Source organism: Sander lucioperca, chromosome 10 (genome assembly GCF_008315115.2).
Source record: "Sander lucioperca isolate FBNREF2018 chromosome 10, SLUC_FBN_1.2, whole genome shotgun sequence".
NCBI classification, from domain to species: domain Eukaryota; kingdom Metazoa; phylum Chordata; class Actinopteri; order Perciformes; family Percidae; genus Sander; species Sander lucioperca.
The window spans coordinates 35,681,865-35,752,155 of NC_050182.1; the positions used below are offsets into that span (position 1 = coordinate 35,681,865).

At 40.4% G+C, this 70,291-nt stretch overlaps 1 protein-coding gene across 2 annotated transcripts; it reads left to right on the plus strand.

Annotated features, from left to right (window-relative positions):
• The first annotated feature begins 21,711 nt into the window (after nucleotides 1-21,711).
• Nucleotides 21,712-39,975, plus strand: has2 (hyaluronan synthase 2). Of its 2 annotated transcripts, none has more exons than XM_031278407.2 (4): nucleotides 21,712-22,424; nucleotides 32,621-33,247; nucleotides 35,545-35,646; nucleotides 35,789-36,718. In XM_031278407.2, the coding sequence occupies exons 2-4, from the start codon at nucleotides 32,621-32,623 to the stop codon at nucleotides 36,716-36,718; spliced, it is 1,659 nt and encodes a 552-aa protein (XP_031134267.1). In that variant the 5' UTR covers nucleotides 21,712-22,424. The 2 variants fall into 2 exon arrangements, with proteins under 2 accessions (XP_031134267.1, XP_035862513.1); XM_036006620.1 differs by lacking the exon at nucleotides 21,712-22,424 and adding an exon at nucleotides 39,965-39,975 and having other exon boundaries at nucleotides 35,789-38,262.
• The last annotated feature ends 30,316 nt before the right edge of the window (nucleotides 39,976-70,291 follow it).

The following is a 70,291-nucleotide window of genomic DNA, read 5'->3' on the forward strand; positions in this document are numbered from 1 at the left end:
GTTTTTTATTTCTATTAGTACTTATGTGTGTGTGCACATATAAATCAGGTTCAAAAAGTGTGTTGATTTTTGGAAATAACCATGAACAAAAAGCATTTGCATTGCAAATATTCTTTGCCGCACAGCTAAATTTGTTTTATTCATCGAAAAAGCAAAAGATGAGCTTTGTTCGTCGTTACACTTGCTACCGCTATCAATATATAAGTATGAATAACACAAATTACTGAATGTTACACATACGGGCTACTTTTTCGTGTTAAATTTACTTTCGCCGTGGATTGCTAGTTTCTGAAGTTGCATTTTATGCTGCCTTCAGTTGCTGTCGGAACGAGTTTTCAACTTGAAAGTTGCACATAAACCCCCATAGATAAATCTATGATAAACACCCCCTCAACTCATAATGTTGAGTGGGAAATTCAGACTAGTCTAGCCCAAAGAAGCAGGTGGGAATAAACCTTGCGTCCACCTTTTTCATTTTGCTCTGACAACAAAGCACCGCAACATAACATACTCATTCTTCACAAGTGGGCAGTATGATCTTCCGACTAGCACGTGAAGGCAGCATAGCTTTTTTTTCTGTGGATAACGTAAACTGTTTAATATATAACCGTGTGTTCGGCTTTATTGTGTGCAGCCATGGATAAAGATGAGCGGCGTCAGTTGAAACCTTTCAAGTTTGTCTTTCACAAAATGGAAGATATGTAGACGTTTCTGGGGGAAATCGCAGACAGAGACTACTGACCTACTGCGAATGCCAAGAAACAACTGACTGAATGTGACTTCAAAATCAAAGCCTGCTCGCTTTTCCGCTCTTCTTCTCTCACTCCTCTCCCGCTGTGATCTGTTTTCACGCTGATGTTTACAGTTTTTAGGTTAAGTTGGCTGTTGGTCTTCAAGTTGAAGTGTTAACGTTACTGTAAATGTGTGTAAAATATGAATAATAGGCGTACGTACTAGGGTACTAGGGTACATCGTACTGAAAATCCTATGTATCGTGATTTTTTTTGTTGAAATCCATGTTCTGTACTTCTTTACAAATTAAATAAATGTCAGACTGACTGCCTGACATGTGATGTGCATTTTTAGTTTTTAGAAATGTCTCATGACATATTGTCTCTGGTGTATAATTCTACTTTTGTTTTTGTTAAAGAAGAAAACAAAAATTCGAATACTATCGAATCGCAATACTTCTAGAATCGCAATAAATGAAAATCACAATACAAATGGAATCGGCAGTCATGTTATCGTGAAAGAATTGAATCGGGACAAAAGCATATTGTCCCAGCCCAGTCCAGTGCCGGACTGTGGTACTGTGTCATTTATGCTTTGCTGTGCATTTATATCCTAAATAAAGGACTTATATTTCCCTTTGTTTTTGTTTGAAACTTTGATTATAACATGAGGAAGACAGAGCTAAGTTCCTGTTTTTTATTTGTTTGTATTTTATTGAACCTCACATATGAAGGTGCAAATATACGCTGGTTAAAAATACAAACAAAAACAAAAAAGAAAAGCTCAAATTATATATATCCTATAGGAGTGGGTCCATCTACTGTAATAGCACACAGCAGAATAGTTCTTACATGATAAGTATCTCAAACAAAAAGTTGAAGCTTATGAAATAAGAGGGTAATTGTTTGAAGAAAATACATATGGCCACAACAAGAAAAGTTTATATTTTTCTGACAATGTTGCTACACAGAGTTTTTTGTATTTTGACAAAATTCCGTCCGAATAAGACATCTGACTGCATGTTGCGTAGCCTATAGTATGGACAGGATCGGCAAAATTAATATTACATCATCGGAATTAGTCGTTTGCACTTCACAATGTTGATTAGTAAGGCTATTTATATATAAATCAAATCAGACCAAACTACTTTTACTGGAAGAGTTTAGATGATTTTATGATGCATTTCCTGTCCTGAGAGTGGAGGTATCCTGACAGTGGAGACTGGACTGGAATAGACCCCTCAGTGGAGGTCTGCAGCCACACAGTCTTGGATAATGAGAGAATGGACACTGAACAGAAGGAACATACATAGTGCAGACAGAGACACAGCAGGAAAGTAATGACCAGTGTAGTTTTGGGGTCAGAGAAAATTAGTGTGAAAGACAGATGACCATTAACGACAAGGTGCAAGAGCCACAGAGTGAGAGATCAATGGGTCGGTCAGCGGGTTAGAGGGGGCAGTGACTAGAAACTTTCAAACTATCGATCACTGCAGGCACCAGGTCCATATCACCCCTGAACAGCTGTAGCTTATCCACTCTGACCCCTGGATGAAATATACCTGCACTTCAACAGCGTGGCCTATATACTCTCTGCTTTATCTCCATCAGGCCAGCTGGGAGAGGAATGAAAAAAAAAGAAAGATTGACAGCCCTTCTATTTAAAGGCTGTGACAAGACAGGACTGCAGAGTGATGCAATTAAAATGTGCAAAGAATGCATACCCCCCGTAGGTATGCATTCTTCTCTGTAAGACATTGCCTACAACAACATGGAGTCTCTTATCACTAAATTAGCAGGTCTCCTGAAGGATGACAGAACTAAAGGATCCTCTTTGCAGTGTAAAAGTAGGAAACAGTGTTTACAAATCAGTGACCGTGATGTATCTGGGAGATCTGGAGCTGACAGGGCTCTCTGTGGGGGTGCTTTGGTCTCTGTACCAATGGAGCATTCGGAGTACGGTTACATGGGTGCTACTTTTGGTTAAGCTTTAATGCTTCACAGATGACTCAATATAGGTTTCTTTATTCAATTTTAAATTAAGTTAATGTAATTGCATGTCCTCATATCAAACAAGAAAAGTATCATTGTGGGGGTTGTTAGGAAACCTGGTGCTTTTGTGAAGTGTTCAGTTTTATCAACATATCCCACGTGGGAGAAATTCAGACCAACGGAAGCAGAAGAAACCGAGGTGACTAAGTTCACTATCGACTATTCCTGATAAAACAATACAGGGATATGCATGCCAAAAACAAATGTGTGAAATCCCTGAGGAAAACAATAGTTTCTTCATATCTTCTGAAACAATGCTCAGTAAAGTATGATTGCCAGTAATTCAGTGCGTAATGATGAGCACAGTTGTTGCAAATTGTGACTTACTGTAAATACTCATTCTGGAATGAAATTTAAAACATTCCACCACAATAGACAGCTTTGCACCACAGGCCAAAAGAGGTCCAGACCTCGACATATTGCAGCTTGTTTAGATGTTCTTGTGTTTTGCTGGAGGCTTATAAAGGTTTCAGACCCTTTCATTTTGCAGCTCTTTCATACATGACTTTCCAGCTGGTTCTGCGAGCGTAGCCCTGAAGGGTCACATGTGACCTGTGGGATCCCGAACATTCTGCACTCTGACCCCTGGAGATCACGATAGCGATTATGTCTGGCCACTGACCACGTCTGAATCAAAGGAAAAGCAGGGCTTTGGTTTATGTGCGAGTGTGTTATGCATATAATTATGGCAATCCAGTTAACAAATCAACTTTAGGATGGATGTTTATGCGTAAGGTGGTTTGTGTTTGTGTGTATGTGAATTTCTGCATGAGAGAGCTGGTGGGTCTCACACCAAAGGTGGAGGTGTTGCAGAGAGAAGAATTTGACCCAAACTTCCTCTGATCCTGAACTAGCAGGGGTCCAGTTCTGTCACATGTTTGTCTATCTGTTCAGATAAGACCAACGAGCAAAGAAAAAAGGGCCACAGAGTGTTCAGACAGCAGGGTATTCTGATAATGTAATGGGTTAAAAAGCCCACATATCGCATAGTGACATTATCAAAGGGTCTTATTCAGCTCATAAACAAGATGAGATATGAGATTGGATGCTTTTATCATATCATTGCAGAGGCAGAACCAGAATCAAGAAATCTCTAAATTAAGACAACTTGAAGATTACGATAATTAAAAGATTAAAACAGGGTGTAGATAACATTAAGCCAACAACAATAAAGCTAATAGAGAAAAAAAAGACAGCGTAGATAAGCAGCAGGCTTATTTGGTTGCGTATGCATGCAGTCTTTGTCCTAAATTTGATTTGTGTAAGAAGTAAACTGCAGGATATAACTTTATACAGGGTACAGAGGGCACATGACATATGCACGTGTTCCTGGGTTCATATCCAGTTCATTGAACTTCATATCACGTCTCCCATATTCCCCATCACCCTCTACTGTTTGAGGAAAATCAGCTAGTGCAGCATTAGCTCAGTGGTGAAGCAAAACTGATAAATGGTAAAAATGTGGGCACAGTGGGCACTTACATACCATGATATATGGAGGGCAGGGCTTTGGTGAAAACATCAGTAACTAATGTCATGCTTATAATCCCCCCCCCACCCCGTGTGCTCTGTGACAGTTGAGTTAAGGCTTGCTTGGTGAGGTGTGTGTTGTGTGTGTGTTGTGTCATGGTGTGTGTTGTGTCATGTGTTGAAGTCTTGTGATCTACACAGCAGGCTGTCCCCCACCTGAGGCCTATACTAAAAAGCAAGATTTGGGGTTACCGAGGTAGGTTCAACCCAGGGTTTTGTGTATCACGACAGTGGGTCGCTTATTACTGGGTTACATCGCCATGGTAAATTATGCTGAACACCTAACCTGCTCGGAAGCAGGTTATGTTTGAGATTAGAGATCAACCGGTATAAAAGCACCGCCTAGTGACCAATCAATACTCAATTGATAATGCCATCACCGTTCTTAGAAGATCCGGTGGAGCGCAGTGCGCGGATAGTGAGAGGTGCGCTCAGAAAAGCTAGAACATTTAGAGACCGACAAACCCGTTTGACATTCCCTGATGGGTATCTTTATGAAAGATATAGATTTTCAGCGGAGGGAATTAAGTATCTTTGTCAGCTTCTTGAGCCATATGTTGCAAAAGCGACACATCGGTTTGAATTGTGTTTTTTTATTATTATTATTATTTATTTGCTCCCATGATCGCTTACCACTGCCAGGGTTGCAACTGAAAGAATACAGCAACAAAAGTTTATGGAACACACAAGTGTAATTATGGTCAGATCTTCTTGTGTAAAATATGCGGCTCTGGTAGACTTATCCATGTTTGCATTTACATCATACATAATCAGGACAGTGCAGGCTGTATGACAGTAATGAGGGTGTGTTGTTTGCGGTTTTAAGTATCATGGTGTTTTTGTTGCATAAAGCACTAAGTTTCTTATCATTTCCATAAAAAGAGAAGCAGAATTGTAATATTATATATGTGATGAAATGCTGGTCAGTGAGATTATATTGATTAAGGGACTGTTTGGTATTTATGGAATGGACCACCGGAGGAAAATAGGGGAGGGTCATGTCTTTTATTCTTTGTTGAGGGGAGGGTCACCCAATTTTTTTTAGTATGGGGGGAGGGGGGGGGTCACCCAACTTTTGTATTCATGAAACAGCAAAATTTCAAAGTGACTTGTTTGGTGCATATTTTTCCATGTAGCTCTCAGTCTCGGCCCTAATAATTACATCTGGCATGACCAGATATTTTATAAATATCTTAAATAACACAAAACAACTAAATGGTGGTAGGTAATACATCTGATTTCATATACTGCTTTAGTAAAAAAAATATTACCTGGCTGACGATGGGAGCAGCAGGACGCAAAAAAACTGCCATGTACATAAATGTGATGTCAGCTTACTAATTGATTGCGGGTTTTGTGTAGATTTGGACTTTTATACGTTTATTCCACTTTGTTTAAACGGCGACGTGGAGAGGCCTCGTTCACCTGTTTGGAGCTGACTGGTGAATGTGACGCTCGTATAGGCCTTGCTGGATACACCGTGACCCTTTTTGTGGATCTACTGATCGCTGTGGATTACTTTTTTTTCCCCGTGTCATTGGATTATGGCAAAATACGGATTTCTTTTCTCAACGTGTCTTAACGTTTTATGGTGAGTTTGGAGAGGCATCTCAACAGACTGTAGGTCGAACACTGATTGTTCACTGTTACATTTTAGTTGAATTTAAGTGTCGGGGCATTCCGCCACCGTCTGTCTATTGCGTTCCAAAACAGCCGTGCCGCGATTGGCTTTCATAAGGGCGAATTGTTAAATTGTTATATAATGTTATGATATAATGTTCAGCTTCAGCAGCTTTACCTATGTGCTAAATATAAAACTGAGGAAGCCTAGTGACGAGTCCATAGCAACCAGTGTTGCATTTGTTATTTCCCAGTGTGCTTTGCTGAATGGTCTCAATGTTTTATTGTTTTATTTCATATGAATACTAGTTTACTAGAGGAGTAATTTAGTATTTAAAGTAATGCAGTAATGCAGGAAGTTTGCATTTAGTTTCCATGCTTATTGTGTTTCCACAACAATGTTAGTGAATAAATCTACTGAAATGGCCACCACACCATAACAGAGGAGTGTGACGTGTAAGATGAGAATGCAGAGGTTAACACGTGTATGTCATGGCTGTAAAAAATCAAATGGCATCTGTACATCTCTCTCCTCATTTTGGAGGGTCATAGAAAAATTATTACTGGCGAGTGGACGGTCAAGTCTTTTTAGCCTAAAGGCCCCAAAACTCCTCCGGTGGCCCCTTAAATAAATAACGAACAGTCCCTAAGAAAAGTAATTGTGCCATTTATTGGCAGTGGAGCAGTTTGTGACACCACATTACAGATCAGTTCATTTAACACTGTCTTATACTTTTTGTTTTTGTGGTATAGATCCATTACATCACGTGCAGTGACCTGCAACACACCATTAGTCTCCCTTTATGGCCAGCACCACCACAAAGGTCTCATTCCTTATGATTTACTACCATAGCTGTAAAAAATAATGGATGGCACTTCGGGATCCGAAAAGTGAAGCCAATGCGGAAGTGCCTTTAACCTGCATTCTTTCTAATTTCCAACATGGAACGACTCCACTGGTTGCAAAAATAAGTCGGCTTGTATGGGAGTCAACCACACGATGCGATTGGCCTGACCAGAATTTGGTATTTCCAGCTCGCAAGCCAACGGAGAGTTGCTAGACTGATCCTGGCTGCAAATTACATTTGCTGCCGCTAGGGTGCGTCTAGATTTCTAGGCTAGTAGACGTCTACAAATGCTTAAAAACTCCACTGTTAACCTTAAAACACTTTTAATGTGTATGTTGAAGGCTATCTAAATAACCATTATCCATTACACTATGGACAATATTTAAGTGATAACACGTGAAAGACTGTGTGGTCATTATTTCATCCAACACCCACAATCATTGTTTAGGTCCATAATACGACTCATAATTCTCATGGAGTACCTACTCCATCCTTTGTAGCATCCATTACAGGAAGCAACGCACACCAAGGTCTGTTTCCCTTTAATATCAGCTTCCAGTCTTACCGCTGTTAGTGAAAAATGTTGTGCTCATTTACCAGACAAAGGCTGGGGTTCAGTGTCTGGAATTGTTTTCGAGTGAGTTTCAGCTTTAGATACAGAACTGAACTTAAGGCCAGCAGTGGACTAATGAGTAATGTGTCTTTACAGAGGAGACTCAGATGAAGAACAATGTTAGTGTTATAAGTTCAAAACAACTTCTTTGACAGCCTAATAATGTCAATTTATGAGTAATCACTGAGTGTGAAGCAAAGAACAAATTTCTCAAACAACTGAATGTGAGACTGTGATTAATAGTAAGGATTCCAACACAATTGCTCTGAAGAATTACTGGCAATTCCTAACATTTATGCCATCTACTGAGTAACAGTTCCCATGTTAAAGTTTACCATCTCTAACCAGGTCAACTCGTGTAAAACATCTTGAGGAAAAGCCTATCTTGAAACGCAGCGTTTATGATAGTTCTGACAATACTGCATGTCTGTGATTGTGTTGCCAATCACTCTACAACAAACCAATAACACCAGTTTTCTGGTCACGGTGAAAACAGTCAAAAAGTACCCATTAGTAACTGTCACTTAGCGCTCAGATAAAAGCCACCAAGTCCCCCAAGTGCGACCATTACTCTGAGCAGCTCTTTGAAGCAGAGGAGAGGAGAGCACAGGCAGTAATGAATGCAGCAGACTTCCTGCTTAACACAGGTCATTCAGACCTGCTCCATTATATAAGCGTGTGTTGGACTGTGACTGTCAAGAGTGTGAGAATGTATATATACAGTATATATATATATATATATATATATATAAATGGTCATCGCTAACCAACCGGACATTGTGGTGGTCGACAAACAGCAGAAGGCAGTTGTGATAGATGTTGCAATCCCAGGCGACAGCAACATCAAGAAGGAGGAACATGAGAAGCTTGACATATGGCAAGGGCTTAGAGAGGAGCTACAGAAGATGTGGAAAGTAAAGGCAACGGTGGTTCCAGTGGTAATCGGAGCACTCTGGGCTCTAACCCCCAAACTGGGACAGTAGCTTCAGTAAATTCCAGGAACAACATCTGAGATGTCTGTCCAGAAGTGTGCAGTCCTAGGAACAGCTTAAATACTGCGCAAAAATCCTCAGCCTCCCAGGCCTCTGGTAGAGGACCCGAGCTTGAAGGAACAGGACCGCCCAGGATAGGGAGAGTGGGGAATTTTTTTATATATATACACATACACACATATATAAATGGCCACACTTCAAAGCATATTACAGTAACAGTATAGTAATACTGTATGCTTTAACTTGAGGAGAAACAAATTGACACACAGAAAAGCTAATTGTTATAGAAAAGATCTATGAGTTTGGCATTAAGTGCTACTCCAGTGATCTAATATTGCACTTCCATAAAGTTGGGGGAGTTGTGAGGGACAGATTTATCAAAAGAATGGTCGAAATTGAAACAATGGAGGCTGAGACAACCTTTTTTTTCATCCCTAGCATCTTACATTTTGATAATTTTTTGGGGCATTTTTAGGCCTTTATTTGACAGGACAGCTGAAGACATGAAAGGGGAGAGAGAGGGGGAATGACATGCAGCAAAGGGGCGCAGGTCGGAGTCGAACCCAGGCCCGCTGCGTCGAGGAGTAAATCTCTATATATGGGCGCCCGCTCTACCAACTGCGCTATCCTGGCGCCCGCATCTTACATTTTCCATGATGCGACTCAATCGCATTTTTTCTAAATTGCCATGTCTTCCAGATCCCTTCAGTTTGTAATGCAGGCTTTCTGTTCAAAATGTTATGGTAAAGTCATTTGGGAGTAATTTTGGTCACAGCCTGAGGGCCTTTTCACACCTGAAAGTCCGAACCAAGGTTGTAGTTTTTGTTACATTATATACATTTGATCCAGTTAGTTTTGGTTTCACATATGTAATTGCAATTATGCAAGCACATTAAAGAACTATCTCTCTCTAGCAAGAGTCTTGCTATACTTGACATTGATTGGTTTGTAGACGGGCTCCCCCTCCTCTTGTATCCTCTCTCTAGTGTCAGAATTCTGGGGAGATTTTTTCCAACTGACTCCTGCTCTCTCCATGCTACTGCGGCTCATTTTATTTTGTTGCGTTGTTGAGAAGCAAGCAAGACACGGGAACTTTGCTTGGACTTGAGGACCTGCAGTTTTTATTAATGGACAAACTGAAACCTACACTGTACATTTACTACCATTTAAAGGACAATTCCGGCGCAAAACGAACCTAGGGGTTATTAACAGATGTGTACCCACTCTGTCGCTCTCTGGGACATGTTTTCATGCTAATCGAATGTGTTTGTAGCTTGAAAGACGCTAGCGCGGACTGCTCATTCATTTACAACGCTAATATTCGGGGCACATGGAAAGTAAAAACAAATTGCTATTTTGTACCACTAAAAAGGTATAACCAAACTTCAAAATATCACCAAACTTCAACGGTAGCATAATGAGGGTCCCTAAATGTTAACCGAAGCATTGAGAACTTTGTAAGTGTACAGACAGTTTATTGAAAAGATAGATTATAAAGACACTCATGTTTACATGCCGCCGCCGTCTTGAAAACCAGTCATGACCAGTTTACATCGCCAGTCTTACAGCTGGCGATGCAAACTAAAATCAAAAGCAATTTGCTCAATATATCTGAAATAATCGCACTCTGCATAACTTGTCTAATGTACTAACTCAGTGGTTAACTATCCATCTGGTCCCTCCGGTCTGGGTTGCTGTCTTCAATTTATTTTCGGGACATGGAAAAAAGTACAGCCCTATTTATCAGAGAGGGGAAATCTTCAGACTGTACAAAACACTGCATCTCTTGGGTGTCGCGACGCAACAGGTCCCACTCCGTGCAACACAGACACTCCTGTTCGGTGGTCATAGCTTCACAATGTCCGCAGGGACACCACCAGTTTCCCCAAGTACGAAACTGTGTTGCGGAATTGACTACCGGTAGCTCTCTCTCTCTCTTGTAGCCCTTTCACGGAGCTCCCGCAGCTCTTCGTTCAATAAACTGTCTGTACACTTACAAAGTTCTCAATGCTTCGGTTAACATTTAGGGACCGTCATTATGTTACCGTTGAAGTTTGGTGATATTTTGAGCCTTTTTAGTGGTCTAAATAGCGATTCGTTTTTACTTTCCCTGTGCCCCGAATACTAGCGTTGTAAGCTAATCAGCGGTCCGCGCTAGAGTCTCTCAAGCTACAAACACATTCGATAAACAGCAACAGAGTGGGTACACATCTGTTAATAACCCCTAGGTTCGTTTTGCGCCGGAATTGTCCTTTAACAAGTAAACTGCTGATTTCTTCTCTGCTCCGATCACCGACAGCTGTCTGCTCTCAGCCCATCCACCATCACTCTCTCTCTTGTTCGACCACATACTACGTACACACAAAGCACTAAGCTATTCCTTGTAAAAGCTTCCCTGCTCTTATAACATGACACTATAAGTCCAAGCATCCAAACCATCAAAAAAAAATGCTTTCACATTTGAAATTAACCGGACCATTGTTCAATTACATCCGACTAGCTGTGACATGTTTTATGATTTTTTTTTTTTTTTTTTGACTGTCTGTGCTGTGCTTCAACAGAAACTCTGCTGCCAGTTACACAGTACAGTGTACGCTTGTCACACACATTTGAAACATGTACATGGGAGTAATTTTTGGCTTGTAATATTATAATCTATCTATGCTGCCATGTTGCAGACATATGGAGCTGTGGGTAAATGCTGCTCATTGTCCTGTGAGGGGGGGATGATGATTGAATACATGTCGACTGTAATTCTCAGAGGTTGTAGCCCTGAGGTTTGTGTGACCTCAAATAGCACCCGGCGGAGGCCGAGACGTCAGACTGAGGAGGACGGGGCCATTGGAGGAGAAGGGGGTGGCGAGATATGGAAACAGTATGGGGAAAGAAAGGACAGACAGAGAAAGACAGACAAAGGCAAGTATAAGGAGAGAGTTATCCTTTAAAATGTTTAAATTACTCCTCTAATTCTGCACGGTGGTCTGGTCTTAGAAATCACCAAGGTAGTCTATATCTACGACGTTTTGTTTACGTGATAGTTGCGATGCCGCCGAAAGTTCTGCCGGATGTCCGTGACCTTCGCATTCTTTGTGTTGGCATTCTAGACTCTGGTGGATTTATGAGGACTATGGTTAACTGCTCCTCAGATCTCTGCAGGGTAAATCCAGACAGCTAGCTAGACTATCTGTCCAATCAAATTTCTGTTGCACGACTAAAACAACTTTTGAACATGTTCCACCAAAACAACTTCCTTCCCAAGGCTATTTTGCAGCGGCACCGTTGCTGCATCCGGCGCTTAGCGGCGCCCAAGACGATTGTGATTGGTTTAAAGAAATGCCAATAAACCAGAGCAAGTTTCTCTCCTATCAAGGAACCTTGATCCGTGGCCGGATTGGCTCAGTGGGTAGAGCAGACGCACATATACATGGAGGTTTATGCCTCGATGCGGAGGTCCAGGGTTCAAGACCGACCTGTGACGATTTCCTGCCTTTCTCACCCAACTGTCCTGTCAATTAAAGGTGGAAAAAGCCCAAAAAATAATCTTTAAAAAAAAAAAAAAAGGAACCTTCCTCCACAACGCTGTGGAGACAGGTCTGACTATCACCAAGATAACGATACCACAACAAGATGGGTGGGGTATCCCCGGCCAGACCCTCTTACTCCGTTCTTTCTGGCTCTCGACACAAACGCGGTCTCTCCTGCGCTGAGGCATTTGTGTCTTACCACAACTCCCTAATGAGTACACACACTCATTCTGAGCAAATCAACACAAGTGCCATACTGATTGCTTCAATCTTCTGCTCTGTCTCTCTTTTTTTCCCCTAAGAATCAAGGCCATCGCTCTCTCTCTCGCTCAGTGTTTTTTGTTCTGTGAAAGGGCAGTGCTGTCACCGAGCTGATGTTCATGTTTGTGTCTGACTATAGGTTCCAGCTGACCAGGTTATCATGGTATTAGTGGAAACTCTGAGGCAGCACTCAGACAAAGGAGGGAGGAGGAGGAAGACAAAGAAGATGCTTTCCTCTTAGGGTTCAAAGGTTATTTTTATCCATTACCAACACTGCTCCACCTCAAGTGACTGTCTGTTGGGAGGAAAAGATTAAAACGTGTATGTGCCTGTGTGTGTGGAATCTAAGTGAGCATAGCATTTGTTATTTTATGGAATTCATTTTTTTTTTTTTTAAATGTTTAAACTTTGCGCTCCTTTGCTTGAAAACATGGTTTCAGTGCAAAAGACATTAACAAAAAACTCTGATTGGTTTACTCAGCCTTATTGCTTTGGTCACACTTGTGTCATCAAAATGACTGCTTTCTAATGATACAAAGGTCCTGCTTGACTTCTGCCCTGCCTAAATATCATTCCTTGCAGATGACTGATTGTCACCCGCACCGTTTTTTTGGGAGGTCGGAAAAGAATACTTAGCCCATTTTCCAAAATTTGGGAAAATCACAGCTTAACATACAGCCCTCCAGAGAGACGTGAGGAAATCATAGACTGAAGGTTGCAACGTATTTGAAAGCACAGACACATGGTACCAATTGGACCTAAACTCCTGGAGTAACACCCTTTATGTCACGGAGAAGGGAGGAAGGGAAACCATTAAAGTCTGCTGTGTGTGTGTGTGTGTGTTGGATAATACCATACAACTGTGTCAGGTCCGACTCAATCCATTTTGTGTGTGTGTGTGTGTCTGCGCTTGTGTCTCTGATATAATCCCACCAGTCAGTCAGAAGACCTGATGTCAACATCCAATCAGCGGCCTGTTTTAAGTGGCTTTCTGATTGAGCCGTCTAGAAACGGCATTTCACGCCCTAAAACCACGCCTTGAGACAAAGCTGATTTGCGACTGCGGTTAAACTTCACTGAGCTCTGATTTATACCTCCTACCCATTCAACTACACTCAATCAAACTTCCAGCTTCTTTAAAGCCCGAGACACACCAAGCCGATAATCAGCCGTCGGACAGTCTGGGGAGGTCAGTGACTCGAGTTTGTTCGGTGTGTTCCGTGCCGTCGTCCGTCGGAGGGGCCGTCGGCCTTCATTTTGGCCAATTTGACATGTTGAATCGGAAGGCGGGCACTGCCGGCAGTCGGACTCAAATGACCCATCTGATTGGTAGAGTGCTAACCCGAAAACGAGGAGCGGGATGAGCGTGACTAGAGTCTCTCAAAATCTGACGAAAATCTTTTAAACTCACCTTTGTCGATCTGAAATGAAGACCGATTCAGCAACTGCATGGCCTATTTCTCGCTTAAAATGTTTTCAGAAACTATTTTAGTAAAATATGAGATCGTATTCTGAACAAGCCGCCATGACAGTCTGTCTTTGAAGTTCTGGAGAAACCAGACCCACGTGACGCGTTCGTCCAATCAGCTGCCGGTTTTCATTTTTGGGCAATACAGATTTGCGCTGCCTGCTGTTATGGAGACGTATTATGTCTCGTCGCTTTGGTGCGTTCCGAGGCACTTTTTTGACCAACTCGGGAAGACTCAGAAAGTACCTCTGCAATTGTTGGGGGGTACTTGAAAAGCTATTAGAGTGGCTCACAGATTTTTTTAAATTGAAATCATGATTTCATTAAAAATACTACCATATTGATTCAGCCGTAACACCTGTGTTGCGAATGAGCGCACATGGCAACATAGTTAGCTAAAAGTAATGGATAAATTGTTGGAAAGTCCGGCTTCTGACACTCTTTAGTAGTACAAATGCTTATTTTACTGATTTTTACACTGCCAATTCTATTCTATTAAAGAAATTGTATTATCCACTTAGTAAAAAGTGTTAAAAAAAAAAAAAAACATCTGATTTAAAAATCAATTCAAAGTCACACATTTTGAACATGACAGGTGGAGCCGGGTACTTTAGTTTATCTGACAGGGCTACGGGAGTATGTTAGCAAAAAAAGGTTGAGGACCACTGTTGATTCAAACATTGCATCACCAAAGGGGTGATGAGAGCTGAAATTATACGTATGTTCTTTACTTCAAAGAGGTCACTGTAAGATGAGTTAAACAGTACACACACATGTACACAATATTTAGCCTAAGGTAAGAACAAGTGTAGACAGCTAGCCAAAGTGTTTTCATCACCATTACACACCTGCAACCTTTCATCCCTACGCCTGAAGTTAAAATAGTGCAATACTGCCAACATTGGTAAAGACAGCTGAAAGTGATACAACTGGAACTTATTATTACAGGTTCACTTATAAACACAGTTAGGGGTGAACAAGTGTTACTATTGTTATAAAAAAAAATATTTTCTATGATGTGATTTTGTTGTGAAGCCCCTGTTTTGCTTTTGCACCTTGCACTAAACATCGGACTTTCCCAGGATTTGAAATGCTAAACACAAGTTTATATATATGATTATTTTGCTAGTGAGAGTTTGAATAGGTATACATGGAAATAGTCTCTGCTAAGTCAAGACAAATGGGGCTGTAAGTCAGAGTCTAGGATTTGGGGTGTGTACAATTGGAGCTGGGAGTCAAGTATATGTGGTGCTGCTCACCTTGGTTTTATCCTACCTGCCTTGGCAGGAAGATGGAAGGTTTTGGTCTTGGTTCTAGGATCTTCAATTCAGGAATCCAGGGATCTGGTCTGGACCGAGTTGCCTCACCATCATCTTCAATCAACTCAGAAAAACTGACAAATCTGAAAAGGTTTGATCATTAGTCGATCGTCTTTCTCAACTACCAGAAATAGTTAATTCCTTTGACTTTAAAACATACTATTTAGTCTATCACCAGTGTTGTATGTCACGCGTTACAGTAACGTAACTACTTTTTCAGGTAAAAAGTAGTGTAACGCGCTACTACTGAAAATTTGGTTACGAAATGTAGCTCCTTTTTCAATTCGGCGCAACGTTACTTTTCCCAGGGACAGATTTGACAGCGACACTGCCTTCTCAGCTGCGCGCTCACAAGCTCCACACGGGACGTGACAGAGGCTGGTAGCAGAGCAATCATGGCAAGCGAGAAGCAGCCAACGCTAACTTTTAAGAGCGTTTTAAGCTTCGTGGCTTTTTGCTGGACGGCCACATTCCACTACATCGCTGAGGACTGGCGGTTAAATCGGCTGTCCTACAAACAGAGCATGCCAGGCAGACACAAAGCTGACAACTTCACAGATGGATGGTGGAGATGGGCTCATACATAGGCTACACGCAGCGGACTGCTGTGGACTTGTGTCGGTCACACGGACACGCAAGGATTTCCAGAAAAGAGGCTGCATGTGTCTACGACAATGCACGGACCATTGTGGCTGCGTGACCGGTACAAGTCGATACAGACATTACATACTAACACCGTGTAACTCCGATGACCTGCTGATATGCATTCAATCCGCACTGGACTCGTTCATAATGAATCAGCCGTTACTCGTAGAGAATCCAGTCTGCAGTGTAGTTCAGACACTTCACTGATAAACCAGAGATTTACTTTATGGTCAAAGATAGTTTTAGTATGATTAACTTCAGTCTCTGCCAGAGACGCCTGCTTTTAAAAGTAACGTAAAAGTAACGAGTAAAGTAAAAAGTTACTTTCCATAGGGGGTAACTAAGTAAAGTAACGGATTACTTTTTTAAGAAGTAACAAGTAACGAGCAAACTACTTTTTAAAAGTAACTTCCCCAACACTGCCTATCACTATCAAAATAACTAGTTTTAAACAAATTAATTTTTTATTAAAATAAAACTTAACAATGTATCCTTTAACTTGGAGATGCATATATTTGATTTTTTTTTAAACCAATACTGAAATAATTGGCTACATCATTTTCATTACACACTGTATTATGCTGAGGTAAATTAACAAATTTGACAAAACATTTAAGATGTTGCTTCGGCATTAAAACACATACTGTTAGCACCAAGCCTATTCACTTCAAATCACTTATTTAGCTTTACCTCATAGTGTAGCATTTATTTATTTATTCATTTACTTTTACCGAGACTCACCAATTCAGAAGTTCCACTTTTTCACTCGATACCATTCGGTAACAAGGCCTCTCTAGCACACATTAGCACTAGCACTACGGGCTTATAAAGTACATGCTGTTACGGTTCATATTTGACAACGTTATATTGTGTGTTTACTCCATAGACTGTATTTAAAACTACTCTTTTATCAAAGTTAGACTTCTGTCGTTCAGCAGCAAGTCCTCCTCGCTCTACAGTGTCACCCAGCGTCTGACTAACAGCTCGCTGTGTAACCTGCCAACGGTGCTGCGACCTTGCATTCTGATTGGCTAGGGCACTTCCGTATTATTAACCCGTTGTATACAGTCAATGGTTGTAAAGTATTTAGTTCAGTTGTATATCACTTCAAATGTCCTGTTTGTAAGGCTTATGACATAGACAAATGTATGACACACTATATAAATATATATAAAACCACAACTATGGACAATAATAGCACTGGGTGTTGATGTTCATGATATCTGTTGATTTTCTGTCTGAGGCCTCGTCACCACCGTGCACATACACAGGTATTTTTTTTTTTAAAACATGGCTTTTTCTAGGTGTTTATTTTCCTGCACGTATGATCAGCATTGTATGTCTCTGTAAAGAAAGCTTTTGGATAACTCCGGCCAGGTTGAAGATTTTTAGAAATGCCATTTGTGTGTTGTTGTGTACTGAGGTCCATATGCTACATAATCCAACACTGCTACAACAGAGACCCCGCTGCCAATGTCACTGGTCTTGAACGAGACTGTCGTTCTTCTAGTTGGTGGGTAGTCTTTCGGTAACAGCTTTTTTTTTAGGTTTTTGATTGGCCAACATCTTCTTTTTCTTCTTTGCGTGACTGGGTTATACAGCCACCTGTTGTTTTGCCATGCTCTTGACAGCACTTCAATTGTGTTTTAGCATTTTCATGTTGGCAGGATTTTTTTTAAATAATGAATAAAAGAAAAAAAAACACGTATGTGTGGACTAGGCCTAATAAGCAGTGTATGCCTGTGACAACATCAGCGTAATTAATGCTCCTGAGCAATCAGCTGGCACACCTGGCATTCATTAGTCCTACCTGCTCCTGATTATGGTTTACGAGTAAAACTAAAAGCTTAACCTTACCTGGCAAAGCCCCGTCCAAAGACTCATCCAGTCCTGACCCATTGACTTTTTTCTTGATTTCAATCAGCCATATTATATTCTGCTCATAATGTTGGCTGAGGGGTGGTGTGTCAGTGTGGGGGATTTGTGTTCAATCTCAGGCTGGAAAAAGCAAAAGTCAAACAAAAGCTCACATTGGCAGTGTGACATGTTAACTATAACTATACCTCCCAGAATAATTGCTCAATATATTCCCCAATGCAATGCTGCTGTTTCCTGCCTGTAGAGTCTCACAGTAGTAGACATAGAACATATAGAATGTGTGTATTTCCATATGGACACTCTATGTCCATATGACTATGCAGTCTGTGGATTTTGATGGAAATTTAATAATCAAACAAACTTTTCACTCTTAGCACACAGTGTATGATGGGTGTTCTTAAATATCGGCATTAACAGCATGTTACCATTTTCTCCCATCAGCCCTTGCTGTTTTCAGAGTGAAATGTCCCATTGATAATCAAACAGGAAATGAAATGCCCCTAAATTATTATTCATGCTTTGCTAAAATGTAACTTGTTATCCTTCAATTACAAATAAACTAAAAAAATCTGAAAACTACCTTTTCTTAATGAGCGCCACTGAGGTCCCTGGGATGCTAGTGACATCTCTGTTCTATACTGTGTTAGCTCTACACTCTCTTCCAGGAAGCCTGCACGTTATTGTGTATTCCCTTGTTTAAATAAATACTTAAGTACCGTGTAAATGAGCTTGTACAAAAGTAAAAAAAAGTAAGTACATTTGGCTCCAAACAATATATGGCCCCTGTGACAATAATGTTGCTCACTGACAGGTACAATCAGGGATAGACCCACTGGAGCTTGGGAACTGTGTGTTTTTACTATACCATACATAAACAATGCAGGTCTACTGGGGGTTTCCTACCACAGGCCCCTTTTTCTATTCATCACCTTGTCTCATATACAGTATACTCCCGTTCTGAATGTGAAGTTTTGCAAAAAGGATGCTCTTCAGTTAGCACAAAATATGACGTTATGATTAGCAAAAACATATGGTTTCAATACAATATTGTCAATTTAAGTTTTATTTACGTAGCCAAAAATCACAAATTTGCCTAAAATGACTTTGTATATGTTACCGGCCTCAGACCTAGGGGTATCTGGGCAGGTACAAGGCCACAGGCTGGATAGCACTGTGGGTTGGAAAGAAGTGGAGGTACAGAAATTACGTCTTTCTCAAGCGCTGGACGCTTATTTTTGTTGTTTTAGTTTCTTTTTAAAAAGTAATTAAATAACAATGCCAACAGATAGGCCTAGCACACACCAGGACACTGGACAATTAACAACACATACAATTATAACATACACTATAATTATATAAATATCTCGATACTATGAGATAATAGACCATAACTTTAGCCATTACATGGAATATATAATATAGAAATGGTCTATAATTACACTGAATACAATAAACAAACCAATATGTAAAGCATTGGTATAGATCAGATAAAATACAACACCCATTAATAACTATTATTAATAATTGTGAAATAGATACCTAGTCTTACGGTATAATATATCAAAAGTACATCAACAAATGACACTATAGATCATATTACATCTTGAAACAATTGCTATAGCACATTCAAGTAGGTAGACACCAGCTACATGGCTATCTTGTTATCTGTTAGATTATTCCTTTAAAGTGAACACATACAACAGATCAGAGGCTACATTGGATTACTTCTATGAACTACATTACAATACAAACAACCTTTTCATAGATCAAATACCAAGAATACTATATTAAGATTAAAACGGGTTATGTGATGGTGTGATAATCAATCACCAACACAACGCATCGGTCTGCCGTTTGCGTGTGTGTCTACAGGCACGCGCACATCAACTGACGGTGGCGTAGCCTCCATAGAACATTGACTATGGGGTGCCGAATGTAAAAGTTCGGTTACAATTTTTTAGCTGATGAATTTTCAACATTTAGCTCACTTTCCTCACATTTAGCGCATTTTCCTCACATTTGAGACAGAAATTATATATATATATATATATATATATATATATATTATATCTAAATGTTAAATGTTAAATCTAAATATTATATCTAAATCGAAATGTAAGATTTAGATTTAGATATAATATTTAGATATATATTTAAGATTTAGATTTAACATTTAACATTTAGATATATATTTAAGATTTAGATTTAGATATAATATTTAGATATATATTTAAGTTTTAGATTTAACATTTAACATTTAGATATATATTTAAGATTTAGATTTAGATATAATATTTAGATATATATTTAAGATTTAGATTTAGATATAATATTTAGATTTAACATTTAACATTTAGATATAAATTTAACATTTAGATTTAGATATAACATTTAGATTTAACATTTAACATTTAGATATATATTTAACATTTAGATTTAGATATAACATTTAGATTTAGATATAATATTTAGATTTAACATTTAACATTTAGATATAATATATATATATAATTTCTGTCTCAAATGTGAGGAAAATGCGCTAAATGAACAACCGGCACCCCATAATTGACAGGCTCTGGCTAACAAAATGTATAGTGAACAGAGCACCGCGATACAAACAAAATGATACAAAGTACAGAGAGACTTAATAGACATTACATGTTACACTTAAACATACTGATGTTCAATCAACACGACACTGTTTACAGTCCGTACAGAAAGACGAGAGAACGGAATCTTCACTGACGTGACAGGCTAACTTCAACTAGCTTCTGCTAGCTCGCTAGCTAAAGCTGCTAGCAAATACATATAAACACCTCCTAATAACCTTTCTACACAGAACATGACCACATACATCATATAGACAACTGTACTGGTGATATACTCTTTTGATACATATTACAAATATACCTGTGGGTTGGAAAGAAGTGGAGATACAGAAATGATGTCTTTCTCAAGCGCTGGACGTTTATTTCTGAGCGCTCGAGCTACAGTCTCCAGGGCAACCCACTACGGTGAAGCAGTGCACTGAAGCGTCATCTACCGGCATGAAGTGACATACATGGAAATGTTATCTTAAATGTAATAAAATAAAAAAAATAGGAGGGTGTAACTGTTTTTTTTTTATTATTATTTTTTTTAAAACTAATATATATGGGCATTTTATCTACCCATTATGCAAGACCCTCAATTTAAATAAGGAAAATTTAATTCAGAAATCATGAGAAATCAGTGTCCGTGTGTCACAAAGTGAAGATGATGTGTGTGAAGACTGCCGATCTCATATTTTATAATATAATTTATAGCCTATGTGTGTGTACAGATTTCTCACAAAGTAAAGGCGAGGGAGTAACCATCATTCAAAGACCATGCAGAAATTAGAACAATCTACTGTATCACCCCCATTTGTCCAACATGCAGCAGGTCAGAGTTGAACCCGCGGCCGCCGTGTCGATGGGTACACCTCTATATTTGGGCGTGCACTCTACAAGATGAGCTACCCAGGCGCCCATGATGATAAACACTTTTGTCTCATGATAAGAGGCCTAACATGAATCCTGATTTTGGTTGGATATTCCACTGTTCATCTCAGACCCCAGACTCTGGGTTCTGTGATGCACAGCACTGCCTGCTGGTCAAAGTTGGGAACGGCGCTTTAGTGAATCAATGAAATTCCATAACATTCAAGCTCCAGCTTCCAAGTGCACATGTGCCCTCCTTATACAGATGAGTGTTTGGATTCTTCATTTGCTTCCAGCTGTTCACTTAGTGGATTGATACTTCTGATCATCTGCATTATTGTTAATGTCAGGCAAATAACACTGGCTCAATCTAAAGCCCAGTACTAAACTTTGAGTAGTGCCAGTTTTTATACAATGTTTAAGGGCAATTAAAGACAAAACATGGAGGTTTTTAACTGGCTCTCAGGAGCATGCAACAGTCTTGCTCTGCTCTCAGGTTTGAATGGGGCATGGGTGTATGTCTCTCTCTCTCTCTCTCTCTCTCTCTCTCTCTCTCTCTCTCTCTCTCTCTCTCTCTCTCTCTGTCTGCTGTCGCTACCTCAGGAGTTTGAATGAGTGAGTCTCTCTCTCTCTCTCTCTCTCTCTCTCTCTCTCTCTCTCTCTCTCTCTCTTCTCCACTATATCCCTCCTCCTTACACCCCCCAAACCATCCCCTCTTATTAAAACAACACGCCAATCTGTTGTAGGCCGGTAAAAGGGGTTTGGGAGCCGAAGCAGCCATAAAGGAGGCTCCACACACAGCCGTCTGGAAGGAATTAGACAGCAGTGGCAGAGAGACTTTTGGCCACTTCACTGCGCTCTGTGTAACCAGGATGCTTGGGGAAACTATAGACTTACCTACATGCCCCTCAAGACAGCAACATACAAATGATCTGACTCACATTTAATTATTAGAGTCATTTTTTTTTTTTTAAATTACTACTATTATTATTATTATTATTATTATGATCATGATTGACGCTGCCAGGATGGCTTTTTTTGTAACTTTTTACAAACTTAGAAAATATGAATGAAGCTGTCAGACGTTGATGGAGAAAAATATTTATCATTTTTGCATATTCTACTCTTTATTTATACTTTTTTTATATGAATGATGCCAAAGTTTACTGACATGATGTTTGTGTTTGTGCACCTAAGAAGCATGCGGTGTAGAGTTAATGACTGCAGACAGACTTTTAGAAACTAGTGAGGACACCAGTCGTGAATATTTTTTAGCATCTAGCTGAGCAAACTTAGGGGAACGTGCACGTTTCTCTTCTTATTAATGAGGATCAATGTCAGCGGATTCATGAGACACATTACTACACAAGTGGCCTTTCAAACTTTGGCGAGACTTTTTCTCCCTGTGGAGCGGTACCATAGCCGCCGGAGCTGACCGCATCCGTTCCCAAGGACTACCGAGAGGACAACAGCTGCTTCAAGGTAGGCGGCCGGTGATCCTTTGGTCTAGTGAGCCTGCAACAGACTGGGATAAATGTTACATCAGAAGCTATAATTAACTGCATTCAAATGATTTTTTTTGTTGACATGTGTATGCTCCAAACTCTCATTTTAATACATTTAGAATACCTATACATATGAGGTTTCTTTCATAGTTATAAACAATAAGGATGTTCAATATTTAAGCTCAATAATGGGCGTGAAGCTTTAAGTTGGGGGGCATGACATGCAGCTATCACAGTCGTTTTTCTCTCTCTTAATGCGCCTTAACGGGTCGTGCGTAAAACTACTGGAAGGTTTTACATTTAAAAACTAAATTGCGTCTTTTTTCCTCCGCAGATCATAGCTACATTAAATGATATTACATTAAAACTAAAAAAGAAGAAATCTGTCTCAAAAGTTTAATTGTTGCTAACTGACACGGACAGCTGCATTCCTCTTTGCCCAGGAGTGCCAGCTGTGAAAATGTGCCAAACATATCCGGCCCCGATTACTCTTCCAATCATACAAACCTACACATCGGAGCCATTTGTCATTAGCCTGAGAATAAACTAAATTGATGACGTCGCAGAGCTGTACGTCATTCTTTAAGGTATGTGAGCCAATGGGAAGGCTGGATTTGGACTCGTTCAGCGTGGAGCGCGGAATTTGATGACACATGTGTAAGACCGGTATTTGCGCACACGTGGACACTGAATGGCCTTTATGTTTTAGACACCTATGTACTAATTTTCGATAATAATAATGTACTCTGAGTGGCAGGGTGTAGTGGTGGCAGACATTAACCTTGCTGAAGTGTCCATCCAACCCCTCTGATCTTCACACCGATCTTGTGTTAGTGATCAGAAATGTACAGATGCATGCACACATGACTGAAAGCTGATGCAGGTGCCATAATGTTTGCACATTGTTTGCTTATTGTGGGCATTATAACTTCCCCACACACCCACTACACACATTATGCAGAAATGCAAATGAACATCTGTCACACTCTTTGGCCATACTCTCTTCCTCCATCCGCCTACAATATCTACACTCTCAGTGTGCAGATACAACTGCTGGCTAATATAAAACCCACACAAGGAATGCCCATCTGTGAGTTGGATGTCTAAGCATCCCTGACATTATGATGTACAGCACATCCTTTCTATCCTACACATGGAATTTACTTCCTACTGACCTGGCTTATCTCTTCCTGATGCATTCTCATGCTCACGCAGTGCAAGCTGGAACCACGGTGATATCCACCTGTAAGGAGCGATGAAGCATTTAGTCCGGTGTCAGTATTGATATGTCAATGTAAGAGGTACCACACGTCCCCTACTGTGCAGGAACTTAACCTTTCTGGCTTTTCCAAAAGTATCTGAAGCATAAATACAGTTTATCCACCACATTGTTTCACATTAGTTTATCTTTTGCAGTGAATTGTTTAGAAATATGTCCAGTATTACTGTACTTCTGGAGAAACCTTTACAGTAGCTACCACACTAATCAGCATTTACTTTGAAATGCATGTGTAGGTTTTAAAAAGGATAGTTTCAGGACAAAGGTTCTTTGTATAATCAGTGCATGTGTGGACCCTCTGTCAATGCAGACATGTATCCAGACTAATACCAACATACTGTCCCTAATCGCTGCCCTCGAGGGAGTTCCTCCGCTGAGCATTTGGCTCACTGTACAGTTAAGAAAGGCAATCCATCTCTGGTGCCTGTTAGCGGAACATAAAGTACTTAAACCGAGATTTAAATCTTATGTGCAGCTTTGTGGGTAGTCCATGAATGTTGCCTACTGTACTGTAGCTGGTCATGCCAAAAGAGGAAGAAAAGCACTCTTCCCATAGGTGACACAGTCATACAGTTCACTGTAGACTCATCATTGCTACAGGATGTTCTTCCACACAGAGCAGTTTACTACTTAACAGAGGAAGGCATTCCATGGCTGTTCTCCATTAGGGCTCACAACAAGTCCCACGTGCCATTACTGCTCACAGCATGGGTCCTACAGGGTATAGGGCCTTGGGGCTGGCAAGGTATAACTACTGAAGTTAGGAAAGAGTGCATATGTGCAGCCCCTCCCAAACCCACAACACCAACACCACCACCTACCTCATCTATTCTGCATTAATGCCACAGTTTTCTTTCCAGGTTCCCTCGGTAAAGTAGTAGTAAAGCAATGCTTCAGCCAGCCAGTAAAAGTGAAAATTTGGATGCCAGCGAGTTTCTGAGTTAGATTGCCACTACCTCATACTGAGTCACAGGCTCTCACAGGGAGGGCTGATGCCAATGTTAATGCACAGGTCCAGGCATTACGTTAAAGTAACCCAGGAGCTGCACAAAGTAAGCTGTGCTCGCTGCACAGCAGATATAATTGGCTCCTGAACATTTTCATTTTAGATGTTTTCGATGATGTAAATTATGGTATATCTTGTGGAAAAGCTCACATGACAAAAGGTCAGACATTTTAAATCCAAATCATAGTCTCATCCTTGCTTCCTTCCTAATGTTTCAGGCTCGCTACAGGTTTTCATGCCTCTGTTATCTCTTAGCTGTAATTAACCATGATAATACAGAGTGCTAGAATAGAAATTTCTACCATGTAGGGAAGAAGGGAGTTATTTTAGAGCACTGTTGATAACTGTCTGTAGTCAGATAAGGGAAAGTGTTGGATCACAGAGACAGGCTGGATTCAGAAAAGGAGAAACAGTTTAAAACGTTTTATGCCAGACATCTCATGGCCTTCAGAATCAGGAGAAACAAAATAGAAGCGTTTCCTCATACAATGAACACAGTGAACACTTTTGCTGTCTTTGTGAAAATGCACTGTATAGGAAGGACACCAAACAAAAAACTAGACAGAGGAGTGGCTGTAGAGGGAGGCATGAGACACATCTGTGATTTGGCTGAACATCTTGGAGCCTGTCACAGTGGCGTAAGTCCAGTGCCTCAGCTGGCAGTGAACTGAGCCAAGTCTACCACCACTCTCCTTCCCCCCTCCTTCTTTTGGTGTCTGCCATCCCTCCCTCTCTCTCTCTCTCTCTCTCTCTCTCTCTCTCTCTCTCGCTCACTCACTCACTCACTCACTCACTCACTCACTCACTCACTCACTCACTCACTCACTCACTCACTCACTCACTTCCTTCCAACGCACTTTCTTTCTTTTACTTTTACTTTACTACTAAATACCAAACTGTTGTTCTCCATCTTTTTTTGCAACTCTTCCTCGCTCCATCTTCCTCTAACACCCTGTGTGTAGTATATGTTTGCATCGCTTCCTTCTGCTCATTCACCAAAAAAAAAGGGAGCAAGGGATGAGTCAAAGGGAGGAGAACATGCCAAAATACCAAACAGCGTAGTTTGGCTTTGATATTGAGATTTACCAGTGTTTTATTAAATAATGCATTGCAGCTTTACCGTCCACTTTCTCTTTAAAATTGATTAGAACTAAAATGATGCAACCCCCAACTGCTGTGGTAGAAAAATGAGATGATACACAACGAAGAAACTGATAACACAAACACTCTCTTTGGATGTTGTAACCTTTGTGCCTTTGCCAGTTGGAGCTTTATCCCACCTGGTTCTAATAGCATACAGAAGGTGAGGAAATAAAGAGACAGGGAATGTAAAAGTCAACTCCCAAGTTATGTTGTAACATTGTACCTCTGTCAGCCGGGGCCCTGTCCACCTGATTCCAATGAAGGGTTTATGAGAGGGACAAGGAAGAGGAGAAGAAAGGGGAGGAGTGGGGAGGGTCAGCGACTTCCTAGCGGTGCCTTTGAAAGCTCCCATGACCTTTCAGTTCAATTGTACAGTGCAGCATCCATTTGACTGCAGCACTATGAGATGAATAAAATTAAGATATAGATTCATGACAGTTGTTGCTTTTATATCCATACATTAAATATAGGCTACTGTATGCAGTGTTGTAGTCGAGTGACCAACTGTTAAGTCCGGGTCAAGTCTTGAGTCCCCAGTGTTCCAGTCCAAGTCCGAGTCACCAAAGATGAGTCTGAGTCGAGTTTGAGTCGAGTCACCATTACCTGAGTTCAAGTCGAGTCACAAGTCCAGAGAATAGCAACTCGAGTCGGACCCGAGTCCGAGTCCAGGACTCAAGTACTCCATCACTGCCTGTTACACATAAAAGTAGTCAGAAACTTCATCCAACTTCCGAGTCCTATTTTATAAATCCTAGAGTCCAAGTCCAAGTCATCAGTGCGCCAGTCCAAGTTGAGTCAAAAGTCCAAAGAATAGTGACTCGACTCCGAGTCCAGCAGCAGAGTACTCCATCAATGACTGTATGTATTTATGTTGTTACATGTTTGCCAACTAACACTGCATTCACATTATCTTTCGAGACTCAGCTCACTAAGATGTGATTCTTTTTTAAAAAAAAGATAAATTAGAAATAACACATTTCTAGTAGACCTTATAACAGAAAGCAGCTCAAGAAAGTAGGGCAGACGTATACGAGCCGGCCTTGAGGGTGTCGAGTGTGTCTCGCATAAGTTGGCAGCCAACTCTGGAGTCTTTCACAGCCGCTCCCTCTCCGCTGCCTCATCATCTGCTTCTGAACATGTGAGCTTTTTCCTGCATCCTGCTACAATTGTCACGAGGGCCATCTCCATATTTAATGCTTTTAAAATGCATCCTGGCCTTTTCCAGCCCTGCCCAGCTCACACACACACACAGACACACACACACACACACACACACACACACACACACACACACACAAAGGCACACACAAGTTCCATATGTGCATTGCTTGTTCGCTATGCATCTCTCCATTTTTGCATGTGTGCATTTTGTTGGCAGAACATCATGCGTTTGTGATTTCAAAGGTGTGTATGACTTCAGCAGGTCTGGTTTTCCAATACTGTCTTGGTGATAACGTAGACTTTGTCCAATATTTCTTCAATGAATCAACACTTAGAGGCTTTTAGCAAACCATAAACATCGTTATTATATCTACATTAGCCTGTTATATATTGTAAATCCATATAATGACATTGTTAGAACTATGCCCTCAGTTTATTAAATTATACCCCTTTTAAGAATTCATTCTCAGTACAGTATACCAGCCACAGGTGTGAGCTGGCTTGTTCTTCAGATCAACATTCAAGTTTTATATGTGAATAGCTGATTTATGAATGTTACACTTCTAGTCAGTGACTGCTGAGTCACAATAAAATAAAGATGTAAGCTTTATGTTATCTCAGCTCCACACAGACCGGCAAGCTGTCTTTTTTGGCTCAGCTTTAGATTCATACTGCCTGTGCAGAGCATACAGTAATGACACACACACAAATTCACATACACACATACTTACTTTATGAAGACACACACACACACACACACACACACACACACACACACACACACACACACACACACACACACACACACACACACACACACACACACACACACACACAGAGTCTGGCAAGCCTTGTTATATTTTATGTCCCTTCTCAGGCCTTGGAAGTAGGACCCTGCTGACAGGGATTCCACTGCTCTCCTGTGAGTTCACTCAAACCAACTCTTCCTCTCTGCAGCGCACATACGCTCATACACATACATCTCTTCCTGTGTGCATGTACGCACACTGACTAAACACACACACTGTACATATTATGCTGAGCTCACATATTTGCACACACACACACACACACACACACACACACACACACACATGCACACACACACACACACACACACACACACACACACACACATGCACACACACACACACACACACACACACACACACACACACACACACACACACACACACACACGCACACACGCACACATGCACACATGCACACATGGCCAGCATTTAGACCTAATGGCATTCACATTTACCCAGACAAGTAACAAATATATCTGACATCTATCTGCTGTTACAGAGTTATTACAACATGTGGTAATTCTCATGTCTATACTAAATCACTTCTTATACTAAAGGACACAGGGTTCCCATGTCCCAGGAACGCTAATAGGATTAATCTGAGTCTCAATTCAATGTCAAAATGTTGACACACACACACAATTATACATGAAAACTTAAAAGATTGATTAGAAAATATCGGCATGGATACCTTATACCCATTAAAATATATTATACAAAGGGTTTCTGTCTATGCATCCTACATTATTAGCTTAGCGCATGGCTATATAAATTGCATTGACATTTTCTCGGTTGGTGTTTCCACCACTTTGGTCCAAACAGAAATTTCACAACTATTTGAAGGGTTGCCATGAAATTTTGTATGGACATTCATGATGAATCAGGCTAACTTTGGTGATCACCTGACTTAACTCTAGCAACACAAAGCTGTCATTTATCCAGAAAAGAATCTCCCAAATTTTGTATTCACATTCATGGTTCCCAGACAATGGATCGTACTGACTTTGGTGGTCCCCTGACATCCCCTCTAGTACCACCATGAGGTTTACATTTGTGGTAATCCCATCAGGACTCTTAGATTGGTTTGTCAGTAACAACTCATTGCCAGTTATCCCTTACATACTGGAAATATGTTAAACACAAATGTTTTATGTATATGCACAGTAAAGTCCTGTTGCACAAGATATAACGTGACATACTTGAGTTAAATAATACACTATGCATAACAGTACACAATGTACAGTTACAGTTGTTCAGTATGAAAGGTCTATTTAATAGGGTTAAAAGCTCAGATCATATAGCTCAAATGACTAAAATAGATCACATGTTTTTAATGGTCTCCAGAGATCTTTTGGCTCCACAGTGATACTGCAACAGTGGGCATCTAGTTTCTGTTACAGTTGGAGGGTTCAGTGCGTGAGAATAAAATGATCTCTGAGACAAAGCCAGTGGAAATTTAACTCATGAGGGTGTTGATGAGAGTGAGTCTGCTAAAGCATCCAACCCAAGGTCACCGTAGGGCTGGACACAAACACACACGCACACACACACACACACACACACACACACACACACGCACACGCACACGCACACGCACACACACACACACACACACACACACACACACACACACACACACACACACACACACACACACAGATATTGATGGGGTTCTATCACTCACATATGCCAAAAAACACAAAAACAAAGAGAAAGCTGGGGTGTTGTCATCCACATGTGCTAATGACACCCTCAACCTGCACACACACACACACACACACACACACACACACACACACACACACACAGATGCACGTCATATACTGACCCACACAGATATACACTACTGTCAATGACACCTTCACTTGTCACAGATACTCCTCTGATTAGAGGCTTAATGTCTCAGGGGCTGGGGCAAGTTTGGACCAGCAACATGACCAAGTCTTATAGTCTGCAGTTAATCTTCCTGCAGTCTGAGCTAACTATTAGTCTTGACCTTTATTGGATCACACGCCCATGAGAGTGTATGACGCTATGAAGAGCAACACATCCTAACAAGTAGCAAAGTCTGAGCTGTGTCTTTTTGCACTGAATCACTGAATCTGCATCTAGAATACGTCATGGAGGTATATCAAAAGATTTGTGATGACGTCCTGTCTTAATACCAAAGATTATTTTTTTTTACAATATCATATGTAATCTAAACATTCACAAACTATTAGGTACATCTTTTTTGCACATTTATGGTGAAACATGTATTCTCCTAAGCAGTGACTGAGTTCATACAAAGTTGATGCAGAGAGCAAGGGTGAAAGAGTTTGTTCTGCACTACCTTATACAGTTGTAAAACATTATACACACATACATGCATGAGTTGAAACACACTTTTAGCTTAACACAATTTAAAATGTGTTTGTTTTACACACACACACACACACACACACACACACACACACACACACACACACACACACACACACACACACAAATGCACATATAAAAGGTTATTACACCAGGCAAGAGAGAGAGAGAGAGAGAGAGAGAGAGAGAGAGAGAGAGAGAGAGAGAGAGAGAGAGAGAGAGAGAGACAGAGAGAGAGAGAGCTGGTGTAATAAGCTTTTATATGTGCATTTGTGTGTGTGTGTGTGTGTGTGTGTGTGTGTCAGGGGCCTTGTAAATGAGTGGCTGACGTTAAAAGCCTTGCCACGTGCCAGAGGAGGCCTGCAACACTGGTTGTGGCCTTCTCATCCAATGATCAATTGAAAAAGGCATTATGTCTGAGCCAATGTGTGTGTGTGTGTGTGTGTGTGTGTGTGTGTGTGTGTGTGTGTGTGTGTGTGTGTCTGTCTGTCTGTCTGTCTGTCTGTGTCTGTCTGTCTGTGTCTGTATGTGTGTGTGTGTGTGTGTGTGTGTGTGTGTGTATTCCTCTAGCCTCTCTCTATCTGCCCTGCTACTCTCACAGTGTCTCTAACTATGTTTTCTCTTGCAGTCTTTCTGGATATCAGTCTTCCTTTCTGCATAGTGTGAACTGCTGTTAGTTATCCTTTATTTCCTTCTCTCTGCCCCTCTCCTCTTTAGTCTTCAGAATTATTTATTTTTTCACTAATTGCATTGATCTCTCCCTCCCTCCATCTGTCTTGTGTGTTTGGGTGTGGTGTGAATAACTCTTGCCAAATCACAAACACTGATGGCCTTTGTGTACTCTTCTTTTCTTTTGTCTCTTGTCCTGATTAACATGTCTTATTCGTCTTGACTAAACTTACACATAATATAATATCATGATGAAATATGCAAAAGTACAAATCATTTGTAAAGCTCACTTCTGTAAATGCAGGGGCACCAAAAACAGAGTTTTATAAATTTTAAAATGCAGCCGAAAGTGTCAAAATGATGGTCAGAGTTCCCCGCTGAAAAAGCATACTTTGACATAATAATGTCAAAGGTTCAAACGCCCTCAAATCGGGGTACTAGCACCCCTAGGGGAATTTTGGAGTACTGCAGGTGGTATGTGAGTTTTCTTTTTGCATAATTCCTAAAATAATTATACTCTAATAATGAATGAATTCAGTGATGGATTCTAAACATTTACATCTTCATAGGCTTTTTTTTTTTCCTACCAAAAATGTTTTGCACTGTTCAAGGTGTACTTGGCTGAAAAACATTTCAAAGGGGGTACATTATTGAAAAAAGATTGAGAACCACTGCTCTAAAGCATGTTCATAATGTTTAAAGCAACATAACATCATGCCACTTATCTCTTCACTGTACATCATTGTCTTTGTATTGATTTAGTGCAAGAAGTGATGTACTCTTGTACTTTTTATGGGTAAACACAGAGGGGGAGAAGCACACGTGCAGCATAAGAAAATCTAAAAGGCTTTTGTCTTCTTCTTCCCACGGAGATATAAACAGATGACATCACAGGGTGGTCCGCTCTGCGTTGAGCCGAGCTGAGCCACGCTGAGTGGGTCTCCGCTGGTCTGCCAAACAGATGGCGGTAGCAACATAATGAGGGCTGGAAACAAACTTCAGGATTTTAAGCAGAAGATTTAATGCAGCGGGCTCATGTCGTCGCTCAGAGCAAAGCAGGGAATGTTCTTCACTGGTCCCCACATTAAAACACAGAATCATCTTTCATGGTCTAGATCAGAGTTCCTTGCCTGAAAATCTTTTTGAACCCCTTCTTTACAATACAGATGGAAAAAAAAGTTTCTCTATGAGGCATTTAGAGAGCACTTTGGCTGGGGCAGCCAGCTTGTTGGTAAATTGGGTCAAGAAATCTTGTAATGTGCACCCACCCACACTAAAGTTGTGTGCGTGAGAGTTGGAACAATTGGCTACTCACAACTGTCTGACATTTAGACAGGGATTTTGGGCAGGGGTAGAGGGAGGGAGAGGGAGAAGAAGGGACTAAAAAAGGAGGGGGAACTGTACTGCTTTCTCTACCTGGGTTTGTTGTAGTAAAGCAAGATTGTGTGTGCCGTAAAAGAGTATGCTGAAAAGCTGTGAATTACCATTTCTCACATGTATCTTATTATAGCTCACTAATTTCTACTGCTGGTAATACTTTATAAATATTTCATTTTCACCTTTCCAAATTATAGGATAGACATCTGATGTTTGCAGGAAGTCACTTTCTTCTTCTTGTTTAGTTGAAGTATATGAATAAAATGACTTCATTCCATAGCAGATTTTTATTAATACTATAAAATCCAGTCATTTTTGGACTACATTGACTAAATGTGAGCCTTTTCTCTACATTCTGTCCTTAGATGAGATGTCAGAGAGTCCTCACCTACCTGCGGATATGTGGGACAACCATGTTCGGCGTGTCCCTCCTGGTGGGCATCTCCACAGCCTACATCATGGGCTACCAGTTCTTCACCACAAGCCGCAATCACGTATCTTTCGGGCTGTACGGCGCAATTTTGGTCATCCACCTCATTATCCAGAGCCTTTTTGCGCTCTTAGAACATCGAAACATGCGGCGGTCCTTGGAGACGCCGATCAAACTGAATAAATCCTTGGCGTTGTGCATTGCGGCGTATCAAGAGGACCCAAGCTACCTGAGGAAATGCCTGGTGTCGGTGAAGAGGCTGACGTACCCGGGGATCAAAGTGATCATGGTGATCGACGGGAACACGGACGATGACTTGTACATGATGGAGATTTTTAAAGAGATCATGGGATGGGACGCATCGGCCACGTACGTGTGGCGGAGTAACTATCACAGCAGGGGGCCCAAGGAGACGGATGAGAGCTACGCCGAGAGCCTTCAGCAGGTCTCCAGGCTGGTGCTGAACAACAAGTGTGTGTGCATCATGCAGAAGTGGGGAGGAAAGAGAGAGGTCATGTATACAGCCTTTAAAGCACTGGGGAGGAGCATGGACTATGTGCAGGTAAGTCAGTAAAACTAGAAATGGGTGTAGGTAGAGGGGTTTAAATGAGAAGACTGAATGAACGGTGAAAGGAGGGAAGGGTAGATAGTGGAAATAACTAGATTGAATGCAAAAGGGACAAAAAAGGAGGAGGAAGAAGAAAGGGGGAATGAAGAGGGTCAGTGGTGCAAATTAGACACCATTATATAACAGATAAAATATTCAGTGGTGTGAGCCTGTGTGTATGTCTTTGTGGATGTACAAAGACACACACAGGTAAAACAAGAACAGCTGACATCAGTGTGGGCTGAAGAAAGAAGGAAAGGGAACAGAAAGAGAGACGGAGAAAGAGATGGCTGGAGAAGGGAAGGGGGGCTCTGCCAAACCAAACATGGGGTCCACAAAGAGTCTTTTGTGTTGCTTTTAGACGGACGGTGGCTGTGTGCATCGTGTTGTGAAGTGTAGCGTGAAGAAGGGCGGCAGTAGCTTATGTCTAAGTGAAGGGTTCATTTGAAAAACTATCTCAGTTTTTTTTTTTTTTTACATTTTTGTGTGTGTCCAATCCAGGGAATATCAATCAAATTTATGTTGTTTTTTTTTTTGGATAAGATATCTAAAAAAAATTGTTTTTTTATACTGTGCACTCAAGGGAATGTCAGTTGTGTTGGTTTATTCGTTTTTACAATGGCTTTTATCTGTTTTTAGAAATTAACTCTTGATTAGTGTCAAAGCAGAGCTGAGTGTTACATCACCTAAATGAGTGGTATTCGGAGTCAGGGCCCACAACTGTGTCAAAAAAAGGTTACGCATCTGTTTGCTGGCGGACAATCTCAAATAGCGTAAAAATGAACTTGAATGATACAGACCTACTGTATGTATGTTAATGACACTTAAATTATATCTTTAAAAAAAGCCAGTTCCCAAGGGTGTTTGGCTGGCTAATACAGTGATGCTAACATTGTGTGGTGGTGTGACTAAACATATAAACAGGAGCTTAAAGCATTAACCACAGTGCCAAGCTTGGTAACACACAACCTGATGAAGTACCAGGAAACCTGTTGTTATCTTCAATGTACCCAGTAAATGATGAAAAAAGTATGGGCTGTTGTGGAGATAAATAGTATAGTCATGAACCAAGGGCATGGTTATATTCCATCAAATTGAAACTATATAACTTCCATCCTCATGTCATATTTGTTTTGTAAAATTCAGTTGGTGGTGTTACCAAAGGACTTCTTGGGCAATGAGTAAAACTGAAGAGAAACCTCATTACTCTAATAACATGGATGAGAATGATTTTTTTTTTAAGATTTTTTTTTGGGAATTTTAGGCCCTTAATTGACAGGACAGCCAAAGACATGAAAGGAGAGAGAGAGGGGGAATGACATGCAGCAAAGGGCCGCAGGTTGGAGTCGAACCCAGGCCCGCTGCGTCGAGGAGCAAACCTCCACACATGGGCGCCTGCTCCACCAACCGAGCCATCCGGGCGCCCGATGAGAATGATTTTAATGAGTTTGCATTACAAAAAGGGGACTTCAAGCTTACTGTATAAACACTTTGATATGATGCTGTCTAACACCTGCAGCTGGATGCAGCCTGCCAGAAACCTCTTGTTAATCAGAGATTTTAAAAGAACTCACTGCAGTGCTGCCAGTAATCTTCAACAAAGGAGGGACAGTGTTGCATGCCTTTTTACTATCATCAGGCTCAGCCTGTAACAGATGTGATCTGTTAATGGGGATTGGGCTCTTTGTTTTCTTTACATGCATTACATGTCATTTAGCTGACACTTTTATACAAAGCAACTTACAATTGCTATATATCAGAGGTTGCACGCCTCTGGAGCAACTAGGGGTTAAGTGTCTTGCTCAGGGACACATCGGTTGATGAATAGCAGTCGGAATCAAACCCAGATCTCCCACACCAAAGGCATGTGTTATATCCACTGCGCCATCACCACCACCATGGTTTTCATCCCCTGATTTTGTTAGGGAGAAAAATTACCATTTATAGAAGAAAATGGAGAGAGGGTGGTGGTTTGGTTAGTCAGTCTTTGTTGCAGAGGACTATCCACTGGCCATGTTGTTATTTAGATTCAAGCCACGTTAAGTAATGTTTATTTATACAGCTCAAACAATATCACACATTCGCCTCAAGGGGTTTTATAATCTACAGCATACAACACCCTCTATTCTTAGACCCTTGATTCGGATAAGGAAAAACTCTCCAAGCTGTGTGCCTTTTTACATGACAGTAACAGAGAACCTTTGGCCCTAAAACACAGGTAACTCACTGTTTAGTTTGTGTGTTTTACTCAGGTGTGTGACTCTGACACTATGTTGGACCCAGCATCATCGGTGGAGATGGTGAAGGTTCTGGAAGAAGACCCTATGGTGGGAGGCGTTGGAGGAGATGTGCAGGTTGGTTACAATACTACAAAAAAAAATAATCTTTTCTCATTTCTTTGAAAGACCAATTTTACAAACAAGGCATTTCATATCAATTACATTGTTCATGTTAAACCTCCAACCTTTTCTTTATGCCTATCACTTCTTCATCTAGATCCTAAACAAGTATGAGTCGTGGGTCTCCTTCCTGAGCAGTGTTCGGTACTGGATGGCCTTCAACATTGAACGGGCTTGCCAGTCCTACTTTGGTTGCGTGCAGTGCATCAGTGGGCCTTTAGGAATGTACCGGAATTCGCTCCTACACGAGTTCCTTGAGGACTGGTACAATCAGACTTTCATGGGATCCCACTGCAGTTTTGGAGATGACCGCCATCTCACGAACAGAGTTCTAAGCCTTGGGTATGCAACTAAATATACTGCTCGATCAAAGTGTCTCACTGAGACGCCGATCACATACCTGCGGTGGCTCAATCAACAGACTCGATGGAGTAAGTCATATTTCAGAGAATGGCTATACAACTCGATGTGGTTCCACAAACATCATCTATGGATGACTTATGAGGCTGTGATCACAGGTTTCTTCCCGTTTTTCCTTATTGCCACTGCAATCCAACTCTTCTACCAAGGAAGGCTCTGGAATATTCTGTTGTTTCTGCTCATTGTGCAGGCGGTGGCGCTGATCAAGGCCTCATTCGCCAGCTGCCTCAGAGGTAACATTGTCATGGTGTTCATGTCGTTCTACTCCGTACTATACATGTCAAGCCTGTTGCCAGCCAAAATGTTCGCAATAGCAACAATCAACAAGTCTGGATGGGGGACCTCTGGGAGGAAAACGGTAGTGACAAACTTCATTGGTCTGATTCCTATATCAGTTTGGTTCACCATCCTCTTCATTGGGATTATCTACACAGTTGTCCTGCAGACTAGAAAACCCTTTCCTGAATCAGAGAAGATTGTTCTGGTCATAGGAGCAGTCGTCTATGCCAGTTACTGGGTCATACTGTTGACGTTGTATACAGTGCTCATAAATAAGTGTGGGAAGAGGAAGAAGGAAACAGACTATGATATGGTGCTGGATGTATGACTAACAGTCATAATTTACCACTGAACTCTCTTTGACTCTCTTTCATCATATCCATGATGTTGTTATACAAATGTTTTTCAGATGTGGAGCAGCTCTGGAGGCAAAATTGGTTTAAGTTCAACCAAAATGGGCAAATAACCATGGTTCTTTTCAAACTTGAATGGAAAAATGTATAATAATATATATATATGGCACTGGCTGGTTTTCATGTTCATTCATTAATAACCTTGGAACAGCATGCTAGCTAAGTAGCTTACCTAGATTTCTTTTTAAATCTAACACGTTTAGCTGAAGAGTGCTAGGCTTTATAATATTAGCTACCTCTTACCCCTGAATTCCGCCAGGTGCATCTGCACTGCGTTCCGGTGGCACCACGGCCGCCGGCAGCAATGGTGGCCGCTCAAGCCAATACTTGTAATTCCACCAGCTGCGATGCAGCCCATCCCAGAAGCATCCAAGAACGGCTCTCTGCTCTGCACTGCTTAAAATCCGGGGTAGGTCTATTATTGACAGAGCCGCAAGGCATTCAACAGGCTGGGCAGGAAGTGGAAAGACTACAGCATTTGGTCAATTTTCAAAAGAAACACCCTGTAAAGACTCCACATCGTATATCACATCACTACACTAACTACAACTAAAACACAGCCACAAATCTTTGATACATGTCGTTCATAACATGACTAAATGGTACTTTTACGGTAGAAGCCTAAATATCCAGGAAAAATTACCAAAACAACAAAATCTGCGAGTCGGGCAGGCAAAACACACTGCTTCTGAGATGCTCCTGGTGTGGTATAACGCAGGGCAGAAGATAGAACAAAACCACAGCGCAGCCAGAATGCGGCGCATCTGTACCTGGTGGAATTCCGGGGTGACCCATGTCATTTTCACTGGGCTTCAGTTTAACAATTGCAACTTAGCCAAAGAAACTGTAGATTGTATCTCTATCTATTGGGGTTTAACTTGACCAGTAAGAATATTTTACCTCCAGAGCGTAATTGTTTCTCCACTAAATGTTTGTACACCCTGACTAGGAACAACACCACATAGCTTCAAGTTAAAGTCAAACTAAAACCACCAGTGCCCTGCAGTGCCAGACTGTCTCCACTGTCAAGGATTACATTGTTAACTCTAAAAGAGAGGCTACTGCCTATCTAATTAGTGTAATTGTAATCTGCAAGTATCTGGATGGTCTGTGTGGATCTCATGAAAAGGCGAGGTTAGCCACGTTACCATTTAAAATAAACAGAACAATCAACAAGAAGTTATACTGAAGTTATATCTGTTTAAAGATGTAATGCCACAACTTCAAAGTTCTTACTGTAGCTCTGGTGGGAATGCATTGGTGTATTGTTTTAGAACAGACCGTCCTCACACAGTAAACAACTGTATAGGTTGATTTTGCTAGCAGCCTATAACAACCTATATAGTTTGTTCTTAGGAGGCCTAGTGGCAGTAAGGTGACAAAGTAAAAGTCAGCATAAGGAGGCAGTTTGGTGTGGTGGATAGGTCAATGAAAACACAGGACAAACCAAAAGTCAACTGTGACTTTTAATATTTAACGAACCTTTACGAACTTAAGTCCGTTGTTTAGTAACTTCCATGATGTAGTCACGTTCTCATGTCCTCATTTTAATAGTTTTCACGCGAATCATTTTAAGCAAATTCCTGATGTTTTTCTAACCCTATGGAACGGTCATATATGTGGTTTTAGGAGTCATTGGCAATCGCCCTATTCTGTCATCTAAGTACAAGTTGTTAAGAATTGTTGTTAAGAAAAGAAGCGCTACAGTTTCAATTTAATAAGAGTGAATAGGCTCAGAAAGGGCTTTAAAATGAAAAGCTGCTCTCTTTCTTTTGTTGCACTCATGTCATATGGGAAAGATACTTCCTCATAGAGTTCACACATTATACATGTAGTTATCTGTGTCTACAGAAGACATTTTTTTTTATGTATAAGTCAATTCATAATTGCAACTCCTACATTTCAATTCACTGCTATTATGCAGGTTGTGTTTGCGCTTGACATTACACTTTTTGATTTGCTGTGGTACATGTCTGTTGAATGTGAAAAGTTGCAACATCCATAGAAGTATCCAATCATGCTATTACAGTAAGAGGCTGCAAAATCTACGATGTTCGAATGTCTTGTTGTTATTCCCATAAGACGTGAATGCAGTATTTTTCTCAATGTTTACAAAGTGAAGAATCTCAAACTGATTACTGATTGGTAGATATAATCTCCACCGGATCATGTGACCAGGTGACCATGTGACCAGAAGAGAGATGGTGTATCATTGCTGCTGTGACTGTTTTCTTTTTACAGAAACAATGACTTTTGTTTTTCTTTTCTTTTTTTATAGAAATGATAAGTATATGTTGCGAAATGGTTGTAACACTTATTATTGTTAATGTATTTCTTTCTACCAAGTTGAATGATGACCACCAAGTAGACAAGGTGGACATGTTCCAATCCAAAGATTATGGGATTTTTGCCTTCCATGTGTCCTTGCTCTCTTCCTTTCTCCACATACTGTATTGAGGAAAGCTACATCCCTCTAGTTCCTTGCACTGTGTTGAGTGAACTGCAAGGAAAAAAGAAAATGTGTGAAGAATACATTGATGCACCAAATGGGAGAAAAGTACTACCTGATAACAGGAATGTGAATAACTTGATTGAAGGGAACAGAATTTTGGAATGAAACGCGTCCAGTATTTGCTAAAGACCAGGAGCAGACATGAGTTTAATTCTTATGCACTTTTATGTCTCTCCTGTGGTCCAGCATGATGCTTGACGTAATCAAAATGAAATACCTCAGTGGTTCTCTTTGCATTGCATTAAGGCATTAGGATGCCATCCAAAGACTGATGCATGCTGAAGGTCTCAAGTAATTTATGATCTGTTTGTGGTATTAAATATAAAAGTGTCCTTTTTTGTACACAGTTCTTTATTAAGTCAAAGCTGGATTTCTCTGCCTTGTCGGCCCTTTGCTGTAGCCGTTTACTTCTTATTACTTTGTATTTCAATGCATTTTATATATAAACATTTTTTATTCTATTTTTGCTTAGCTACCATCATGTTTTTGTAAGAAAAATGGAAAATAGAAAAATGTAATTGTTGTGCTTTCAACTGTTCTGACATTGACTATCTGACCAAACAATGTGAAATTATGAACTGGGGGGTTTGTCTGCAATAACAACAATAAAAATGCAACTTGTAGAGATAAGTTATTGATTTGAAGAGAGGTGATGAACTTATGTTTTTGTACTTAAATAGAAAACCAGCATATTTATGTAAGATAATTCTGTGGTTTATAGGATTTTGTAATTAGTAAGATATCATTTAAGACCCTTAAGGTTCTGTTCCACACTGCAAAAACAATAAATACGTTTAGAAATCATTTTTAATATATATATAACGTGGACGTAATTGCTAGGCTTCACATTTTTTGCAGTGTTGAAACACTAACTAAGATTTTAATACAACGGACAATAAAGCCAAAGCAGACTGAAAACTTAATCCAAACGATTTGCACAAAAATGTAATTATCTGTGATATGTTTTAGTTGTGAGGGGCCTAACAAAAGAAAAACTGAGTGTCATTTTTATACACTTTTAAGGAGAGGTTTTTATTAATTAATGAGACCAACAATGGAACCATGAGGATGTTTTCATGCCAAACTAGTGGGCAGTGTTATCGTAAAGCACTTTTGTGTTGTGCCAAATAAAAACAACTATTGTTTATATTTGCTAGTCTTTGAGTTTTTATTTTAATGTATCTATTTGATGGAAGTGTGGTTGAAACGTGCATCTTCTGATCCACTGGGACACATCCTCAGTGATGGCCCCCAGTGTGACCTGGGGCCATTGTGTGTTTCAGGTCTTCTAACATCAGACACCCTCACCCAGCCAGCCAACCCCTCCAGGGATGATCAAACCCTGGCTTGTGTCCCAGTAGCACTTACCCTCTGAGGATCTTTCCACTGCCTCAGTGAAACTCTTGATGGCTCGTTTTCATACCCTCTGCCCTTCCTGGAAGACTGAGCACTTTACTGAGGGAGCTGCCTGCGAAGCCCCCACATCCATCTTCTTTTGTTGGATTTCGTTTGATTTGAGTTTCTTCAGATGGCTGCTTTTGTCTGGATAGTAGCAGGGGTCATCACTGCTTACATAATGACACATCACTTTCTGTGTATCAGAGGATTTCCCCTATAGAGACTTTTGGGAGAATTTTGAATTATTATTAGGTTACTACACCTTTTAATTGAAAAATGCTATGTTATATATGCTACCATTTAAATAAGTGATTTGTGAGAAAGTGTACAGTCCAAAGGTTGGTCAGTTCATCTGAATTTTGCTAGAATTGACCAGTCCAAGATTTTTATCTAGAGCCCTTAAGAGGAAACTGAATGTGTTTATGTGTGTTACAATAGGTGTGTGCAACCAAGAGACATACCTTTATGGACATGAGCAAAAATGCTGCCCAACATTTGCAAACACACATTTGGGACACAATGATCACAGTAGCTGACTGGAGATTATTTGTTGTAGCTAGAAAATGTGTGTGTGTGTGTGTGTGTGTGTGTGTGTGTGTGTGTGTGTGTGTGTGTGTGTGTGTGTGTGTGTGTGTGTGTGTGTGTGCGTGTGTGTGTGGGTGTGCGTGTGTGTGTTAGTTCTGTGTTGAATCAGAGGAATCAAGAGCAGGAGAAGAGAGGTCCTTTATCCACCAGTGTCAGGGGGTGAACGGTTGTCAGGGCAAAAGTAAACTTATTTACACACACACACACACACACACACACACACACACACACACACACACACACACAGAATTCATTTTATTTTTAAGTCAGAAGGACATTCCACTTGTTATCAAAACCTGATATTAAATCACTGCCGGTGATGTGAATTACCCTATGTTGGCTGTCTTTGCTGGCACCTATAATGGAAACTTTACATGATCAGCAGCCCAGAGCTTGAGTTTTAAAAATGGTCACGGGTCCAAATTGTTTTTTCCATTGATGTTACCAAGTGTTCACTGCATTGCCATTACTATTTCCTGTACATTAGTTGAAATGATCTATCAACAGCATTAAAGGATAAGTCTGAAATACTCACTACAACAGCAAGTATTATTCCACAGTGCCCAGCTGTTTCAGGAAATAACATTTCATTCATTTTTATTTTAAATTAATGAAATGGAATAAATCTATATATTAGTGGCATGTTGTAAAAAGTGTACATCTTCGTAGTGCCATAGACAAAAACTTTTTTTTGGTCCTTTCATGGTAAACAACAGCCATATCCTAAGTTTGCATGCTAATAATTTACCACCCATAATTCATGAAGCATAGCATTCTAGCCAGATATAACTGAAATAATAACACCCTGTGGGATGATGTATAGAAGATTGTTGCAGAAATGACTGCTACCTCAGTTAACAATACTTACAGTAGCTTACCACAAGGACATATCAGTGGACAAACAATAGCTAACTTACTACCATAAAATATCACTGAAGTCCAAAACACTCTATTTTTCATCTATCCTTTTGGGAGGACCTAAATTAATGATTTACACTATGTGAATTCTCATTATTATTCAGGACTACTTTCACCCCTTTAGGTCCCTGGACTCCAGGGTTTACCTTAGACAATATAAGTGCTGATGTGGATGTCCTAATGGCATCCATCTATCCATGCATGCTAAAGCATTTTTTTTTATTTGCTTTTAATCTGAAGTGCATCTACAATCTGTAGCTGTGCTGACATCTGCCACTGTGCACAAAGCATACTAAGTATAGTTATTTCTCATTGGCTCAACCACAACTTGCCACTGCCTTATGTTCCGTTCCTACAGCTAAATACATTTAAACTGTCTTTTCCTCTTTTTTCCCCTACCACAATTCCCAAACTACACAGCACATGAGATATAAAATCCTCATCAACTCTTTTACAAACTCTCTCTGTTGCATTTCCTCTGTTCCTGTGTCTCTTGTGTTGTGTCTCTCAGTGAAGTCATTCATGCAGAGGAGAATAGCACATGTGGGTAGAGCAGCAGCACAGTAGAAGCCGCCAGGCTTTTCTTTCAGTGCGTCAGCAGTCAACGCAATCACGGCTTTATCTCTGCCAAATACATTACAGCACTGCTTAGCGCTGTTGCTTGCTAGCTAATGGCTCCCTACTGGCAAACTGTTTCTAGCAGCTGACTGAATCATAGCGGCTTGTCCCTCTCAGCTGGTTGCTACTTTTCTTAGGGCTTTGCAACTTCACTGCCTACCTCTACCCCTACCCCTTATACCACCCCTAAGCCTACCCTTACCCCGAAACTCTAACCTTAACCCTGCCTACCTTAAATTTCAATGCTACAACAATGCTGACATAAAGTTCTGTTAGCTTTACAACTCCCATGTGGTGATACTAGCCTATGTCTAATGCGTTTTGTAAGAGTTTGGGCCAAAACCTTCTGCATCTGAGAGCACAGATTTGGATTTGTTAAGCTACTTTTTGCAAAACACTAAAAATTATCATCACTGATATGATTGTGCACATTTTATCCTGAACACTGTTTCTGAAGTAGCTCAGCATTATAGTTGATGAAGAAAACTTGTACTGACCAATTTTACCTTAATGAATAAAATAATGCATGAATGAGTACAAAGAAACTTCACGTTGCCTCTGCTTATGTCCTTTCACTGTCTTGCATAACATAAAGAGAAATCTAAAGGGGTCAGACTCAGTGTCTCTGTGTACCAGACAGTTTTTTACACACACAATCTCAAGAACAGACAGATCACATCTTCAAGGTCCATGTGATCATAACTAACACACATACAAAGCTGACGTGTAGGCTTTTGACCTACCCATGACAGAATAGAAACAACTAATTTCTTCATGTATAATTTATCATTTCCTCATATGTAATAATTTTTTTTCTTTCACTACAGTTTATATTTTTCAACCACAGTAGTGCAACTTTGTTAACATCGCATCTCTGTGCCTCTGCCAGCTCAGCTGTCAATCAAACACATACACTTGCCTACTCTAGAGTAAAGTGAGCACACACACACACACACACACATATATACACACACACACACACACACACACACACACACACACACACACACACACACACACACACACACACACACACACACACACACACACACACACACACAGAATGATGTAGTTCAGGTGGTGGTATTTGTGACAGTTTCAGTTAGTGGACGAACCGAAGTTCCTTCTGGGAATATGCCCCATGCAGGGAGAGCTACGGACTGAGTATGTAATCCTTGATGTTTATTTGATGAATATGATATTCTCTTTGTTCCAGTAGGATAAACGCATCAGCTTCTGATTGCTGGCCTGCACCACAGTCATCTATAATGCCATATTTATTCACAGATTGCCAGGAATATTGATGTATAATGCACATGTGCCAAATTGTGAAACATAAATTCCAGTGTAGAATGTTAGTTGATATAAATGGGTACATTTGTAAGTCCGTTCTCAAGTATTGATTTGCATTCTGTGCAGTATAATGTCACAAATATAAGAACATACAGTTTAAATGAACTGTAGCCAATGTGCAAAAGAGTAGCTTTAAATTATACAGTACTTGAATGGGATTAGGCTAGAAAGACTAGAAAGAGTTAAAGGTGATGCATGGAAAAAAGAAGTGACAGCTGCCCTTTGTTTTAAGGTTTAGTTAAACAGAAGGCTGTGAAATTGGAAGGCAAACTGACCGCAAACTTTGCCACAGAAGTTATGTGTAAGTTTATGTTACTTCCTGACCGTGTTAGAGTAAGCGGCTTTGGAGTTTTAATTATTAGTATAACATTTCATTAAAAAAAAAGCTGTAGCCACTTTATAAGGAAAGATACAGTTGGGCCATATCTGATCAGTATTGATATAAAAAACAATATTCTCTACTATATACATTAAAAGATGCATGAAAATGATTTGCTGATGTTGAATCTGTACAACCGTGTCTTGCATATGTGGATTACAGTAGATGGCTTGAGCTGCGTTTGGGATCAGTTTCCTCTCCAGAGTCTGCCGCAGGTTTTTTAGGGGGATGATGGGACCACATCGCCGCCAGCAACTGATCCCCTCGAAGACTAGTTTCCTGGTTTCTTGTTTTCTTTACTGATAAACACGTGTTCATACTTTTCAATTATCTAAGCTCTCAGCTGTTTAGCTTTCTTCATAAACATGATTTTTGTCAGAGCTAACCGTGGATTTGAGATCAGCGTATGATAGAAACCGGCCCTGTTGTCTTGGAATCTTGGTTACTTGACATGTCAGGTTGGAGTGTTTTTTACAATGTGATGCATCCCATACACCCCTACCCTGTGGAGTTTCTCACTGTGTTTTAGGGTAAACAGACTTTCATTCAGATCTTTTAAGTAGAGCCTCCACCTCAATGCTTTCTTCACCACCATGATTCTTCCCTCTTCCACTTCATTTCATTCTGCTTGGGCTCTTTCTATTCCTCCTTTTTCTGCTCTAAGTCCATGTCTTTCCCCCTTATATTCATAATCATCTTTTTCCTCCTCCTACCCCTGGTCACTCCATCATACTCCATCTTACTTTTCTCTTCCTTTTCCTCTCCTCTGAACCCTCTAACCACATAATGAGCCTCATTCAGCGGGGATAATTGTTTTAAAAACTCCCATGTGTTCCAATGCTTCGGAGGGAATTAAAGCAGCCATTGATGACAGTAAAACCATTTTTTTTTTCATGCATCAAATATTTGAAGTTTAACTTATCACATTATTTGTTTGCCATAGGGGTCTTCATAAAAAGACAAAAATCTAATCAGAAGATGCTGTTGTTTATAATACACAATATTAGACGGGGGGGGGGGTTCCTGTCTGTCTGGTAAAACTGGAGTTGCTAAGTGCAGCTTTAGTCGGTGACATTGGTAGAGTCCAGACGTCTGTTACCCCAGGGCCAAATGACTGGCCACCCGCAGCTTGACAGACTCGCTATTTTTCACACACAGTCAGGTGAAGAAAAGCGTGCTTTGTTGTAAGTTCAGACGTCTTTGTTCCAGTATTAGTTGTGATAAGATATAACTCACAAATTTAACGCACAGCCACGCATCTCTACAATTCACCTAGGAAATAAAAATGTTCTTATGACCATTAGGACGGATAAGAGAAAGTATGAGGACAGTAGATATTTTATAACAACTTAGCATATAATAAAAAGGTATTTTTTTATATTCTTTATTTGAGTAAAAGTACAAATACAACAATGTAAAAAAATACTCCTCTACATGAAAAACAATTCCTGCAATCAAAATCCTTTTCAAGTAAAAGTACAGAAGTTTTATCAAGTAAATTTGCCTTTCGTATAAAAGTACTCATCATACAGAAACATGGCCCCTGTGACTAATGTATTATTATATGTGTATATGACATTATTAGGTTGTTACAGTTTATTTCCATTGCTTAAGCACTATTTTAAAAGCAGGGACCGTTTTTTTAAAACACTACACACAATTAGCACAACCACACACCCAATCAGCAGAACACCTAAGACCCTTTGCATAATGAAACACTCTTGCAAAAACTATACACTAATTTATAAAAACCATATGTTGTTACCATATGAAACACACACATTTCATATGCCTTAATTCTGTTTGAACCAGTTACACACTGCTGTTGCTAACCTAAAACACGGCAATTCTACTTCTTAGTGATTAGAGTACTGTAAATGTAAAGTACACAGAGAAAGTGCAAATATACAATAAATTCACCAAACACTACACAAGACCAATGCTGCAGACTGAGGAAAATATAATCTGTTTCTCTCCATATACCCAAATCAGTCAACATGTTACAACATGTTGTAAGATGATTACTGAGGGGAAAAAAAAACTTCTGCCTCCTAATAATGTAGCATATGTTTGGTTTTTGGCAATACATTGTATTTCATAAGCTTATCATATTTTTTAATTTATGTAAAATCTTAATTTGAATAGTTGATAGTACTTGTCAACTGTCAGATAAATGTAGTGGATACAATGTACCATATTGTCCTCTGTGGAGTAGAAGTATAAAGGAGCATAAAAGGAAATACTTTAAGTGCAAGTACCACAAAATTGTATTTAAGTACCGTACTTAAATAAATGTAGCCTACTTAGTTCCCACTACTGACAGCGGATCTCATCGGAAACCAACCTGAAGTAAGAAGGGGTCATTGGAGAATACGTATGTGTTATATCTCTGTGTGTAAACTGTACTGTGTGTTTACAGTATGCATGTAATAAATATGTGAAAGACAGAGAGACAATAGAGAGAGACAAGAGAGATAGAGAGAGATCTCCAGCTGTGGCTTGATTCCCATACGGAGGGGGGAATAAGATAATGCCTTAATGCCTGGAGAGGAGTTCACAGCTGGGAGGGTGGAACACAGAGTATAACTGTGTGTGTGTGTGTGTGTGTGTGTGTGTGTGTGTGTGTGTGTGTGTGTACTCACCATACCCATTATTATAGGGAGTAATGTTTCTGGAGTGTGATATTGTGGATCAAACGGTATATTTCAAAAACGTCAATCTTGATAATGAACACGATTCAGTTTATTTTTATTCTTATGCAGACCTTCGGTTCAGACAGATCACGGGTGCTTGAACTTTTCTCCTTTTGGTGTCTTTTGCTGTTATTTAGTACTATTTAAAAACTTTACCCAAACATTTAATTAGTAAGCATCTTGGGACAATAATTAGGCAAAGTTAAATAAAATACAAGAAATATACAAAATCTGATTTAACCATTTGAGAATTCACTTACAGCCTACATTTCTATATGAAAATTGAATTAATGAATTTTCGTTTTTCATATTCAAGTGGCTTATTGCATTGGCTATATATAAATTACAGTGGAATTACATTATTTCTTAGTTCACTAATTAGTACTTTTTTTAGGCTCTGTGCAACGGTCACAACTGTAGATGCCAATGATTGCTTGAGAAGACGTACATATCCGGGTTTGTGCATAAAGAAACAACCAACTACATGTAGAAAAAAAGGTTTCCGAATCCTAACATGGAGGAGGAAAACCCAATATTTGTACGTTAGTCACCTCATCTCACAGGAGGCCACATTCCTGCTTGTGCTGTACTGTACTGTACGTAACTCCAGTCTAAACTGGCAGATAGTCAAGTTCTAAATTGGGCCCAAAGTGATCAATGAGACTTGAACATCAGTTGTGTACACGTTTTTTGCCTGTGTGTGTCTAATAATCAATTTGTAGGGTACATCCATTTTTCCTGCCTGACCCATGTGTCCTCTTTCTTTTTGTCTCCCTGTACCTCAATTATTGTCTCTTATTAACTGCCTACCTCGTTCTCCCTCTGTCTTTACACACATGCACACACACACACACACACGCACGCACACACGCACACACACACACACACACACACACACACACACACACACACACACACACACACACACACACACACACACACACACACACACACCACCCGAATCCCACAGTGCACATTGCACATGCTCTAATTTGATAAAGCTGAGTAAAGCTGACCTCTCCCAGTGGAAGCTGATTAAAGGACCACTGACTCTTGTCAGAGAGGGTCTCCTTATGTGTGCTCGATGACCACCTCATGTTATGGATGGTGATAAAAATGACGACAGTTTAGGGACATACAATAAAAACAACCCCCTTAATCAAATCTCCTGTGCAAACCTCAAGTACAATGTGGAGCAGAGGCTAGTGGAGTATATGTAAGATGGGATTTTGGCTCTTAGTATGAACATTTTTTTCTAGGATAAATACTGCGGGAATTGTAATCACTTTTCCCCCTGTACAATAATGTTTAGGATTGGTAATTTTTAAACCATTACCAATGCAACATTTCTATGATGCCGTCAATGATCATAATGAGTAATCAGGGTGGAGTGGCTTTATGTGTTTGAACACTAAAATCCCCACCGGGATAAACAATGGAACCATTATTATAGCAGAAAACAATGTAGAGTGCTGAGAAAGCCCTGAGATGAGGGGAAGATGGGGCACGCACATACTGACAACAGGCAGTCATAGCAGAAATCCTTTGTTACATGCAGTCATGGAGTGCCACCACAACTTCCACTTCTATGGTGTTCGAAAAATCCAACACCATAGAAGAAAGATAGATTTTCAGTGGTGCATTCCCTTTAAAAAACACACAAGACTATTTCCGGGGCGCTCCAGTGCGTGTGCGACCCAGCAGCTTGCCCATCCATTGTTTGTTTTTTACTTTCTTATCGTTTTATTGAGTGTCTATTGAGGATGTTAATGTTTATCAGTGAGTGAAAGCACCAGTGATCCAGAGATGCGGCTTCTAAGGACTTTCGATCAACTGATCGCAATATTTATTGTGATAACGCTGTGCAGATTGCATGCACGGAGCAAACATCGGAAAAGAGGGAGAAGAGGAGGCCTGCATCGGAGACTTAAAAATCTCAGGCTCGACAACCACCGTAGGCTACCCCCACTCCCCACAATCCTGCTGTCAAACATCCAGTCATTAAGACACAAGATGGATGAGCTGGAAGCTTGGATCAGGTACAAACCCGGCATAAAAGACACTTGTCTTCTCGCCTTTTCGGAAACATGGCTGAGGGAGTCATGTACTCAGTAATGGATTTGTTATCATGCAGTCAGGTCAAACTAACCGCTATGCCAACTCATTCATTCCCTCTGCTATAAGACTGTTAAATGAACAACATACAAGACTGTTAAATGAAAACACATAACTATAACAAAACTGGTTCTTGCACTCCACTGCTCTGTTGCGTCACTGGCAGGTGAATGTGAAAATGTGTGTGTGTGTGTGTGTGTGTGTGTGTGTGTGTGTGTATGTGTGTGTGTGTGTGTGTGTGTGGGTGTGGGTGGGTGGGTGGGTGTCGGTGGGTTGGTTGGGTGTGGGTGGGTGGGTGGTTGGGTGTGTGTAATGATTGGGTCATGTGTAAATGTGTGGATGTTACGGGAGAGAGAGAACCATCTGTATACAGGGGGATGTATGACTGCTGCAGTACTATTTATTGTTTATTTTAATTTATTATTTTATAACTTTACATTATATACATTGCGTGCTAATGCACTTTTTAATGCACTTTTTAAGTTTAACCCTTAATGGATGGGTTGGCTGTAAAACTGAATTGCCCCCTTGGGGACTAACTAAAGTTATCTGAATCTGAATCTGAATCTGAAAATAGAAAACAGTTTCAAAAACGTATTGTGAGTTGCTTTTAACAAAATTTCATGCCAAGTATGTGTATGTTAACTTGACATGTCAATTACAGTAATGTGTGACGTATAATTTACTTATTATAACTAGGGCTGTCAAAATAACGCGTTAACTTCAATTAATTAATCTGAGAAAAAATAACGTGTTAAAAAAAATAACGCAGATTAATCCATTCCATATTGAACTTTGACCCGGAGCCGTTCTAGCCACCATTCGACTGTAAAATGAAGGACGGAGACGAGAAAGCGCTGCCTGGATCATTGATTGGAACATTTACTTATAAAAATCTTCTTCCTGAATAGGGTTGGGTACCGAAATCCGGTGCTAATACGGCACCGGTGCCTTAACGACCGGTATCTACCGGACCGAATAGCAACGCAAATTTCGGCTCCTTATTTCGGCGCCACTGATATGTCTGCGCTGCTCTCTGATGGTCGTTACGTTACAGGCAACAGAAACATCGCTACACGTGACGCTAGTTAACACTATACTCGACAGCAGCTAACGTTAGCCTACCGCTAGCTAGTAGCTGGATTAAACCGGATTAAACACGGAAAATGCTGACAGCTAACGCTAAACGGTGTAAAGTGTGACTGTATTTCACTGTAGAGGATTCCAACCAAGGGGGTATGCTTCTCCTCACAATGCGTACCTCCTATGGCGCCATTTTGATGCTAACAAGCACTCACCCCCCGTTAGCATCCCATTGACTGCTATTCATTTTGACGTCACTTTGACAGTGAATAACTTCTGAAGCGTTTAAAGACTTTATTTGTCCATTGTTTATTTCTAAAGAAACACGACAATGTATAAAAGGCTCCATTACCTTGTATCTCACGTTATGGCTCCGTAGCAGACGGTTTTTGTAAAAATAGGCTAACAATTGTGTCATAACCACGGGACTTACAGTCGCATAGTAGAGGAATTACCGTATAGTACAGGAGAAGCACGCAGGCAGTTTCGACCTACATTAGCTGTTTAAGTTTAATTATTAATGTTAACTAGCATTTTAGTTAGCAATAATTAGCCTGTCTCCATGTTATCGCCTTACATATACCTACGCTCGCCGTCTCTGCAATATTCGGAATGATTGAGATTTCTCTTGGCACAGCTACCAGAAGACTTACAACTTTCAGACAGGTTGCTCACGTCACATTTACGTCGTCTCTCTCAGTTGGAGGCTGCGCAGTAATGCTCGGCGCTCACCGGAAAAGTGCTTCTAATGGCCTTCACTGGTCTCCGCCCAGAGCAACGGGATCTGTTGGTCCATTCTTATATACCGTCTATGATTCCAACACCAGGATGTAACAGTCTGCAACAGAAAAAAAAACCAACACAGACGGTGATCAATAAAACTGGTAACCTACAGCTTCGTGGTGCATTTAAAGTTATTGTTAAATGCCATTCTCCCATCTGGTGGTTGTTTTTGTCATTCAACAGCAATTTACTAGTGAAATAAGTTATTGTTATAGTTATTACATTATTATTAAATCTAATCTAATCTAATCTAATCTATTAAATTTAATTGTGACCATGTGGCCTAGAAATAAACAAGCCGTTATTTAATGTCGCCGACTCTTGTTTAGTACCCTTTTTTTTCTTTTTTTTTTAAACTTTCTTAAAGAGTATCGGTTCAGGCATCGTTAAGGCAAGGTTAAATTATGTATGTGATTCATTTTGATTAATTAATCACAGAGTTTCAATTAATTCGATTACATTTTTTAATCGATTGACAGCCCTAATTATAACTACTTGTACATAGCTATTAGTATAACTGCTTCCCGGGACATGAGGAAAGAATGTATAAACTAATTCCACTTAATTTACAGTAATGCAGTCTCATTATTAGGATCATGAATTTGCTATTATTACATCTTCTCAATTTCTATGGCATTCCAAACCCAGGCGGATGTGTCAGAAGGCCATCTGAACCAGACGCTAAGAATTTACTACTTTAGACCTGAAAAGGGAATTGAAACTTTCTGCTTTTGGGTGAAGGTTTTACAACGCTTTTGACGTGATGTACAGTACATGCATGCACATATGTATGAATACGTGGAGGTTAGATTCACAAATGGACCTCTTAATTGAGGGTCACAAACCCACTATGATACATTTATTTCTCTCCCCAGGTTCCTGTGTGAACACACACCACTCTCCTCTGAGCCCTCTGCCCTCTTTCCAGCCCTTTCTCTTGAGGTCATCCCACAAATGAATAAGCTCATTTTTATGCTAGAGCCGACAGGTGGTTCTAATAGTCACTCAAATAGAAATCACAAGGATCATCTAAAAGAGTAATGTATTTCTCTCCAAACGGAAGCTGTCCAATCACCAGTTACAGCTGCAGTTGAGGTCTTCAAAGCAGGGGGGGTTCGAAGGACGTGACATGATTTGATTGTAACATGAGCATGTGACTTAGGGTTGCAATATGTACCCACAGCAAAAGGCCAAAATGACTTGCCTGGATTGTGGTGTTTGTTCAGATGATGTAACATGGGTCGTAGATCAGCGAGCTTCAGACTTTTTCTCTCAAGCTGCAGTAGCTTTGGTGGTACAACACAACCCTGTCTCCTAAAAAATTACATTCCCGTACAACGAAACTGCATTCTCAATTACGTTTCAAGGAAAACATATTCTCCAGCGACTGGCAAACATTATAAAATGGTTGGTGTTTTAAACATGGTTAACGTTCTGAAACAAACTTGGTTAAGTTTAGACCAGGGGTCTTCAACATCATCAAGGACCCCTTAACTGAAAGAGAGACAGAGCAGGAACCCCCTACTACAAATATTGTCTAAAACAAAATTGCATATTAAACTGGGCCTACAATAATGTGTAGGGTGGCCTAAAGCCTCTATACATACCTTTTTTTTTTGCATAGAATACTAAGCTATTACAGTAAAATAGCCTAATAATTGTTGGCATTATTTTATAAATCATGTTTTAATGATACACATGCATGTGGCACAGTGAATCCTTAGGATTAACTTCAGATAATTCGATTGACAAGTGGATGGAAACTTAGCTTATGTTAAATACGAAGCTACAGCCAGCACCTGGCTAACATAGTTTATCTAGGCGGGATTAGGTGTGACTCAACGAGAAGCGACTGTTCAGTCTAAACAACATGGCGGCTTCCACGGATGAGATGAGCGTAGCTATCGCGCAAGTTTTATCCGAATTAGAAAGTATTCTTTCATTGAAAGAAGAGCAAAAAACGGCACTGGAGGCTTTTCTTGGAGGAAAAGATGTTTTTGCTCTTCTTCAGAAGTGTACTGTGAAAACTTGGTGGGGATTGTCGTTGATGAGGTTCATGCCACATACAAATGGTAAGTTTAAAAACGTTAACGTTAGCTATGTTACCTAACTTAATTGTATGTTAAACGATGGCATTAGAAGAACCGCAAGGTCCTTGAAGCCAAACTAAAACTAGCTACACAAACTTAGCAAGCTTCGTTGATCTGATTGGTTGATTTGGCCCGTCTATCACCAACATAGGTGGTGATAAACAGATGGTTTATCCAATCAGCTAACCAGTATTTTCGCCCCTTCCCAAAAGTTCTCCAATGGAAAGATGGATATGCCGAGCAAATGCGAAGCAATCCATCTGGCAGAGTAAGGTTACCTCCGAAGCTTCTTAATTAACACGAAAAAGAAGTGTAAAAATGGCAATTTTCCATTTTTATGAAGGCTTATCTGCCAAACTATTTTTTGGCCATGACCAATTGCAAGGCAACCAGTGGAGACTGGAAATAACTAGTCCAAGCCAAGAAATTGTCTGGTACAATTATCCCCTTTAAAAAAACAAATAGTTGTTTTTACACTTTGGCTTATGTACGGATTAAACAAATGAGATGCATGTAAATTACTGAGCTTTAGACGCATTACCTTTGGACAGTCTTTATTTGTGTGTGTGTGTGTGTGTGTGTGTGTGTGTATGTGTGCGTGTGCATGTGCGTGTGCTTTTACAAGGGAAAGACATTGGCAAGTGTGTGGCCCATGATGATGAGTGGCTGTTAAATTGCGATTGACCGCCAAGAACAACTTTGTCAGATTGATGTGGTGATTTGGCCCCTGGTTTTGAGAGGACATGCTGTAACTGCTGTAACCATGCCACAACAGAATCTATTCATGATCTCCCAACATGTCTTTGTCTCACACACACACACACACACACACACACACACACACACACACACACACACACACACACACTACTTAGTCTATACCCATTAGGAATAAATCAAGGAATGAGTACTGGTGTTATTTGTGTCTTTCAATTATAATCTCTCTTCACACCACTCAGGAGAAGGTAATAGGTAACTTCAGGTTTCTTATTTAGCCTTGTTATTATTATATGATATTCATTTTCTTTTTGAAGAAAAAGACACATGGTACTCTGAAAAACAGAGCAGAACACATTGTCATCACTCACGTAAAGCTGGCAGAATGATCACGGAGGAATTATTCTTAGTTGGCGCAGTTATGCATAATTGACCATTTGTTTCTAAACACATAACACTAATCTAGGCTGAACTGTATAATCATCAGGAAGTGATTGCGTCGTGTCATAAGATTTGAAAAGCTTGGCTTTGTCAACAGATTTTTAGTCATCACATGTGGAAAGATGGAAGATAATGGCTCTGTCTCCAGTATAAGTAATGCTTAAATACTAACTTTTACTGTATATCTAAGAGAGTTAAAAGTCAACACAGACAACATACAGTACATCAGACGCACTCATTAAAACGCTGACATGCACACACTCTCACACAATATTGTACCCTTTGTTTGTTCTAAGCGTAAAGACTCAGATTGGTTTTAATTCTCAGAGAAATAAAAACCTTGAGATGAGGTCAGACGAAACAGTGACTCAAATAGCAAGATTGTGTCGGTGAGATTTAAAAGCGCTTTCAATTGTGGTAGATGGTTTGAATTGAATGCGTCACATTGATCCTGGCTCTCAGATGTTTCTGCGGTGAGACCCATGTCATTTTGACTCCCTTTTGGAACGGATGGAAGGATATGAGTCAGAGACACAAGGCTGTGGAGGATAAAGGAATCGAGGTCAAACACACTTCAGTTAATGATGAATCTAATAAATATTCAAGATAAAAAAAAACAAGGCTTTCATGACTTCCTTTTGGTTCACAACACATTGGATTGGAATCTTATGCTTGGAGGCTTATGTACTGTTGAAATGTCTATAACAGTACGTGTAAATAAAGAGAAGCGAAAAAAATAACTGAATGAAATGACTTTCACTCTGAGGGGAGTAAAGACAAGGAAGATGATATAAAACCGTTTCCCTCACAGGCAGTTAAGAGGGGATGGCTGGGGTCAGACTACAGGGAAACAACCTCAGACTCTGTGCTACCATGTTCCCAAGGTTAGACATGCCTCATTTGGCCTGCCACTGCACACAGGAGACTCGTGGAAACTCGTGTTTTTCCTTAAAAGGGCATTTGGAAATCATTTGACTGCAAGCACAACAGCGTTACTTATATTTGGGTCCCTGGGTTTCAACACTGAAACCCCAAAAACTGATTGGAAAAAGTCATGTAAGAATGTACCACTATTACTACTGTTCACTCATGGCCACCTGAATATGGAGTTTCCTGTTTGAAGAGCAAAAAAGTGTCTGAGGCTGTAAATTGAATATGGGTTTTGTCAATCATTTCAAATCGTATCCTGCCAATATGTGCAGGATTTTGTATCTTTGTTGGTTAAACTGAATGGTTGCACATACAGATACACATACAACCAGGCTACACATGACTAGCACACATACACAGATTAACAAAGATGCAATGTCTTTTCCCTTCTCTCTCTCTCTCTCTCTCTCTCTCTCTCCCTCCCTCTCTCTCACAGACAAATATAACAAACGCACAAACGCACACACACACACTTAGAGCAGTCTGGCTGTTGATTTAGCGTTGCCAGGGAGACCCGGGATTCAGGGATTCTGTGCTCCAGATGTTTCATGAACAAGGGGGAAGTCCCCTGGTTCCTGAAGGACTGAAAGTGTACGTAACTGTCTGTGTGTGTGTGTGTGTGTGTGTGTGTGTGTGTGTGCTGCATGCATTTCGGCATTTCTTAAAAGCGTCAAATGCTTTAAGAGCAAAGGTCTGTATCAAACCCACCCCTCCCTGTAGGACAGTACGTTTTCTTCTCTCTTCTACTCACACAAGCAGGAGAATATAAATTGTAACACACCCACTGCACACACAAACACACACACACACACACACACACACACTGATACACAGAATGGGGAAAAGCCTGTGTGTGAAAAATGAAAAAAGTCGTAAACAGAGTGAAATAATCCAAATCAGAAAGAAAGAAAGAAAGAAAGAAAGAAAGAAAGAAAGAGGGAGCAGTGTGTATTACAGTCAGCATTGCCCTGTGCTCTCTACAAGGCTACTGAAACGATCTTGTCTCTCTCACACACACACACACACACACACACACACACACACACACACACACACACACACACACATATGATCCTGCTGAGCGTTTACATCTATCATAAAACACCATGGCATGCTTCTCCAAGTCACTGAGTTCGAGCCACAAGTCTGGCCTGTTAAAATATTCCCTTTACATTACATTTCTCCTTCATCAGATGACAATGACAAGGATTGGGGAACGAATGGGAGCGTTTAAGTAAGCACGCTGTACATCATTTTAACTTGTGCCATTTATGTCATAACATAGAGTATGCGCTGTAGAGAAATGAGCCACAGCACTTACTGGATCTGATTTTACTTATTTAATCAAATCTAGGCTTAAGATCCTATAATCTTAAAGTTATGTCTCACAAGGTCTGCACTCTAAAATACAATGACCAAGAAATTAACGTCTTTTAATGGACATGGATATGTAGCCATGAGGCAGAAACCACATTAATAAAATCCTGTGACCGTTTATTACATAATAGACATTTTCAGTAGGACTTTGCTATGCTGGAAACCACACAGCTGGAGCCCATGCATCTCTCCTCATTGTTTTCACAGATAAAGTCCATTAAGTATTCTGTATACACATTATTGGGACACCATTGAGTAGCGGCCAAGCACGCGGACAGGAAAATGCCTTCATACATGTTTCCAAAGACAAGGTCGATAGTAAATCCTCAGAGAATGCCTATGAGAAGACACTTTTAAGAAATGGCAGGTATTGTTAAATAAATAAAGAGAAAAACTCTGAGTTATTTGACTGACTACTTGTAAAGACCATGTCCTGATGCAGAGAATAAATCATCCAAATGACCTTTACAGTAGTGTATTTATTTGTCATTTTGACAACGTTTTCTACAGTTCCCAAGCGACCACCCAAACTTCCACTGAATGAAAGACTCCGTTCAAGCTCTATATGGACTCATTTCAGGGTTTGAAAGTGGATCTCGGTGCATCAAAACCAGTGGGACAGAGACTGTCAGTGAAGATCTGTGTGTCCGCTCACACTGATAGCTCCACAGAGGACCTGCTGCTCTCATGTAGTCTGCTTCCCTGGATACTCTGTCTGGAATATTCTGTCTGCATAAGTGCAAAAATGCATGAGTAGGAAGTCAGGGGAAGTCAATGCAGCTGTTTCTGCTATCCCCGCTCTATCTGAAGAAAAGGAATCTCGTGTATTTCATTTTTTATCCATTTAATCTGGGACTTGTGGGCATTTACTAACACTGACTGAAAAATTAAATTGAAAAATGATAGTAGGCCTATCGTATATCGCCTTAATGCCACCAACTGCATACAGGGTGATATGAGTATAGCTCATGGAGCTCTTTTCTTACTCTTTATTTAAAAAGATTCTGATGGAAAAATGATGCTCGGTGGAAAAACACTTCAGACATCCAAGACTGTTCAAATGCTTAGAAAACAAAGGCTGATTAACTTTATAATGCTCGTATTGTGTTTTCAGTCCAGATTAGGCAATTCATCTCTATCTAATCCAATATTTCTGTCTTCCTTTCCTGTCAAAACGTCTTAAAAAGAGCATATAATGATTTCAGTATAGAGCTCGAATCTCTGCCACAGCACGGAAACTAAGAGTTTTGTGGGGCCAAATGGATGAGAGGTTACCGCCTTGAACACTACTTACAGTGTTCTGCTCTCAGGACAATGTGTTCTCTATAACAACACAAGGGCATAAACAGATTTCATCATTGTCCTGCAAGACTATGCAACTTTTAGTGCCTGTATTTTATTTGAATTGACTGCAGACACGTACAAAAGTACAAAAGTTCCTAAAAAGTTTACATTTATGGAGATGCAAAGTTCTTTCAGAAAGGTTTTTAAAATGAAACAGACTGATTGACTGGCAATCCACCCCTCCCTCCTTAAAATGACTTGAACACAGATGAGCAAGAGAGACCTAAATATCCTAGATCACAGTGACACACTGATGGGAATTAAACCATTGAGCACAAAGCAAACAGCTTTTTAATCTATCTCATTTGAAACGTCATTACGTCTGAGCTCATCTATGAGCTCTCACAGTAATTCCTCTCTGACTTTTGTGTGTTGTGATCTTTTAATCATTTCCTTTTACACAGTGATTTAAATCCAATATCTACAATGAAAGTCAGACTGAGAACAAAGACATGCTCACAATATTGCGTCAGAAAACACATGATGATGATGATGATGATGATGATGATGTTGATCGGGAAAGGAGGAGGGATGGGGAGATAAAGAAAGAGAGGAAAGGAGATGCACATGCAATTTACGTTCTTAGGGAAAGGTGGATTAGAATAATGCCTTTTAGAGTACAGAAGCTGAAAAATTAGTACTGAAGCTTCCCCCCCCCACTCTCTCTAACAAAACACTCCCATGTAGCACATAGACCTTAACCTCTGAGCAAAATTTCATCCTCAGTCACTGAGTGCTGTCAGGCACATAAGTCACAGCAACAAAAATGGCCTGCAATGTCATGCCCTGCAAGGTATTTATCCATCCTAACTGTCTTGAAACAGGTTCTGATGTATTGTTTGTGTGTAATTTAACACTAAATATAGCTGTGACCGGCCAATTTTAGCCGAGTAAAGTGAGGACACAGATGAAAAATGCCAAGGGAATGGATATAGAGACACGAGAGGGGGCATAGAGAGACAGGCATCTCTCTCCTTCTCTGTACTGTCATTCTCTACCTTTCTCAGTTAAGGCTCTTATTCCCATATATCTTTGATGTATTGTTGTTGTAAATGTTGATATCCTTTAAAGAGCTAGGGAGCACCAGACAGAGAACAATAATACGTGTTCTTTCCTGGCTAACATCTAGATTTTAGAAATAATAAAAGAATCTTTAATTTTGCCATTTCAGTTGAATCACGGATATATATAAATACAATGCAGGGTCCATTGTAGTTTTCTCTTCTTTTTTTTTTTTTTTTTTTTTTACACACATGTAAGTTCCCTTCCTTCCCAAGCATGAGTGCAGTAGCAGGCGACTTTCCCAAAAAGCTCAGTAACATTATAAACCCTCAGTCCTCCATCCATTGAACAATAGACTGAAAGAGATCAAGGCACTAAATCTGTTTGGGAAAATCACCCCTGCTCTCTCTCACCCTACCGGACTCCGGAAGGTGTCAGTCTTATCTGGATATTTAACAGCGAGGTCCAGTATTTGTTTCTTTTTTTCTTCTATTGAGCATTACCAGTGGTTTGAAATTGTGATCAAAAGGAACAGACTTCTGAATATCATGCAGTCTTCTTTTTCTTTTTCATCCTGTATTCAGTCAGAAACATTTCCCGTTCAATGCATGTGGGGAACTACAAATTGCGTTATGACACTTTTTCAAAATGGATTGGCTCCAAATTCTCTCTCTTTCTTACTGGGTAAGATTTAACAACGGTAAGTCTTACATATTACATGAAAGTTCTCGGTGTAGCTGTCCTGGTGCAAAGCAGGCCCTTGAGGCTCTGACACACTTAAGCTTTCTGACTGTTGACCCGCTTTGGTGTTATTCTAGACTAAACACTCAGTAAACCACAGTTGATACAAACAACAAAGCACAACATTAGTGTGTGTGTGTGTGTGTGTGTGTGTGTGTGTGTGTGTGTCTGTGTGTGTGTGCTTGTTTTACTATATTCGTGGGGTCCAAAAACTGGGGAATACAGTATACTTGTGGGGTCTGCACAGCCTTGTGGGGCCCAAAATGCTGGACCCCACAAGGTTAAAGGGCTGTTTGAGGGTTAAGAATTGGTTTTAGGGTTAGGGTTAGAATTACGTTATGGTTAGGGTGAGGGTAAGGGTTAAGGTTAGGCATTTAGTTGTGATGGTTAAGGTTAGGGTAAGGGGCAAGGGAATGCATTATGTCAATGGCGGGTCCCCACAAAGATAGTGAAACAAACATCTGTGTGTGTGTGTGTGTGTGTGTGTGTGTGTGTGTGTGTGTGTGTGTGTGTGTGTGTGTGTGTGTGTGTGTGTGTGTGTGTGTGTGTGTGTGTGTGTGTGTGTGTGTGTGTCTGAGTGAGAAAGACAGAGGAACAGAAAAAGAGATGATGGAAGTTTGTGTATATTCTCAATGGATGAAATGAAGCCTACACCTCAGTCATCTCCACTAAGGGTGACAAATCCCTGTATATTTCATATCAGTTAGTAAATTATCTCATCTCTTGATAACGTAATGTCAATTGTTTTCCATGTACAGTATGTTTTCATGGACATTGGGCATTTTGATACAGGATACTGATGTCCTTCATTAGGACTAGGTCATGTTATTGCTGTAAATAAGGAAATAACATGGATCATCCTGAATATATTTATACTATCAATCATTTTGACACAGCTTTTTATTACTTCTACTAAAACTTATTCTGACTCAGATTTGGGTTGCTGAAGATAAGAAATACCACATTAGAGGTTAATGTTAGAGTGTAGGAATTGAAACTGAACGTTTTTTAATATTCATTTCTGATTTGATATACTGTATTAACCACATGCACCACTGTAACCACAAAGCCACACTGCAGCATTGTTCTTATGTTGTAGTTTGGCCTGGTCTTAGAGTGGATATTAAAATCTGCACCACCCATCCAACTATCCATTCCTTCTTTCTCCTCCCTCCTGTAATATAGACCAGAGATTTTGGCGTGGAATCTGCCTTTGTGGGAGAAAGGTCACTGCTTCAAACGGGCGCACAGTTTTAAACAGATTCCCATGATGCAATATCACAATTGACCACACATGTTAACAAATCAAAAGCTGATAAGAAATGCTGAATGACTTTCACTGTCTATTAAATATGCAAGAAGAGGCGTGGTGCACGTTTTTTAGAGTGATGCAATGGGGCAGCAGGATTATCTAAACCAGAAAAGGTACCTGTAAAATACCACAGCTACACTTACTTTACTATACTATACTATACCATACTATACTATTCTATACTATGCTATATTATACTATACTATTCTATACTATACTATACTATACTATATTATACTATACTATTCTATACTATACTATACTATAATATACTATACTATACTATACTATGTGCCTACTGTACTATTCTATTCTATTCTATTCTATACTATAGGCCTACTATACTATACTATTCTATACTATACTATACTATTCTATTCTATACTATACTATACTATACTATACTATAATATACTATAGGCCTACTATACTATACTATACAATACTATACTATAGGCCTACTATTCTATACTATACTATACTATACTTAATGCTATTGTATCGTCTAAATATGTATTCTTCGTATGTATACATTGTACATGTATTTTCTTGACACAATCCTCCATTTCATTTTCATTGGTGTATTATTTGTTAAATTCTTAAATGAATAGTTCAGCCTTTTGTGAAATACGCTGCTTTGCTTTCTTACTGAGAGTTAGATGAAAAGATAAATACTTCTTTCTTGTCCGCATGCTAAATATGAAGCTATCACGAGTAGTCTGGATCGATGACGGTTCATTTACAGGATAGTTCCGGCGCCGTCCGGCGGATGTCCCACCAGATGTCCCACCAGATGTCCCACCGGATGTCCCACCGGATGTCCGGATTTACGGCATTTACTCTCTAACTGGGATGTTTTGGGAACAATTGGCAGGGATTTGCTATGGACAAAATACACAGGGCGATACACTAGTAGGAGCAAATTATGTTTAACCATGTACCCAGCTAATTTAAATAGCTCACGCTACTGTATTGTGTGAACAGTTTTATTCATTCAATAATGTATGTGGCGTTTTCTTTTGCGGGGTTTGCAAATGTTCCACCTAAACAAGTTCCTCCCAAGACTATTTTGCAGAGCTACCGTCGCTGCGTCCAGAGCTTAGTGCCGCCCAAGAGGATGGTGATTGGTTTAAAGAAATGCAAACAACCCCTGATGGTGTTTCTCTTATCTAGGGCCACGTTCAGCCACTGCAAAACATAGCAACATGTTTTTTTAAACTGAAGTTGAAGTTGAACGCAAGCGCTCTGCCTTTTAATTACCACAGGTTTACAGACAGGACTCTGCTGATTGGGTATCACCTGTGACACAGCCAATAAACTAGAGACTCACCCACCAAACGATAGAAAACATAACTCAAAGCCTGTTGCGCACCGTTTCACACTGTTCCGAGGAAACATCTTGTTTAACCAGGATGCCGTAGCAAAACGGTGCACACCGTTTTGAGATTGAACGTGCCTCAGGAGTGTGTGCTCCTGTTGCCAGACCTTCATCCACAGCGCTGTGGAGAAAGGTCTGGCAATGCGAGACTAATCGCGAGCAACCAGCTTGATTTAGCACGCACACTTGAAACTGAGGAATACAGTTAGCATGGCTGTGTCTAAAGGCAACAAAATCTGCCTACCAGCTAATCTAAACACTTTTGACAGAGCCAGGCTAGCTGTTTCTCTCTTCTTCCAGTCTTTGTGCTAAGCTAAGCTAACCAGCTGCTGTCGGTAGCTTCATATTTACTGTACAGACACGAGAGTGGCATCAGTTTTCTCATCTACTGTGACTGTTGTGAAACAATCTGATCAGGATTGTTTATTGGTTCAAATCCACTACTGGCTTGACCCCTGTGAGTAGATTCTGAAAGTAGTGACAAGTTTGGAAAACAAAGCAACGCGAAGCAGGGTTCAGTTCACAATGTTCTAAAGGTTTAATGAGACACACAAGGATATACATATTCTCTAACAATCGCTCCACTCATTTAGTTGAGGTGTAGTAAGATAAGAGAGTCAGGATGGGAGAAAGGATTGTCTCAAGGTCTCTTCACACAGATAGGAAAAGAGTGTTGCACTCTAGGATACAAATAAAATGGATGAGAACAAAAAGCGAATATGTATTTTCTAAAAAAAAACTTTCCCTTTTATTTCCCTTACCTATTATCCAGCCTAGACCATTTCAACCTGTGTGCATGTTTCCATGTGTATATACTGTATGTCCATGTCCACATGTGCATAAGTATGTCATGCTGCAGTCGTCTTACATAGCGACTCAGTATCACCGTTTTTATACACACAAACGCACACATGCATGCACGTACGCACACACACACACACACACACACACACACACACACACACACACACACACACACATCTGAAGCATGAATACATATACACTGAGTCATAGTCCTTCAGCTAGTTGACTTTCAGTTTGATGTGGCTGTTACCAACAGAAAGCTCTCCAAACATCAGCTGTCAGGGACTGCATTCCCCCTAAACACACTTACCCACTATGAAGAGCCATTTGTTGGTAATCATGTGTGTGTGTGTGTGTGTGTGTGTGTGTGTGTGTGTGTGTGTGTGTGTCCCCGAGAGATCGTGCTTGTGAAGTGTGAGTCCTCTTGCATGTGTGCTTAAATGGGGGAAGTGGGCAAGTGTGTTTGGGACCCTTCCCAAACACACTTGCCCACTTCCCCCGTTGTGGGGGTTGCTGTGTCTAACTGGTTTCTCAGGTTCAGCCCTAACACCAGCAGACGTCATGACACCATAATCACCCTCACACACACACACACACACACACACACACACACACACACACACACACACACACACACATGCACACACACACACACCCCTCAATGCTACGACATTCAAAGCTGTACGCAGAGACGTCACATCTCAGACAGGAGTTCTGAAAAACAGTCAAGTTTTAGAATTGCAGTCTGTAATCCAGAAAAAAAAACATTTGTCATGGTGGGACATAAAAGTTATGAACTCCATGTTGATCTATTGTGGTACTCACTGATTCCAAACACTAGCATACTGTATACTCATCTGTTTTGGGTCTCTTTTCATCCCATGGTAGTGGCATGGTTGTGCACTTTTCAAACATGGCGATATCTGCGATGTGAATTGTTGATAGATCCATTAGTTTATATCCTTGATGTTCCACTTCCGGGATTGCTCCGTTGCCGCCGGAAAATCCGCCAGATTTCCCTCATTTAGGCCTGATATCCATTGCCTTGGGCTTCCTTTGTGTTGGCATCTTAAACTCCGGTCGATTTATGAGGACTATGTAGCTTTTCACCGGTGCTTAGCACTGCCCAAGACGATTGTGATTGTTTTAAAGAAATGCCAATAAACCAGAGCACGTTTTTCTCCCATCCAGGAATGCTATGTGAGGCTACAGCTAACTTATCTCCATGGTAACTTTTTACACCCAAAACATGATTGGAACCCTGGTGGGGGGTCCTAATTAGAGTTTGCCTCGGGCAGCTCCACATCCAGGACTGCCACTGCAGGACACCATTAAAAACTATTTGCCAAACTCATGTCTGCCTTAGCTGTACTTTAACATTAATGAGGCTGTATTCAGACTGACCTAGCAGTGTGTGAAAAAAACACAGCCCCCTCATTCATTTCAATGAGACCACTGCATTGGCACAGTAGGGTTGCTGACGCAGACAGCACCCATTAAAGAAAAAAGCAGGGCTATCTGAAAAAAACAAAGCAAAGGGAGAGACTAAGATAGAGACAATAAGAGTTAGGTGAAAGCTGCGAGAAAAAGATTATAATAAGCACATAATGAGATGTTAAGAGAAACCACTCTCAGTCTAATTTCTCCTGTCTCTTTGGGTGGGCCTATGGGGAGGCACTGAGATTTAAATCACGGCTGTTTGACTGATGTTATACACAGCCACTCTCATAGGCCTCAGCCTCGAGGATGTTTAGATGACCAGCAGCAGTCATAATGTGCTGAGTTATGCTCTCTGCATTTTATGCTTTGTTTTTTTTACACAACCACTCCTGTGAGAACAATCAACTCCCCTTTTCTCATACCCTTCGTTAAGGTTACTATCAGCAAAATCACAATAATTTAAGTGTATCCAGTGAAACACCCTCCACTTTTTCCTTTGCTGTAATAGTATTCATACACTACAGAATAATCAGTAAATGTATATGATTATGGGCGTGAAATAAAATACCTCTTGGTCATGGTAATAGTTATGTGGATGCTGTTTACTGTAATGCTGTGAGAATTATTGGGTCCTTGAGCCACAACGATCCAGTGAGCAAGCATTAGTTAGATGATGTAAAAAGCCTGTCTTAGAACAGCTTTTCTTTAGTTTTTGTCTTGTGTCTTGTGCTGTAGTCTTGTTGCAAAGCTATCTGTCCACTTTGAGACAAATATCTCGAACCATAACAGTTTAACATGAGAAAAAAAAGGCAAAACCTTCGCAGGACACATATGCATATCAAAATACCAAAAACGAAAGACAGACTTATCTTTTCTTACTGATCTTATTCTGCAAGTGATTCGTCCCTACACATTTTTTGTGGCTTTGCAAGTAGCTGGAGAATTGAGTAAGAGTAAGAGCGAAAGAAGGATTAAGTCTACTGGGCTCCACCCAAAGCTGTTTAAATGTCTCATTTTAAACAGAAATGTATCTGAAACCTTTTCCTCTTGCTTAAACTTTCACTCTCACACACACACACACACACACACACACACACACACACACACACACACACACACACACACAAATGCACTCCCCAGGTGATACCTCAGACTCTGCCTAAGGCGGTGTGATGTAATGCTCCTCGGAAAGGATGGATAGGATGGAAAGGGAGGGATATTGGTGTCTGGAGTGTAAGAGAGTGAAAGAGAGAGACCCTAGAGAAAAAGTGTCCCGCAGCTGTGTGGCTTGTTGTGTTTGATGCCAGATAACCAAGGAGCTCCCCCCTTGAATTTATCATCAGACTGTTTTGACTCAGACACTCCCAGTGAGCACAGAACATGAAGCAAGACCTTGATACACCCTTCTGACGCCTTAATATGCAATTTCTTCCATGTTTATGCTCTGAAAACATGCTGTGGCAGAAAGGGGCCATTGTAGTGGCAGGGGGGGGGAGTTGTCACAGTAGTCTTTGAATAACATATCATCCTCCCTGTCTAATTTTACTTTAATCCCACACACTTCTTGAACTAAGGATCCAAACATAAGGTAGCTTAATTTAGATTTAGCAGAAACCTGATCTGTGTTATCAGCCCTGGTCTGGCCCAGATCTGTAGAGGGAAATGTCAGAAATAGAGTGACAGGGATTAGTGAAGCTAGTCTGAAAGAATGCTTCTGCACATGCCAGCCATTTGGGATGCAGGTTTACTACAGATGGGATAAAGGCACAGGGTGGACAGGAGTAGATCACAACAGACACACACTTTATTAAAATAGAACACAGGCTAGCAAAGAAAACTCCCTTTTAATGAATTTAAAAGAGTTCACCATGAGGAAAAGCATCAGCTGTGTTCCCCAAAACTTTCTTCAGAATACCTACATTTTGTGGGACAACAGGGATGTGGGCCATTGATATCCTCTCAATTTTTTTAAACATTTTTTCTTAGACTAAATCAAAGTCAAAGTGTCCCACGGTGTGCGTCCTTGAAACCCTGAAAACCAAACATCACTGCACCCCATTCTGAGACTCACCTTTTAAACATGGTGGTATGTTTACACAGTGAGGTGATGCATTTTGGGGCTGCTGTGACCTAATGGTCGTAAAACAGCTGCTGGTACGATAATGAAGGGAAACACACACACACACACACACACACACACACACACACACACACAGAGAGTGAAAGAAAAAAATAGTTTTCTGGAAAGGGGAGGGGGAGCTGGGCATCCTCACACTGCTGACTGTTGGGAGGACTCATAAGGGCTAAGGGTAATATTTCCTTTGCCATCAATTCTTATTTTTTAAAACCTATAACCTCCAAACACTTGACCACCACTGCAGAGACCCAGCCAGCTTCATGTTTGCAACCTTAGAAATATAATTCATTTCATGTCTATGGTTGCAACACTATACTGCGTAGTCTATATCTACGACCTTCCACTGCTGGGATTGCTCCGGTGACACCCGAAATTCCATCGGCCTTTTCGGCTGGATGTCCGTGACCTTCCTCTTTCTTTGTGTTGTAATTTTAAACTCCGGTGGATTTATGAAGACTATGGTTAACTTCTCAGATCTCTGCAGGGTAAATCCAGACAGCTAGCTAGACTATCTGTCCAATCTGAGTTTTCTGTTGCACGACTAAAACAACTTTTGAACGTACACGTTCCACCAAAACAAGTTCCTTTCCGGGGCTATTTTGCAGCAGCACAGTGGCTCTGTCCGGCGCTTAGCACCGCCCAAGAGGACTGTAATTGGTTTAAAGAAATGCCAATGAACCAGAGCACGTTTTTCTCCTATCCAGGAATGCTGTGTGGACTAGCCAGACCCTGTTAGCAAGTGCAACAATTGAATTTACCCTTCAGAAATGCATAAATCACAACCAATAAGCAATGTGTAGAGCAGTGTGTGGTTTATTAATGGGTAAAGCAGTCGAAAGCAGGTTGCACTGACAGAGCTTATTCTGTATTTTCCACACATTATTCAGCAACAGAAAGTCAAATTGTACACCCTTAATGACAAAGACCAGGTATTTCTTTGATAGGAGAATGATTAGAAGGTTGTTCCTGTGAACCCTTCTGTAAAAAGTCTATTTAAGGTCTAATGTTGGCTGGTTCTGTAAATTTAGACAAAAAGTTCCTTACTTGGTATCACTGTGCTGTAATTTCTCTTTCTTCCTTTACTTCTATTCCCTGACACACTATTACAGCATTATCACTTTTGGCAAGAGTCTTTTAGCAGACCGTTTTGTGTGAGATGTGTCTCGGGCGGTTGCCATGGCACCGCACACACACACACACACACACACACACACACACACACACACACACACACACACACACACACACACACACACAGTGCGTTTCACTATCTTTGTGGGGACCCGTCATTGACATAATGCATTCCCTACCTAACTAAATGCCTAAGCTTAACCCTTACCCTCACCCTAACCATAACGTAATTCTAACCCTAATCCTAAAACCAAGTCTTAACCCTCAAACAGCCCTTTAAAGTTGTGGGGTCCAGCATTTTGGCCCCACAAAGCTGTCCAGACCCCACAAGTATATTGTATTCCCGGCTTTTGGACCCCACGAATATAGTTAAACAAGAACACACACACACACACACACACACACACACACACACACACACACACACACACACACACACACACACACACACACACACACACACACACACACACAGTGAAGCTGTGGCTGAAGTGTGATAAATGTGCTGATTGCGCCCTCTGGTGGTTTGAAGTTAGTCTATGTTATAGTGAAACTTGAGCAGCTGAAGAAGTCAGAGCCAGATTTGCAGTTTACACATGTGCTGTGTTTATCAGATGTATGCTATAGATTATAACATCAGAATTTTAGGAGTAATATTTTGAGTAATAGTAGGTTTTTTTCTCAGGTGGAGTTGACCAAAGTAAATATTTTGTAATCAAGATAGCATGTTATGATTTGTTTTTTCTGAAGGAATGATCTCATAGAAATCCCACCTCTGACCTGCGTTTAAATGCTCTCGTTCACTCGCAGAGTGCGTCTGGAGGGCAGTACCAGGATCAGTTCAGGAGCTCACTGCGTAATGAGCTGCTGCAGTAGTAAATCAGGAGCTGAATACATACAGATGGCAGCCGCAAACTCAACGAAAACCACAGAGCACATTTGCACAACAATTTTCTTAATAAATCTGGCCACAGTGTTACATAGTGTAGGAGCCACATTTTTCTCCTATATTTTTGTTTATGGTCTCATTTATATTATGCATTGATTATTATATTCATCTAAATACCATAGCACAACAGAGCAAAAGTGCAATAAATACACCAGCACTTGGCACTTTAATTATTACAGTTACTATTTAAAATGTTGTATTGTCTGTAAGGTCATATGTGTCCTTCTTTTATGTCCTAAGATGTTTCGTTGATATATTTATGTTATATATGATATATAAGATATGTTTATTTTTTTATGTAGATTTTATGTTGATTTCTGTTCTGTGATGCAACAGATTGTAGCACTATGCCTAAAACAAATTTCCCCTCGGGGACAATAAAGTGTATTCTATTCCATTCTATTTCTATTCTATTCTATATTATGCACTGATATTGTAGGTGGTGGGCATGTTCACCGGGGTTTGGGCGGAAGTGATAACAGAATATTTGTTTGCTTCACCTGTTCACCTGGTTTTTTGGGCTTTGACAGAGAGGGGATGAGCCTGGGAGCGAACACTTTCTGTTGACCGCACTCCTGCACGTATTCGCATCACAAAGTAACTTTACAGTTGGTAACTGCAGTACTAGTTGTATTTTACATGCGGGGGAATAAATCATTGAAACTGGATCTCTCAGTGTTTAGTCCCTCACAGCAGTTGTTGGAATTGAGCCATTGTTAAGGTTATCAATTTCAGCTGTGCTTTTCCTACTATGACAAGTCAAAAATGTCTGCTGTGAAAAAGGTCCATAGGCAGCCTCAGGTAGAGTGAACACACGGATACATGGCTCAGCAGGCTAAAGCATACACATACAAATGTCTAAAGTAAAGTGGGGGAATATGGGGGACATTTGAAGATAGAATATCATTCCTGTTGAGAGAGACTACAAGGCCAGTCTGTTTTAATAATGTTGCCTACAAGCTTCTTCCAACTGAATAACCACTTAGTGTAGCCACGTCTTTGAAATGACTGTGGGAGCCAGTTGGAGGAATCGTGTGGGAGTGGGGGCCTACCACAATATCTCCCGGATGGTTGATGTGCTTTTTGGATGGCAGGCTCTACAACTATATTGGTACAACACAATACTGTTTCCCACTCATAGTGATAATGTTCTGCTGTATACTGCATATGTGCTTGTTTATAAGTTTGACTGAAATTAAATTTTGTATTCTGGGTCCTCGCCATAGCTCAGGGTATGGTCAATTGGACACACAGGTGT

What these genes read in the sequence shown, in the direction of transcription:
- has2 (XM_031278407.2), top strand. Translation starts at nt 32,621, where the DNA reads ATGAGATGTCAGAGAGTCCTCACCTACCTGCGGATATGTGGGACAACC. An exon ending in GGAGCATGGACTATGTGCAG is followed by an intron (nt 33,248 to 35,544) that starts GTAAGTCAGTAA and finishes TGTTTTACTCAG; the next exon opens with GTGTGTGACTCTGACACTAT. An exon ending in GCGTTGGAGGAGATGTGCAG is followed by an intron (nt 35,647 to 35,788) that starts GTTGGTTACAAT and finishes TTCTTCATCTAG; the next exon opens with ATCCTAAACAAGTATGAGTC.